The 71,416-nt window shown below is 47.0% G+C and overlaps 2 protein-coding genes across 2 annotated transcripts in view; one reads left to right on the top strand and one right to left on the bottom strand.

Annotated features, from left to right (window-relative positions):
* Positions 1–11,621: 11,621 nt before the first annotated feature.
* Positions 11,622–49,224, bottom strand: CDS1 (CDP-diacylglycerol synthase 1). The gene is made up of 13 exons (XM_074154748.1): positions 49,123–49,224; positions 39,982–40,109; positions 36,142–36,238; positions 31,610–31,707; positions 28,884–29,023; positions 27,274–27,332; positions 25,051–25,133; positions 23,472–23,559; positions 22,330–22,398; positions 21,399–21,551; positions 16,311–16,430; positions 12,925–13,028; positions 11,622–11,733 (listed from the first exon to the last, which is right to left on the bottom strand). Exons 1-13 carry the CDS (start codon positions 49,222–49,224, stop codon positions 11,622–11,624), a joined length of 1,353 nt encoding a protein of 450 aa, XP_074010849.1.
* A 20,908-nt stretch (positions 49,225–70,132) lies between these two features.
* Positions 70,133–71,416, top strand: part of NKX6-1 (NK6 homeobox 1) — a 2,881-nt gene continuing 1,597 nt past the window's right edge. The window contains exon 1 of the mRNA XM_074154932.1: positions 70,133–70,742. Within this exon, the coding sequence (XP_074011033.1) occupies positions 70,133–70,742 (610 nt within the window). The remainder of the gene's footprint in view (positions 70,743–71,416) is intronic.

Genomic DNA, 71,416 nt, shown 5'->3' with positions numbered 1-71,416 from the left:
AATCGCAAGTTGCTCGGGGCAAGCTTTGCAGTGGGCAGCCCCGAGCATCAGCCGAAGTACTTGTTCCCGTGCTCTGCAATTCAGCTGCACGGTCAGCTAGCTGCCCACGTGGTCCTTGCTCCTCTCGGTATTAATAGGAGACCGGCTGGGATGACAGATGCCACAACTCCCCAGACTGTTACGGCTTCTCTATTTTTAAGCCGGTTATATGAGGGTTTTGGGTTTTTTTCTATCATAATCTAAGATTGCCTCAGCTAAAGGGCTGTAGCTCTCTTCAGCGTCGAGCAGCAGGAGGCTGCAGCATCTCTCTTGAGGCCACCCTTGGTCATGCAGTCCCAGCTCTCAGTGTTTCCACCTCCCCTGGCAGGGGAGGGCCCTGTGTCCGCCTGGAAGCTGCGGTGCTCGGCGTAGCTGGCTCACACCCGGCGTATTTTCCCTGCTGTTCCCTGACGTTCACCAGCTGCTTGCTTCTTGGCTACGAAAACCTCAGGAGGCTTCAGTGCAATAAATCGTCTTTTCTGTGACCACTTCATGTACCAGAAATGTGAATTTTGACATACCCTGATGAGGATGCTGCTAGCCTTGCTGGGAGGTGCCCTCTGCAATGGGTCAGTGCTCTGCAGCAGGTCTCTCTGCAAAGCTGGTCCTTCCAGGTGTGTCCATTTGCAAGGAGGCTGGAGGTGGAGGCTGAAGGGAGGGCATGGAGGAGGAGGAGGAAGAAAAGAAATGAGCAGTTGGAAGCATGGCAGGGCATAGTATTGCTTTTGTCAGTCATTGCAGAAGCTACCTGCAGGGGTGTTAGTTTGTGCCTTGTAAGATCGTGGGGGATATTAGAAGGGCTTTGGTTCCTGACATTTACATTAGCATTTGGGATTGCAGACTTCATGAACATCCCTTTGTGTGAACACGAGCAGTCGTTTGAGAAGCTGACCCCTGAAGACCTGGTGCATCAAAAGGCTTTGGTTTTACTGTACTTGGCAGGGCTCCCCTGCACAGAATCACTTAGGTTGGAAAAGACCTTTAAGATCATGGAGTCCAACCATTAACCCAACACTGCCAAGTCCAACACTAAACCATGTCTCCAAGTGCCACATCTTCGTCTTTTAAATATCTCCATGGATGGTGACTCAACTACTTCCCTGGGCAGCCTGTTCCAATGTTTGTGGAAGAGAAGTTCAACATGAGCCGGCAGTGCATGCTGGCAGCCCAGAAAGCCAACCACATCCTGGGCTGCATCAAGAGAAGTGTGGCCAGCAGGTCGAGGGAGGTGATTCTGCCCCTCTACTCCGCTCTGGTGAGACCCCACCTGGAGTACTGTATCCAGCTCTGGAGTCCTCAGCCCAAGAAGGACATGGACCTGTTGGAATGGGTCCAGCAGAGGGCCACGAAGATGATCAGAGGGATGGAGCACCTATGCTATGAGGACAGGCTGAGAGAGCTGGAGCTGTTCAGCCTGGAGAAGAGAAGGCTCCAGGGAGACCTTATAGTGGCCTTCCAGTACCTGAAGGGGGCTACAGGAGAGATGGGGAGGGACTCTTTACCAGGGAGTGGAGCGATAGAATGGTTTTAAACTGAAAGAGGGGAGATTTAGATTAGATCTTAGGAAGAAATCCTTTCATGTGAGGGTGGTGAGACACTGGAACAGGTTGCCCAGGGAAGTTGTGGATGCCCCATCCCTGGAGGTGTTCAAGGCCAGGCTGGATGGGTCTTTGAGCAACCTGGTCTGGTGGAGGTGTCCCTGCCCAGGGCAGGGGGTTGGGACTCAATGGTCTTTAAGGTCCCTTTAGTGTGGACTGGCCTCTCCAAATGAGCCGAGTAAAGCCGAAGGGTTTATTTTGTGCATCCTGCACGTTCTTTCCTGCACTCAGAAGCCAGGCAGCCTGCTCCAGCTGCTGCAGCGGGAACCGAAACAAAACAAAAAGTGAAAACCAGTGCCATGATGTGGCCTACTGACAGCGAGCTTGTGATCCCTCTAGCCCTTGGAAAAAGGGCAGGAGAAGCCCGACACTGTGCTTCAGTGTGGCAGACAGCACAGGACCTCTGGTGGCATGCTTGGTCCTGCTGGCAGGAGCACGCCGAGGCCAGGCATGACTTTAGGTCCTCCTGCTCTGCACAGACACAAGGTGAAACGCTTGTGGAAAAAGTGAAGTCTCTTTCTTTGAACTACGCAGTCTGCTTTGTTTCAGAGAGGGAAAAAACAAGTCCAGTGGGAGGGATGTCCACGTATTGCAGAAGGAACACCGGCTGCAAACCTGTGCAGTTGGGTCCACAAAGCAAGGCTGTTCGCAGGTGACACACGTTTGTTATCGTAGCCTGACCCTATTAGGGGTGTTTGAGTTTTACAAACTGAGCTTAAAAAGGGAGAGCAGCCGTTGGACAGGAAAAGGAAGGTCAACAATAAAAAGGGCTGTACTTGGTCCAACCGGAGGTTCACCTGACTGTCCTGTGTCCAACGCTGACCATAAGCAGATGGCAACAAAAGCGTAAAGGCTCTGGCCAGGTATTTAGGATACTCCAAATACAAAAGTATAAGGCTCTGGCAAGTGTTTAGGATACTCCAAACACTCTTCTGGCCTCCCGTGATTTTCAGCTCATCCTAGGCCACATACTGGTTTTATCTACTTAACAAACATCAGTGTTGTCCAGACTTGCCTCAAACCCATGTAAATGTTACGCATCTGAAAGATCCTTTGGCAAGAAGTCTGGAGGTTTGCCGTCTGTTGGGAGAAGCCATCTCCTTGAGAGCCATTTCCTCTCTGCCTTGAGAGACTTGCTGCCTGGCCTTGCAGCACGGACACCCTGGTTCACCTCTGCTCAGCCCAAGCCATCCCTTCTCACGTGTCCTCTATGCCACCCAGGAGCCTCCCTATGTGCCAGGGCTCAGCCTCTCCTCCCCACCACAGCGCATGGCCCTGTACAGAGGGGCAGAAGGCACAAGGGGACGGGGTCTGCCCGCTGGTTACCTTGTGTTGCCACCCATGCACTGAATGAACTTGGTGTTCAGGGTTTCACCCCAATCCTGGCAAGTTCTTGTTCTGGAACGGCAGCTCCCCGCCTCCATCTTCTGCTTATGTATCTCTTAGACTGGGTCTCTCTGCTATGTTCAAGATCGATAAACACGTTTTTCTCCTCCAGTATGTGAAAACCACGTTAATTTGCCTGGTTTATGCTATGAGCACCCTGGGTGCAACAGTTCTAGAAAAAAAACTAAAAAGTTGTTTATGTTTCTTGACTAGAAGGCTGAGGTCCAGCCAGGTTTAGAGCCCGGTCACTTACCCAGGTGGGAGCTTAGGATGACACATACTGACGGAAAGCCCTGACTTCTCCAGTCAGGGCAGCTCCACAGGTGGGTAGCTCATGACCAGACCCACGCTGACACAAGGCTTCTGCAAGACAAGGTGGAGAGAGGGATCAGGTCTCCCCCGCCAGGGCTTAAATGTTCTGGGAGAGGTGTCTGAGAAAACCAGGCAGCAGGTAGGATGCTGTCTGCTCTAGGATCCACCTGCTCTGGGTGGACCTGCTTTGGCAGGAGGTTGGACTAGATGATCTCCAGAGGTCCCTTCCAACCCTGTATCATTCTGTGATTCTGCTGGGCTCAGGCATCATTCAGGTGGATTGTAACGTGGTAGACGAGACACCTCAAAGCATTGCGAGTGTCAGCTGTGCAGGGGCTGAAAGTTAGCCTGAAGGATGCTGTACGAAGAAAAGGTTGTGCCCCATTAGGCACAATTAGATTAAATGCGGACACGTTGGTTTTCACATTGATTTTTTTCCTCAAAACAAATATGAGTCAACTGCCCAGAGGCTTGCTGGCATCTTGCCTTCTATGACAAAGTGACCTGCTTGGTGGATGAGGGAAAGGCTGTGGATGTTGTTTACCTGGACTTTAGTAAAGCCTTTGATACAGTCTCCCACAGTATCCTCCTGGAGAAACTGGCTGCCCATGGCTTGGATGGGAGGACTCTCCGCTGGGTTAAAAACTGGCTGGAGGCCGGGCCCAGAGAATGCTGGGGAATGGAGTTAAATCCAGTTGGCGGCCGGTCACGAGTGGTGTCCCCCAGGGCTCGGTACTAGGACCCGTTCTCTTGAACATCTTTATCAATGATCTGGACGAGGGGATCGAGTGCACCCTTAGTGAGTTTGCAGATGACACCAAGTTGGGTGGGAGTATCGACCTGCTGGAGGGTAGAAAGGCTTTGCAGAGGGATCTGGACAGGCTGGATGGATGGGCTGAGACCAATGGGATGAGGTTCAACAAGGCCAAGTGCCGGGTCCTGCCCTTGGGTCACACCAACCCCCTGCAGCGCTACAGGCCTGGGGCAGAGTGGCTGGAGCTGCCTGGCAGAAAAGGACCTGGGGGTGTTGGTCAACTGTGGGCTGAACATGAGCCAGCAGTGTGCCCAGGTGGCCAAGGAGGCCAACAGCATCCTGGCCTGTATCAGGAACAGCGTGGTGAGTAGGACTCGGGAGGTGATCGTCCCCCTGTCCTGGGTACTGGTAAGGCCCCACCTCAAGTGCTGTGTCCAGTTTTGGGCCCCCTACCACAAAAAATACATTGAGGTGCTGGAGCGGGTCCAGAGAAGGTCAACGGAGCTGGTGAGGGGTCTGGAGAACAAGTCTTATGAGGAGAGGCTGAGGGAGCTGGGGTTATTCAGCCTGGAGAAAAGGAAGCTGAGGGGAGACCTTCTCGCTCTACAACTCCCTGAAAGGAGGGTGTAAAGAGGCGGGGGTCGGTCTCTTCTCCCAAGTCACGGGCGACAGGACTAGAGGAAATGGCCTCAAGTTGTGCCAGGGGAGGTTTAGGCTGGATATTAGGAAAATTTTTTTCCCTGAAAGGGTTATCAGACATTGGAATGGGCTGCCCAGGGAGGTGGTTGAGGCACCATCCCTGGAAGTGTTCAAAAGACAGGTTGACGTGGCGCTGGGAGACATGGTTTAGTGATGGTGTTGCATTTTGTTGTTTTGTGGGTGTTTATTTTTGTCAGTTAGGTTGATGGTTGGACAAGATGATCTTGAAGGTCCCTTCCAACCTAGAAGATTCTGTGATCTTAGTTGCCGCAAGAAGAAAGGACCTGGCCTGTAGTTTTACAGAGCTTCCATCTGAATGTGAAGTCAGGAAGTTGTTTTGGAGCAGGTGGGCACAGAGTCTGGCAGAGCTTGCATCTCACTGCCTTGGGACAGCCTACGTTTGGTGGGTATGACAGTCTGTCACAGCAGAAACAAGGTCAAAGTCCTCAGAGCTACACACGCCCTTCAAGTACACACAAACCCCAATGATCAGCCCCGGTTAGGTATTAGGTAGTTAATATAAGCCACTATTGGGCAATTAGCGCTCTCGTTATGTTTTCTTTAGAGGTGGGGACGATTCCTGCCAGATAGGACAAGTATTTCGCTTCGTGTGATCAAAGAGCAGGGTCCCAACAGCCAAAGTGGAAAGCTCTTGCTCTGAAAGCTTTGTGTGGGATTAAGCTCAAAACTCGAGTCCCTGCCGAGCCTGGGCGCTTTGCACGGGAGCAGGAGGACACAAGCTCCTGCTATCGCACCTCGATTTCGGCCAGCGCAAGTGAACTGGTGGCAATTAAACAGGGGTGAAGCTTTATATACCTTGATTTCACTGTAAAAGTACGTTGCTTTTTTCGTACTTAATTGCAAAGGGTACGTCTGTGCTAACGAAATCCTGGTAATAGCAGTTGTTCTCACCTGTTCCTTTAGCCATCAAAACGCGTCCCTGTAATTCGCAGAAGCAGTATCAATATTGGGAAGTCAGGATGCAGTAGGTGTGCAACCAACAAATCACAGTGTACTACTCAGTGGCACATTAATGGTTAGGTTAATGGTTGAATTGGTGATCTCAAGGGTCTTTTCCAACCTAAATGTTCTATGATTCTGTGTTCACGGGTGACACGTTACCGCCTGTTTCTGGAATTCTGTCAGACACGGGACTTGCCTCTAAGTTTATGCAATATGAAATTGCTAAAGCACGGCATTCAATATCCATGTTGTAATTGAGAAACTATTTGCAGGAGAAAGAGCAATTGTACCTTAGCTATGTGCAGGTTCTAGTGCAAGGCGGACAAAGGGACTCTGCGCAGCGTGGCTTAAATGTTACGTAGGACAACTGAAATCAATGATTAAAAAAAAAACCCAAAAAAACACCAAGTCCCTAATTCCCTCTGCTGCAACTGCACAAACAAGGATGACATCGGCTGTCAGGCCGGTCCACTGGTACGCTAGCATCCCCGAAACCAGCTCCTTCCAACTGCGCCAGCAAGCATGCCTTCATGGAATCATGGAATCAGAGAACTGTGAGGGTTGGAAGGGACCTCTAGAGATCATCTAGCCCAACTCCCCTGCTAAAGCAGGGCTGCCCAGAGCACATCACTCGGGACTGCATCCAGGCGGGGCTTGAAGATCTCCAAAGAAGGGGACTCCACACCCTCCCTGGGCAGCCTGTTCCAGGGCTCTGGCACCCTCACCCTAAAGAAGTTTCTCCTCATATTTGAATGGAACTTCCCATGTTCCAGTTTGTGCCAGTTGCCCCTCATCCTGTCACTGGGAACCACTGAAAAGGGTCCGGCTCCATCCTCCTTCAACCCACCCTTTAGGTACTTGTAAACATAGATAAGGTCTCCCCTCAGCCTTCTCTTCTCCAGGCTGAAGAGCCCCAGCTCTTTGAGCCTTTCCTCATCAGGGAGATGCTCCAATCCCTTAATCATCTTAGTTGCCCTACGCTGGACTCTCTCCAGTAGTTCCCTGTCTCCCTTGAACTGGGGAGCCCTGAACTGGACGCAGTATTCCAGTTGTGGCCTCAGCAGTGCAGAGGGGGAGAATGACCTCCCTCCACCTAAGAGTTTTGTCTATTGAAGGTAAAAGTTTTCTGTTTCCGTGTGTATAACAGTCTGTCCAAAGCATGATCTGTCTAACAGGACAAAACTCAGCACTAACTTTTTCCCCTTCCTTTCCTCAGCAGAGCATCAGGAAGTAGATGCAGGCCACGGGAAGGGTCCCGCTGTGCTTCTCCAATAGTTTTCTGAAGTTCGAGGAGGTGCACAGCGCAGGCGTGATTTGCTGATGGTGTTTAACAGATCACAGAATCACAGAATCTTCATGGTTGGAAGGGACCTTTGAGATCATCGAGTCCAACCACAAAAAAAAAAACCACCACAAAAAAAAAACCCACCACAAAAAAACCAAACCAAAACCAACAAAAAATACCCCACCCACAAACAGACACAACCCAACAATCTCGGGCACTAGAGCATGCCCTGAAGTGCCACGTCTACACGCTTCTTAAACACCTCCAGGGATGGTGACTCCACCACCTCCCTGGGCAGGCTGTTCCAGGGCCTGACCACCCTCTCAGGAAAGTCATTCTTCCTAATATCTAATCTAAACCTCCCCTGCCCCAACTTCAGACCATTTCCTCTGCTCCTGCCATTATTCCCTTGGGAGAAGAGGCCAACACCCACCTCTCTACACCCTCCTTTCAGGGAGTTGTAGAGGGCAAGGAGGTCTCCCCTCAGCCTCCTCCAAACTAAACATGCCCAGTTCCCTCAGCCTCTCCTCGTATGACTTGTTCTCCAGACCCCTCACCAGCTTGGTGGCTCTCCTCTGGACACGCTCCAGCACCTCAATGTCCTTCCTGTGGTGAGGGGCCCAGAACTGAACACAGCACTCGAGGTGAGGCCCCACCAGTGCCCAGTACAGAGGCACCATCACTGCCCTGCTCCTGCTGGCCACGCTGTTCCTGAGACAGGCCAGGATGCCCTTGGGCTTCTTGGCCACCTGGGCACACTGCTGGCTCATGTTCAGCCGGCTGTCCACCAACACCCCCAGGTCCTTTTCTGCTGGGCAGCTTTCCAGCCACTCAGCCTGTAGCGCTGCCTGGGGTTGTTACAGCCATCTTTACCATTTAGAAACAAGGCGCATTTGTTACCCAGCCTGTTTGAGGCTGCAGGAGGTGAAGGGCCTTGGGTCCAAGGCTTTACAGGGAAGGAGCAGGGAAGAAGGGCAGAGGCAGCTGCCACCCCATCACCCCTGCACAGGGTGAATGCTGACAGGCCCCTGCCAGCAGCGCCAGGAGCAACCAAGGGGAAGTCAGGTTCCAAAACAAGAAAATTTCACAACCCCCGATACCAAGGAGACGGAAAGATTGCCGGTGTTTCCAGAGGCAGAATCCAGCAGGGCGGGAAAAGGAGTCACCGAGTCCTCCCCGAGCAGGAGCTTTAGTCTTGGCATCGCTGCACCCTCCCCTCTCTGCCATCTCTTGGCCGGCGGTGGCAGTGCCAGTGCCATCCTTGTGACACAGCGGGGGCCCAGACACCCAAGTCCCCCCTGGCCGTCCCAGGAAGCGCCCTTACAAATGGATCTCCCACCGCACCGCAGCACTTCTGGCTGCTCGGTCTAGCCCAAGCCAGCAACCTCTCTTACTGGTTGTGAAGCAGGGGGAAAGCCAGGAGAGCCAGGATCAGGGCTTTGATGCCTCCTGATCATCAGGAGGATGCCGGTGGCAGCCTCCTCCGGCCTCACGGGTGTGCTGTAGGGGCAGCAGCGTTTCCTACGTGGAGGGAAGTCATTACGGAGGGCAATGAAAGCCTCACTTCTCTGTTCTGTCAGCTCCGGGTCACTGCAGGAGCCACGCCGCATCGCGCACCGTGCACCATCCACCCGGGGAGCACGCGATGTTGAAGCGAGCACCTTTCGGGAAGGATGACGAATTCGCATGTCTGGAGACGAGGCACATAAGTTGCTTGCAGCAAGTCGAGGATGGCCTGAAGTCTTGAGAGGCAAAAGGTAGGCAATTAATAGCAGGGCTTTGCTATTAAGAACACAACTTTAAGGAATAATATAAAATATTTCTTGTTAAGAAATCTCCACCCACTCTGCATGCTATAAGAATTAAAAGACAGGAGGATTTCTGTCCCAGTTTTATTTATTTATTTATTTTCCCCCACAATATCTGCTTCAATGAAAGATTGAAACAGTCAAACTAAAACAGGCCAGGACATTATATGCTCATACCATTTACAATATTTACATAATGTACATATTTTATTTTTTTTTGCTCAAGGGGTAATTATAGCAACTTGGAACAAAAGTGCAAGTGAAAAGAATCACTGGTGTAAAAAGTTAAACTTTCCTGTTGATCACGTCGCAATGCCTGAACTAAGAGAAGTAACAAAGGGAGTAAATGCACTTCATAGAAAGCAAGCGTAGTCGTCACTTGACAGTGACAGGTCCCGCTGAGCTTTGTTTACACCAAGCCTAAGCTATTACTTTATCCAGAAAATTAATGAGTGAGTTCACAAGTGATCCTTTCTTCATTTTAACGTTGAACAGCAGAATCTCACTGTTGAACTTTCCATTGTGCAAATAGACAGCAATTAATTTCAAATGCTCTGTTGTATTAAATGCTAAAATATATTTTAACTTCCTTATTATACATGCTATAAAATTACACTAAAAAGTTCAAGTTTCTGAAGTAACAATTACCTTTCTATATATATTCAATATATATAACTTTTAAATTTTTAATTTTTTTTTATTTTAAATACCCAGGATAAAGTTATACCGGCTCCAGTACGGCTGGTTGTTGTTTTTTTTTTCATAAGCATCTACCGAAGTCCCATATATAACCAAAGCCTCATCTAAAGTTAGCTTTCCAGCTATGCTACTTTGGTCGCCCTCTCGTTTTCCCTTCCCTTCTTTTTAGAATGCTTTTCCACGTGTCCCACTCCTTGGGCTGTGCTACCTTTTGACCTCAGGCTATGCTGCTCTTCCAGTGAAAGGGCTGAAATTCAGCCCCCTTCAATTAATAAGCCAAGTTGCACGGCCGCTGACGGACCACGCAGCTGGCAACTTTTTTTTTTTTTTTTTTTTAACCTCCTGGAGTGTTCCTTCAATACAGTACTGCGATTTCCAGGCCAGACGTAATTTAACTCTGTCAAATACCTGACATCAGCAGGAATTGCTTTGGACCTGAATTTTGTTTTATAGCCACCTACAGGGGTGTTTTTTCATACACGCACTACCATGGCCCAAGCACAAAACAGAGTACGTGGTGCTCTCAGCTGGACGGTGGTCAACAAAAAGCAGCCTGAATTTTACAGATACAGCTTATCACCCACCCTAGTGATTTGCTCCATGGTTTTATCCTCAAGTAGCACCAACCATTTAAAATTTTCACCTTTTATATACATACACCTTTTAATATTTTCTATCTCTATATACACATACATATATGTGGCTTCGGTTATGTTCACCACAGAAGAAACTTATTTACAATTAGTTGGAAAAATTAAATTGTATCAAGGTACAGTATACCAAAACAAAACTGGCATTTGTGCTTTCTGTTTGTACAGGAGCCATTTTTGTAATTTCAAAAAAAAGCTTATATTTTTATTTGCATCAAGACATGTCACATGATGAAAAATGTTAGAAAACAGCTAGGATTGAGAATTACAGAGCATCAGCTTTCCTCCTATGCCCCACTAAGTCTACAGAATAGCTGCTTTCTATAAAAATTCTCCATTCAAACACCTGTGTGGATACCCAAGCTTGCTTGAGGACCTTCTCAATAAATAACAACACACAGCAGAAGAACCGTGCATCCTGTCTTGCACTGTGCGCATTCATGAGACAAAAGTTCTTGCCTTCACTGAGTAACATGTTAATAGAATAGCACTTAAACTTTACTTTTCACTCAGGACCTCAAAGTGCTTTTAAAAAGAAGGAAATACCCCCATTCTACACGGTAGTTCTGAGGCACAAGGAATAAGGCTTGAATTACTGTCTTCAGACACTGACCAGGCCATGGAAACCAGGGTCTTGAACTCCAGATTCTCCCCAATCTGTTTACTGGGTTGGAGAATCCCATTTTCTCAGATAATCTCTATTCTTGGATGTAGATGCTTGTTTATAATCCATAACATTAACCAAAAAAACAGCAGCTCCACAACCCAAACAGCCCAGCTATACCGCAGTAAAAGGTACTTTTCTCTCAAAAGCATGAAATAGTTTCATAAGAAAACCGTTTAGTTAAAAACAGAGCTCAGTTTAACCTTCATAGCGATTTAGTAAATGCAGGTGGTCTGATACAGCAGGCTCTAAGCACCTCTTTGACCAGGCTAACAAGTATTTTCTGGCCAATTGTCATTTCAGCACTGGGCTACGTAAAAGTGACCGCCTGCCTCATCTGTTTACACTTCAGTAACCACTGGAGACCAAAAATATATTGCTAAATTAAACAATATTAAATAACTCATTTAAAACTAACAGTGAATTTCTTTTTTTTTTTTTTTTTTTTAATTAAATGCAAAGCCTGTCAGGCTGGGTGCTGAAGGAAGACTGCTGCCATCCGCTTCAGGAACTAAAATATACAGCATTTGTACTGTTCCTTTGCAAGCATTTTAATTATTTTAGGAGTAAGAGATTTTCTGTGTCCAAATAGGAAGTCATAGAATTCACATTCATTTAAGGAAACATTCACCTCTTCCGGACCACAAACTACTCTTCCTCTAGCTATTATCTATGTGCATATCTGCAATGCTTTTCCGCAGGCTTCTTCTAAGTGGAGGTTTCTTCTAGTGCTCCATTTTGACAAACTATCCTCTCAGAGATGGCTACAGGATCCCTTTTTCAACGAGGTAAGATTTCAGGGTTTTATACACGCTTAGTTGTTGCTCAGGCTGAAGGATCAACAGCTGTTTCAGTAGTTTGCTGGGATTTGGACCCCTGTCAATGAAAAAAAAAGTTTTTTGTTGTGGGCAGCAGCTCTAAAGAAACTTTTTGACAGCTTTCCATTTTCATCTTGCTGCACAAACAAGCTTTTTTGGGGACACCAAGTTATGGATTTCTCCCAGTCTAACTCCTCAGGATGTGTGGGCAAGCGTTAGTGGCAATGCATTCTCCTTTGCTCACTCTGAACAGAGACTAAAAAGTACTTCTTGTATTTGCTGTCAAATGGGAATATCAAGAAGGCTTATGACAAATAACATTCACTGATTCATCCTTAATCACTGTAATCAACATTTTTCATCAACAGATCTTCTTTAGTTTAGTATCTGTTGCCAGATAAGGTGTGTACTATTGAACTAAATGGAAATCTGGCCAGGTAGGTCAAGAAAACCACAAGTTAACCCAAGGTTTTCTAAATAACAGCCTCATTTTTAGCTAGTCACTTATTTACAATCTACTTCTAAGATGGACTGAATACAAGGCAAATAATCTGTTGCTGATTAGGTATCTAATAATTATTTAGCCATATGCATTTACAAAACTAAGGGCGTGTATCAGTTTGGACACTTACAGCCCCTTGATTCCCCCCTGCCACAGGAACTAACGTGACTGACTGCAAGAGAATTGTCATTCCTATGATTTCTTCTTCAAAGCCAGGGTGGTTCAGGGAAGATGAACAGCATTTTTAAGAAGTTGTCTCTTCTCTTTAACCATAGTGTTTTCATCTTAAACAGAAAATCCCAAGTCAAGTGACTGAGAAATACTGAAGCTCGCAGGAAGAACTGCCGGCTTGCAGCCTTCAGAAACCACTCATGGAAAGCAGATGCTGCAGCAACCCTCCTGCTCAAACCCCCATCCTCATACCTCTCTGTAATCAGTAAATTGTAGTAAAACTTTTCTAAGAGGCTGCTACACAGAACTTTCTGGTACTTAGGGTACACAGGTTCCCTTTAACAGCAGTGACAGAAACATTAAGGCATAGCTTGAATCTGTCACAAATCCTAGGCAGTGACATCAGTTTTCTTAATAGTCCTCTACTTGAAATCATTGCATAAATCAGATTTAGAGACATGATGCTATGGAGCCATAGCTCCACTGTGCTAACAGTGCAGAACATAACTCAGATGAAGTAGCTATGGTACAACTCCTATGCAAGCTTAAGTAGTTAATATTGTAAGAATCCCATACCTTATGAAACTGGTGATATAGACATGAACAAAAGTGGCCATCAAGTACTGGCAATCAAAGCGATCCATTATCCCACCGTGCCCAGGGATTGTGTCTGCAAAATCCTTTTGGGTGCGAAGGACGGGGCAGGGAGGGGGGATAAAAAAAAAAAAAAAGATCAGGGTCAGTGATTCCTAAGAAACACACTCCCAATGTACCACTTCACTTGGCAGCAACACATTAAGGCTGCAATTAAGCTACAGTTTCACTGCACTGAGCCAAAAGTTAGCAAGAGCCTCCTTGGCTAAAGGAGTTTTTAACTGCAAAGGTGAGTCAAGGGGTGAGAAGAAAAAGAAGAGATGAAGCAACTTGTCCACAGTATCACACAAGAGGACAGCAGTAGGTGAGGTGCAGGTTTGCCAGGGCTGAGCACACTTGTGAGGGGTCTAGAGAACAAGTCATACGAGGAGAGGCTGAGGGAACTGGGCATGTTTAGTTTGGAGAAGAGGAGGCTGAGGGGAGACCTCATTGCCCTCTACAACTCCCTGAAAGGAGGGTGTAGAGAGGTGGGTGTTGGCCTCTTCTCCCAAGGGAATAATGACAGGAGCAGAGGAAATGGTCTGAAGTTGGGGCAGGGGAGGTTTAGATTAGATATTAGGAAGAATGACTTTCCTGAGAGGGTGGTCAGGCAGGTGGAACAGCCTGCCCAGGGAGGTGGTGGAGTCACCATCGCTCATGCTCTAGTGCCCGAGATTGTTGGTTTGTGTCTGTCTGTGGGTGGGTGTGGTGTAGGGTTGTGGGTGTTTGTTTTGGTTTGGTTTTGGTGTTCTGGGATATTTTGGGTGTGGTTTCTTTCTGGGTTTTTTGGGTGGTTTTTTGTTTGTTTGTTTGTTGTTTTTTTTGTTTGTTGGTTGGACTCGATGATCTCAAAGGTCCCATCCAACCAAAAATATTCTGTGATTCTGTGTGCCTATACATACTTCATTTCGTAGCAGGCCTCTTCAGCTAATGGCTGTGTTTCTTGCCTCTGTAGAATCTAATTCTCCTCTTTAATACTTTTATTGCTTTATCCTCTGCTGGTAGCTGCTGCTGAAGCACTTGTTACCAGGGGATATATTTTTGCTACATGAGAAGCAGTGACCTGAGGACTCCTTCCACTGTCTAACACTGGTTTTGCAAGTCACACTGCCCATTCGTCTGTCATGTTTTTCACTGCGTTCTTGGTAACTATAGTGAAAAACCATAACGTGTGCATACAACATAAACATATTTAATATAATCAAAAAACCCTGAAGTGAAAAAATTATCACTACTTAAGAAAAATATATTTCTGATGCAAATGACTTTTGATACGCTACCTTTGCGCTATCCCATCTTGTCTGTAGAGCAGCTTTAGAAGTCAAACTATCCTCATATATATCTTTTTTGTCATCCACACTCATTTGTGTACTCTCTGAGTGAAAACCCTGACCTCAGTCACGTGGGGCGACTGCCAGCAAGTTAAACCAGTCCTGTGCCAGTGCCGCACTATCCTTCCAGTGCTGGGCCGGCATGGAGTGACCAACGTAACCTACAAGCTGCATTCAGTAACAATTCCACAATACCATAGAATGGTTTGGGTTGGAAAGGATCTGAAAGATCAGAGAGTCTCAACCCCCTGCCATGGGCAGGGACACCTCCCACCAGACCAGGTTGCTCAAAGCCCCATCCAGCCTGGCCTTGAGCACCTCCAGGGATGGGGCATCCACAGCTTCTCTGGGCAACCTGTTCCAGTGTCTCACCACCCTCACAGCAAAGAATTTTGTTCCTAAGATCTAATCTAAACCTCCCCTCTTCCAGTTTGAAGCCATTACCCCTCATCTTATCACTACATGCCCTTGTAAAAAGTCCCTCTCTGTCTTTCTTGTAGGCTCCCTTCAGGTACTGGAAAGCTGCTATAAGGTCTCCCTGGAGCCTTCTCTTCTCCAGGCTGAACAACCCCGACTCTCTCAACCTGTCTTCATTGGAGAGGTTCTCCAGCCCTCTCATCTTCGTGGCCCTCCTTTGGACTCCCTCCAACAGGTCCATGTCCTTCCTGTGTTGAGGACTCCAGAGCTGGACACAGTACTCCAGGTGGGGTCTCACCAGAGCACAGTAGAGGGGCAGAATCCCCTCCCTTGACCTGCTGGCCACACTTCTCTTGATGCAGCCTAGAATGCAGTTGGCTTTCTGGGCTGTGAGAGCACATTGCCGGCTCACGTTGAGCTTCTCATCCACCAACACCCCCAAGTCCTTCTCTTTAGGGCTGCCCTCCAGCCATTCTCTGAGCCTGTATTTGTGCTCAGGATTGCCATGGGATGTCCCTGTCTTCCTGACAGCACCGCCTTGGGTCCCAGAAGTATTAAAAAAACCAAAACCAATCTACTTTTTAATATTTTACTTTAAGAATAAGTGCTGCTTTTCAGAAGCATTTTTTCCTCCAAAAGCCCTTCTTCACACAGTCTTTTGCTACCTGGATAGACAGGTACAACAGCACACAAGGCTGTAGCTAGCAAAGTGCTGGGCAAGCTGCTTGGACTGGCATAAGAAAGAGGCATAAATACAAGCACATGTATGGGAATTCAGCACAAACAGAGAGGTTTATATACTTCTGTGCAAAGCACATGCCAAAACTGGTGGAGATAGGGAACAATAACAAGAACAACAACAAGCAACAAGATAAGAATTACAGCAGTCCTACCAAGACATAAAGAAGGTCGGGAGAAAATTTGGGGCTGCCCTCTTCCCACACTCCTGCTGCCACTTAATACCAGCCAGGGACAACACTGCCACAAGCGACAGCGCACACCTTGCAATAAACAGAGGTTAGCACGTCACATCATTTGCCAATCCACACTCTTGTTGCAAGGCGGCACTGCGTTGGCAAAGGCAGCCAAACATCTCTCATGCTTTGGTGAACCTGACACGTCAGCATCTGCGTATGACACAAATACTGTTGGTAAAACACAGCCAGCCACAATCCGAAGGGTTAAACCACTGTCGGTGCTTCTTAGGCATCTACAGACTGCCTTTTGTGTCAAGTAAAATCTCTCACACCTTGCTTGTCTACACCACGTCGGCAGCATGACTTGGAAGAATAATTATCAACCAAAATAAGAAACTAAATTACTCCTAGATTTCCAACACTAAAGTCACGTATTGATTACGCAAAGTTTTAAGAATAACACATACGTATATCTGATAAAACTACGTACTGCTGCTGATGCTAAAAAACAGCTCAAACATCACTGCACCTTAGTAGAAATTCTAGGTACTACAATGAACAATTAAAAAACCCAACAAACCAAGCAAAACAAACCCAGTCCACCAATTTATCTAATTCAAAGAAAAAACTAAAATGAACCCAGCTTACAGGAGTCATTACTCACCTTGATTTTGAAAGCTCTTTTAAATCCACTGGCGAAAAATCCTCCAAATGGCCCAATTAATGAGGCAAATGTTGACAGTGCAATGCTGTGCATCTGAAATGGGTACATATTCACCATTTCCTGCAAGAAAAATAATTAGCACTGTATTTCAATGTGTTTGGTTGTGGGCATTTTAAGCTTAAATATTTTTAAATGGGGCTGTTACAGCTCATATTTCCACAAAGCTCCAGCTTTCCTGACACAAAGTAATACTTCAAAGAAAGAAAAAGTAGACATACTGTAGAAAGCTGCTGAAAGGTCTGGTCATGTGAACAGGATGAAGTATTTGGGGTTGCTAGAGCAGTTAACTCTAACTAATTATGTGGTTTTTCAGCCAGTCCCTGAGTTGAACAAATATAACAACTAATTAAGTCACTTTCATCGGGCGCCCAGCTGAAGTGCCTCTATGCAAATGCACATAGCATGGGAAACAAGCAAGAGGAGTTACAGATGTACGCGTGCCTCCAGGGCTATGATCTTATTGGCATCACAGAGACGTCGTGGGATGACTCCTATGACTGGAGTGTTGGAATGAAAGGATACAGACTCTTCAGGAAGGACAGACAGGAGAGACAAGGAGGGAGTGCCACCCTACGTGCCAATGACCAGCTGGAGTGCATGTAGTTCCGCTTGCGGATGGATGAAGAGCCTATGGGTCAAAAATTAAAGGGAATGCAGGGGCAGGTGACGTTACAGTGGGGGTCTGCTACAGGCCACCTGACCACGACAACAGAGTGGATGAGGCCCTCTATAGACAGATAGGAGCAGCATCACATTCACAGACCCTGGTCCACATGGGGGACTTCAACCACCTGGATACCTGTTGGAAAGACAACACAATGGGGGGAACAAGAAATCCAGGAAATTCTTGGAATGTGTCAATGACAGCTTTCTTCTTCAAATGGTAGAGGAGACAACGAGGAGAGAAGCCATGCTGGACCTTGTCTGTACCGACAAGGAGGGGCTGGTGGGGAATGTCAAGCTCAAGGGTAGCCTTGTCTGCAGTGATCATGAAATGGTAGAATTCAAGATCCTTAGGGCAGCAAGGAGGGTGCGCGGCAAGCTCCATACCCTTCAGGAGAGCAGACTTCAGCCTTTCGGGGGACCTGCTTGGCAGGGTAACATGGGAAAAAGCACTGGAGAGGAGAGGGGCCCAAGGAAGCTGGTTAGTATTCAAGGCTCACCTCCTCCAAGCTCAGGAGCAGTGTATCCCGAGAAACAAGTAGTCAGGCGAAGAAGCCAGGAGGCCTGCATGCATGAACAAGGAGCTCCTGGACAAACTCAAAAAGCAAAAAGGAGGCCTACAGAGAGTGGAAGAAAGGCCAGGTAGACTGGGAGGAATACAGAGAAACTGCCCGAGTGGCCAGGAACCAGATTAGGCAAGCTAAAACCCAGAGAGAATTAAACCTGGCCAGGGACATCAATGACAACAAGAAAAACTTCTGTAAGTATGTCAGAGATAAAGGCAAGACTAGGGAAGATGTGGGCCCTCTCTGGAAGGAAACAGGAGACCTGGTCACCCAGGATATGGAAAAGGCCGAGGTACTGAATGACTTTTTTGCCTTGGTCTTCACGGGCAAGGGCTCTAACCACACCGCCCAAATTGCAGAAGGCAAAAACAAGGGCCATGAGAATGAAGAACCATCCACTATTAGAAGAAGATCAGGTTTGAGACCATCGAAGGAACCTGAAGGTACACAAGTCCATGGGATCTGATGAATCCATCCACGGGTCCTGAGGGAGCTGGCAGATGAAGTTGCTAAACCGCTTTCCATTATATTTGAAAAGTCGTGGCAGTCTGGTGAAGTTCCCACTGACTGGAAAAGGGAAAATATAAGCCCCATTTTCAAAAAGGGAAAAAAGGAAGACCTAGGGAACTACAGGCTGGTCAGTCTCACCTCTGTGCCCAGCAAAATCATGGAGCAGATCCTCTTGGAAACTCCACTAAGGCACACGGAAAATAAGGAGGTGATTGGTGACAGCCAACATGGCTTTGCCAAGGGCAAGTCATGCCTCACAAATTTGGTGGCCTTCTGTGATGGTGCTACAGCATTGGTAGATAAGGGAAGAGCAACAGACGTCATCTACCTGGACTAATGCAAAGTGTTTGATGCTGTCCCACATGACATCCTGGTCTCTAAATTGGAAAGACATGGATTTGATGGATGGACCACCCGGTAGATAAGGAACTGGCTGGATGGCTGCACTCAAAGGTCAACGGCTCAATGTCCAAGTGGAAGCCAGTGAGGAGTGGCGTTCCTCAAGGGTCAATGCTGTTTAACATCTTTGCCAGAGACATGGACAGTGGGATGGAGTGCAGCCTCAGCAAGTTTGCTGATGACACCAAGCTGTGTGGTGCGGTCGACACACTGGAGGGAAGGGACGCCATCCAGAGGGAACTGGACAGGCTTCAGAGGTGGACCCGTGTGAACCTCATAAAGCTGAACAAGACCAAGGGCAAGGTCCTGCCCTGGGTCACAGCAATCCCAGGCACAAATACAGGTTGGGTGGAGAACATTATTAATAGCAGCCCTGAGGAGAAGGTCTTGGGGGTTTTGGTGGATGAGAAGCTCAACATGAGCCAGAAATGTGCGCTTGCAGCCAAGAAAGCCAACAGCACACTGGGCTGATTCAAAAGAAGTGTGGCCAGCAGGTCGAGGCAGGTGATTCTGCCACTCAACTCCACTCTGGTGGATCCCACCTGGAGTACTGTATCCAGTTGTGGAGGTCCAACATAAAAAGGACATGGACCTGTTGGAGGGAGTCCAGAGGAGAGCTACTAAGAAGATCAGAGGGCTGGAGCACCTCTCCTATGACGACAGGCTAAGAGAGCTGGGGTTGTTCAGCCTGGAGAAGAGAAGGCTCCGGGGAGACCTTAAAGTAGCCTTCCAGTACCTGAAGGGGGCTACAGGAGAGATGGAGAGGGACTCTTTACCAGGGAGTGGAGCAATGGGACGAGGGGTAATGGTTTTAAACTGAAAGGGGAGATTTAGATTAGATCTTAGGAACAAAATTGTTTACTGTGAGGGCGGTGAGACACTGGAACAGGCTGCCCATGGAGGCTGCAGATGCCTCATCCCTGGAAGCGTTCAAGGTGAGGCTGGATGGGGCTTTGAGCAACCTGCTCTAGTGGGAGGGGTTGGAGCTCAATGATCTTTAAGGTCCCCTCCAACACAAACCATTCTACGATTCTACAACATACGATGGGACTCTCTAGTCTTTCCTGGCTGTGCTTTTCCAGCTCCGTTTCCTATAAACAAAGGAGCTTTCCACAAATTCCTAATATTGCTGAAGTAAGTGGTCTAATGCTCTCCGCAAATTTGTCACCTTCACGCAATTCACTGTCACTTCTTTCAAGTGCACTCACAAGATAGATATGAATTTTGCACTAGTCTGCCACGCCATCACCTTTGTGTACATACAGCAATAATTAATACTTTTTGGGTTACATTTACAAAGGTATTGTTCTTCTCAGCCTTTTCAAAGCCTTAAAATTTGTTTTGATCTGTTCAAGTTCTTACAAGAGAGACTTCATTGGCAGCAAGTACCTGTTTTCCTTCCTGACACAGATTAGAAAAATGGGGGGGTTTGGGTGGTTGTGGTTTTGTGGGTTTTTTTGGTTTTAGGTTTTTTGGTGTCTTCCAAACATAACATCTTGTCATATTTCTGAGACAGAACATCAGGAATGGAGTAACAGAGGGAAAACCAAAACCAGGCTGCTGCCCTAACGAGAAGATTCAATTTGACGTTCTATAGAGTGCTAAAACTAATTCTCTCCTCAAAAGCCCTTATTAGAGCCTGGTAAAAATACTCCAGAAGGGCACGTGGAACTACCATCTCTTTTTAGGGTTAACTGATAGCTCTCTATTGGACTGGTACTGAACTGGGCATTCCCATCTCCTTGCCCATTACCAAAATACATAATGTAGCTGGACACAGTAAGATTTCTCTCTGCTCAATCCACATTATGTTTTTGTGCAGAAAATCCTTATTAAATTTACAATCAACTCCACAGTCCCAGAAGCAACAGTATGTTCTTTTGGAATGAAAATATCGGAGCTCCCTCTAGATATACTACGGCTTTTCTAAGTACCGAGTGTAGACATAACTTACTTTTAGCCTTAGGTTTAGTTGCTAGTTTCCAGTTTGTGCTTTCTTCTTGTAAACACATCAAACTTTTCTCCTTCAGCCTTATACCCATGTAATCACAGGCAAAGCCCACTGCCTTCCCTAGCGCTGTGCACCCACTCTCTGTGCTGAGACACTGCACAGGCGAGGGGAGCGCTGCAGAAACCTCTTGTTCTGCCTTTATCCCAGTCACCTCCTCTTTGCCCTAAAGGAGAAATAACGACAGGCTGCTTTGTTTCTATTAATCATTCTCTTCCTGTTGGATCACCTCTGAAGCCTGTGACTTCAGAAGCGCTGCTTTGTATAGGTAGGATAATTGATCACCTATTTCCTGACAGGTAAAGATACAACAGTTCACTTAAAAGAATTTCCAGGCTGGGTGTGAGGAAAAGGGTCAGTGACTACATCTCATGGAACTACTACTGGTACTCCTGTTTTCACTCAGAAGCAATGGCACTAATGCACAAGTTGCTATGTGGTGAAGAAAGTACAAGCCCAATCCTACAAGCAGTTATTCACTAGCTAAAAATGGAATGAAGTTCTACAAGATTACTTAAGCTTGCTACTAATTAGGGCCATAACAAGGCTTCGTCCACTTTCCATAAAAACTGAAAGGTTGCTCTTCAAAAAAGGTTTTTCTACAAAATGCTTAAGCGACATCCATTTCCAGCGCAGAGGATACAGGCCACAAGAACACAGGCAGGTTTTCCTGAGTGAGGTAATTTCCTCCAACAATGCATTTCAATGCTGCTTGGGTGACCACCTCCCCGGCCTGAGCAACAGAGCGCCTCATGGAATTGATTCAGTTCTTACCCTTCAAGCCTTACCAGCGTTCATATCCCTTTCTAAAAAGGTTTAGAAAACCATTCAACCTGGGGAGTACAATTTCAATTTTAACCAAAGCCTTGGTTTTTTCCTTACCCATCCCAACACAGCCTGAAGCAACGGCGGCACAGAGTACTTCTTCATCTGAAAGAGCTCTGAAGGTTCACACTCCGTCACAAATCTGTTGGTTTCACTGTTATATTCCACAGGGCAGACAAAGTACTGATATTGAGCCAAAACATAGGAAAACTGAAAAGGAAAACAAAGACTCCTGAAATAGGCATTTGTTGTTACACTCAAAAATCATACTGTAATGGATGGCTTTGTCATCGCAAGCTGAGGATAATGAAAATCTTTTTAATAACAGAGACCTAGAATGGAGTAAAATCAGCCTGTTGAAGTTGGAGAATGCCTCAACAAGACAGAGAAATGTTTGATGTGCTTAGTGATCATTTCCCAGCTCTTTTTCATATATCTCAGATTCGTATCTACTGGACATTTCTGCATTATAAAATCCCCAAAATTTAGCCATTCATCATTTTTTGCAGTTTGTTTCTCCATTAAAACTTGAACTATTATTTCAACCAAGTTTGGCAGTTATGAGTTCTGTTGACCTTCATGATAAATTACTTATCAGAACAGTTACTGTACACTGTTGTTATCTTCTATGCATACCATCAGTGTAAACTACTTCTCAGGAAGAATGTCATTATAAAGTATGTAATACAAAAATACTACTTTACAAAGCATAAATAATGTGATCAATAAACTTCAATTTCAAAATAGGTATGCAACTAATATATAAAACAATTCCAGATATAGTAACAGTAATGGCAAAAATGGTCAATACAACCTATTCAGCCTTTCCAGCTAGTCACGAATTGGCAAAATTCTCTAGCCAAAAAGAGCCCCTAACTCTCAGGCTTTCAGCAGTTTGAGATTACCAAATTTGTCAGTAATTTTACTTCAGGTAAAACCAGAAAGTTGAAGACCGCACCTATACAAGGGAAGTCATCTGGTTACTTACAATAAATCCAAATACAACTGTGGAAAAGAAGCCTCCAATGAACCCTTCCCAGGTCTTCTTGGGAGACAGCTAGGCACAAAAGAGATAGTGTTAGCCTCAGCAGTTGCACCACCGAACCCTTTCTTACTCTACTTCTGGACCTTGTTTGTGAAAATTAAGCTCCTACTTGGAGCTTAAAGGTTTTTCAAAGGTATGTGTGAAATATTGAATGTCAGCAGCTGCAGGAACGGAACACGATAAGTAGAGGAGTATGGCTAGGACCTGTCCCAGGTAAGGAGGTGAAGTGCCACAGTTGGGCTGGTACCACCAGGCAGCTCGAGGGAACAGAGAGCTCTTTTCCCATCTGCTGCCGCCGTCTGGAGGCTGCTGTCTGTCTCAGGCCACAGCTGACCCTGATTAAGCAGCTGAGCTTCTTCAAGCAGAAGACCTGGAAACCTGCACAAGTGCTCTCTTGGAGACCCTCTGCTAGTAAGTACACATTTAGATAGTGACAGAAGAACGGGTGTTAGACAGCTGCTGCTGGGAATGCTCCTCAAGAGACACTAGCTTCCTACATACAGACTGGCAAACTAACGCAGCAAGTAACTGCAGGTCCAGAGAGATCAACGCAGCAAGCTATTTTCTTCATCAAATTCTCTCACATTTTCAATTTAGGAGCAGTTTAACATCAGAACCAACTAAATACCCAAAAGTTAACATGGCAACATCACGAAAATCATAATTCATGGCTTTCTGTGGCGTCTTGCGTGTCCTACCAGAATAGGAAGATTACTACTTGAGGCCTTCTCAGTACTACATCAACTAGACCAGACAAGGAATAGGTATATATACTTATTTCAAATTACAGTTTCTGACAGTAAGGATGCAGTTAAACTAGCATATGAAGTTCAAAAAGGAAGCGATCTTAAATGTTGATGCAATAGGCTTGAACTGTATTATACTGTAATGTCAATATTACATTCACATTAATCCCAGTTTCCACTTACAAATCTTCAGAAACAGGATCATCAATTTGTTTTCTTAGCAAGGATGCGTATCATGCAGTACACTGGAAAGTATTTTTTCCATGAACTTTTTGAACAAGTATCAAAAATGCTATAAATTGTAAAAGCTTGTTAGCGAGGAGGTGCCTAAGTACATACCTTAATTAATGGCGTTCTACCAAAGAAGAATCCAAAAATGTAAGCGGTAATATCATTGCAGATAACACTTGAAATTGGAACCAGAAACCTACAGAAAGACATAAAACGTTTCATGGAGAAAAAGAAAAGCTGCCCAAACCTAAGCACAGGACAGAAAATGAAATAGCAGTATTTCTTTCTGGGAAATGTTTCTGTAGTATTTTGAAGGAATTACGTTTCATAACACGTTCACCTAGTTCCCCCATGAGCAGCATATTTAGCTATACTGGTTTTAGTCTTCAGCCAATCAAGACCATTACAGATCCACGTTACTTCAAATTAAAATATGATCTCAGTGCATGAGCTTAAAAAGTGAACAGGCTGTCTTTGTCCTATCAGACTTGAAGACTGGTACCACAGTTAAGAAGAAATCAACAGATACAAACATGTTAATGTTACTGATAACACCAAAGCAAGCAAATTCCTTGCAAAGTTTAATGATACCTAAATTAAAAATAAATAAATAAATAAAAGTTTTCCTTTTCTCCCTCCTGTCAGTTTGGAGCAGCCTGTGTCAGCTTTCCAAGTGTTCTTTTCATGTAGACAGCATCTGAATTTGTTACTCAAGCCTGGTAACCCCTTCTTTTTCCCTTTTAAAAGCTGGGGTATATTAATAAGCTAAAAGTCAGATTTGGTGGCCATCTGCCAAATTGCCTAGCACCAGTGGAAATAAGAAAGAGTAGGCTAGCAAGGTAACTAGGTTCAGTTTTTGGCACATGAACACGATCACTATGAAAAGAATTTGTTTATACAAACTTTGTCAAAGGCTTTGGGTTTTCTTTCTAACCATAAGCATGTATTTTCTGCAATAATCTCTCCAGTTGTACATGTATCAGGAAAAGAAAAAGGAGAACATGCAATATTATGTCCTTGGAAGAACACAAATCGTCTTTTATGTGCTGCTTCTTCTTTCTTTCTCAACTTGTAATTTACCCTGTCCCTAAAGAAGTGAGGGGTGGGAAAACACACCCACTCTTTGAGGAGCAGTTTTAAGAAATCAAGTTTAACTGCATCATCAGAATTTAATATATTGCTGGAAATGGGACATTAAGATGACCCAGCAATACCCAAGATTTAAACTCTTAAAATATTTTAAGTAATCTGAATTCATCTGAACAGGGAAGGTGGCCAGATTGGGGATTTCAAATTAAATGGTCTAACATAAATAGCTCTGAGCAACCTGAAGCTCCCAAGTAATTGAAAAAAGAATTGCTAGATATTCATCCATTCAGCAAAATGCTATGGAAACTATTTCACCAAGCATGCAAGCAATCCTATTCTTTGCAAGTAAATGGAGCAGTTGCTCAAAACTACCATACTTGTAGCTGCCAATCCAGTTAAAGAGGTTTCTGCTTCCTTTCCTGTATCCTTTACCTCATCGCTCCCGATTCCTCTGACTCCCCTTTCCAGCTAGACATTAATGCTCCTCAATTTGTGCTGCTTTAAATGTTCCCACAATTATTCCCTAAGCAGATCTATGTAAAAGAACCAACCTCTCAATGCAATAGAGTTACAAATCGATTTATGGCTGTCCCCTTACCAGATCATGCCTTCAAAGAGATTTTGGATGACAAGATGGGATTGAGTTACAGTGATCAGCAAAGTGACATGAGTCCATGCGAACTGTTAACAATGCAACAACACAACAGTTAGTGAAAACACCGATCTGTACACCTTGATAAATACTGGCGTGTCAGCTAAAGGAACTACTTAGGAGCTCACAGGAAAGACCACTCCTAGTGACAATGCAAGAGATGTGTGCATACAGTATATCACAAGTTAGCTAGCTTTCTGGAGCAAGTACTGAAGCTTTAACAGGTTTCCCCATCACTTACCTCCGCCCAGAATTTTTTAACATGCAGTTTAACATCTGATTTTATAAGACGTACACCTTGAGCACGAAAGCAGCAGAGAAATGTAAGCAATGTGATATTCTGTATATACATATAACAGACATGTTAGAACTGCAACGATAAAATGGTAATGAACTACTCGTGAAAGAGTCGTGTTACACAGATGTGGATATCTCTCGTAACAGAATACCAGTCCTCTTATGAAACACGAAAATTCTCAAGATTAGCAAAAGCAACGTGTTAATTTTTATGCACAAGGTCATTTAAACAGTCGTTTTCCTCCGTGTTACTGTACGTACTTGGGTGTTTATTCTGCAGTGCCAGTGTAGAAAACAAATGTTTCCAAACAGTTTACCAGTAAAGATTCTACACTAGATTTTATTTTCCAAAAAATTTTAAATCAATAAGTGGTAGTTTTTCCAAGAAACACCAAATTTAAGCACTCTAAATGTCTGGGTGATTTAACATTCGGAATGCCCTACTGTTTTAATTCTCTTCTCACACGTGTTTTCCTATGGCAGCCAGTTAAGACAGCTCAAGAAGGCTGAAAACTGACTAAAAGTTTCTGAAAATATTACCTGCTGGTTAATTGAAGCGTTTCTGCAGCAAAATTTTTAGTATTTGTACAGTGATCATGGAACAGCACCTAAAACCAAATGGCTAGTCTCCTGGTCTGTTCACTGTGTTGCCACACAGTGGATACTTGACTTCCCTCTGTTTTACTGCAATTCTTAGGTGCTCACACCTTAATGTTTTCTGGGCAGGTACCAAGTCATATGACTGACACTACATTTTTTTTCTGCCTTCTTTCCAGAAGGGGGAAAAAAAAAAAAAAATCATGGAAAATTAATATATTTACCTTGTGCCAATCCGAAGATGAGGACTTTTTTTTTGCAGATTAGAAGATACAGACCACCTCTCCTAGAAAAGCTGCATCTCCCCGTCAGGTAAGTTCTCCCACTAACAGCATAAACTTTTTTGAGTAAGACATTTTTTTTTTTTTACATGGTCATAACAGGTCCTGGTCTAGAATTAGGGATCCTCAATGGTAAAGTGCTACCTAAAGCACTGTGGAAATGGCGGGGTCAACTACATCCCCAAAGAGAGCTATAGGAAATCTTTAAGGTTGTGCAATGCCCTGACTGCTCAAGTTCTTTAAAGACAGAAGCCAGGCTGCATTACTGTTTTACTGTTCCTTCTAGTCATTCCTATATAGAAGTGGGGGGTTTCAGTGGGGTTTTTCGAGTTTGTTTTGGTTTGGATAGGGGTTTTTTTGTGGTGTGGTTTGTTTTTTTTTTTTGACATGTGATGGAACAAAATTAGAAAAAAGTTCATGCTCTTGATTAGTTATTATGCTGTTTGTTAAGTGGACAAATACAAGAGATGAGAGCGCTGTTTTCTTTTAATAGATCTATTGAGCACAGCAGAGCTGAAAACCAGAGCTGCTGTTAAATGTCAGAGAATAAACCTTCCACGTGGGGGTTAAAACCAAGTTCCCTTCATAGTACTTCAGTGGGGCCTCTGCAAAGTAACACTTGAGTCACAAGAACCACTTCCCACCCTACCCTAAACTATTTGGCTTTGGACCTGGGAGGGAGAAGCGCACCCCTTTCTCCAGGAATCTCTTCAGTATCAGCCTATTACTAAGGGAAACACATCACACTGTACATGCACAAAGCCTCACCAATGACAGTTTGTATCGACTAAAAGGCCACATGCCATGATATAATAATAATAAGCCGCAAGGTGAACGGATACCAAGCAGCCCAACGCCACTTGATTTCATGCCACTGTGGGTTTAAGCACATTTTCCACGCCCCTCTTCCAAGCTATTTCATGAACATAGGGACATGACTGTTTCTAGTGACATTCATAATGTGAGTGACCACAGCAAAGCGGATAATACACACCATGTAAAACTGCAGACGATAATGTTTCTTCACTAAACTCAAAACAAATATGCAGAAGCCTGTAAAACAAAGCAAGTGCAGTTTGTACCATCTTATATTTAATTATACTGAACTGAGATATACCAGCAATTCTCTTCTTTTGAAGCAGCTTTTAATCCCTCTGCTGCAAGGAACGTTTGCTTGCATTCAGTAAAGTGTACATTAGAATTATTCTCATTAGACCTTTAGTTAACAACAGTAAAGAGCATCCATTTCACTACTTACAAGGTCCCATCATAGGCATCAATTTTTTCAGGGAGGAGACCATCACCTTTAAAAACCACTCAAAAAACAGGCTGACAAGCTGGTTTTGAATAGTTAATGAAAATAATTGAAAGGAAAAGACCCTTTCCTCCAGGCAGGCATACGGCTGCATACAATGCAAGCAGGAAGTGCAGGCACTGGAGAATTCAATTGACTGAAAGAAACATTCTGGGGGACTAACAGAGCATCTCTTCTCCCTTAGGGCAACCTCCCACGCCAGGAGGGTCAGAAGCCCTCAAAAGGCCCTTAACCCTGGGGACAGCCCCCAGTGACCCCCCCCGGGTCCCAATGGAACAGCCACCAAGGGGCTCTGCTATGCTCTGCCTCCTGCTTTTGCTCACGACTGGCTTGTCTCACCTCTCCCCTCACCGCCCTTCAGCGGTCACCATGCATTAGTTACGTTAGTTTCCTCAAGCCAAAGACAGCTGAAAAGGTCAAGTCTTACAAAGCTGGTTTCAAGTTTGTGATCTAAGAACCAATTAGAATTCTTATTTGGCTTTAAAAAAAAAAAAAAAAAAATTAACAGTAGGCAGACTGACAGTTCATCACTAAAATCAGGGTTTTTAATGTATTTTACAGGTATTTGTGCCATAACAGTCTCCTGTTCCTTAGGCCAATCTGCGTCTTCTATTGATTTAATTTTAGGCTCAAGTAATATTAACTGCATTGCTGAAAACACCGTAGACTGTGTTTACATGTTCACAAAGCAATACCCCACAAGACTGCCAGCTTATGTCTCTTCTTCCTAGACAAGAGATTTTTAAAAAGTCTTTCATTGGGTAGGGAGGAAAATCTATGCATGAGGCAAGCACCCGAACATCTTGCAGACAAAATAAAGCCTCAGGCACTTTGAATAATCAGTTTAAAAATATATTGGTAAATCTTAACTGCTGTAGACCTAGCAGAACACTTGCACAATAAAGCATCAACCCAGCACAGCAATTACACATACAAGTTATCTCCACAGACTGCCAAAACAGCATTCCTGTATTCAGGTACTGAGCCTCAGTCCTTCAGTGATCAAAATTAATTCATGCCAACTTCTCTTGAGCACTATTAGCTCAACTTTCTCAAGATCATCTACTTATTTAGGCTGCTTCTTTCTTCTCAGTGAATACAAAATTTACATTCATCTATTCCCAGGCAAAACGGAACAGCGAGCAACAAAATTCCTCCAACATCAAGAGGAAAAAGAAACTGAAAGTGCATAAAGCTGGGAAGCAATTAATTTATATATTTTTAAAGAAATAAGCACAGAAACAAATGTAGCACAAATTTCTTTCATTTTTGCAATTTCCTATGCTTACCTGTTAAATAGAGTGCAAAAGATATAAACCTGTGGTAACGAATTAGGAATTGAAGCTGTTCTCTCCTCTGAACAAAGGTAGCGAAGTAATCAGCTACAGTCTCTCCATAAAAGAAGTAGTTCACACAAAGTAAAAAGTACCTACAACATACAACAGCTAGCAGTTATTTTAACAAGATAATAGATATCCAAGTGTCATTCTTAAAAACAAAACAAAACAAAAAACACCACACAAGGAAAACCAGAAGGGTAGAAAAGACATGCGAGAAAAATAAAATTCAAGTATAAATCCAGTCTTATACTTCTGGGTCGGTGTCTCCTCTGACAAGCCAATTTTTGTAATTTACTTATTCTAAAGCAACCGCACTAGAAAAACAAATACATTTTGCAGGATACAGTTGGAAAATTTATTTCATCCTTAACTACACTATTGAATACTCCAAACCTATGTAAGTCATTTCCAGATATTCTAAAAGTACAGATGAAGTATCTGCTATCATCGATACCAACACAAGCCATTCTGCATATTCTTTTCCTGTATCCTAATAAGGGTAGTTTGCAATTTCTGCCTTACAAACAGGAAAAAAGGGTACTTGCATAATGAATCCTCTGGGATTATAGGACAGTGAATCCGACACGGGCCTTGAGGATCTGAACGTAACTACCCTTTTGCCATCTGGCCTAACGATTCTTACCTGAAAGGGTTACTGTTGCATCTCCTGCTCCACTCCACCACACACTCTGCCTTTTAGCTTTCTTGACAGCAATAATCTTACAGGGTTAAATCCATCAACTAACTAGAAAATGCAGCTATTACTACAACTATTTCAAAATAATTTTGTGGGAGTATGTCCACACCCAACATTCGACTGAGTTACAATGTCACCTTCAGCCACCTCTTTTTGAAGGATCTTCAAAGAAATTCCTTTCAGTCAAAACAGTCAGTACACAAGTATTCTGTCACAGGTTTTCATACGCACAGAATCACAGAATCGTCATGGTTGGAAAGGACCTCTGAGATCACCGAATCCAACCACACACACACACACACAAAAGACCCCCACAATCTCGGGCACTAGAGCATGCCCTGAAGTGCCACGTCTACACGCTTCTTAAACACCTCCAGGGATGGCGACTCCATCACCTCCCTGGGCAGGCTGTTCCACCTGCCTGACCACCCTCTCAGGAAAGTAATTCTTCCCAATATCTAATCTAAACCTCCCCTGCCCCAACTTCAGACCATTTCCTCTGGTCCCGTCATTATTCCCTTGGGAGAAGAGGCCAACACCCACCTCTCTACACCCTCCTTTCAGGGAGTTGTAGAGGGCAATGAGGTCTCCCCTCGGCCTTCTCTTCTCCAGACTAAAAAGACCCAAGTCCCTCAGCCTCTCCTCCTAAAAGAGATGCTCCAGGCCCCTCATCATCTATTGTCTGCTTTAGTCTGTCGCTTCTGGCTCTACAGCTAGAGCAGACTCACACATGAATTATTCTGTGGTCTTGCCAAAATTTTTAGAGGAGATGTGCGCTCCTGGTCTCTTTTCAGTGGTGCCCAGGGACAGGACAAGAGGAAATGGGCACAAACTTGAATGCAAGAAATTCCATCTAACCATGAGGAGGAACTTCTTTCCTTTGAGGGTGGCAGAGCCCTGGAAGAGGCTGCCCAGAGGGGTGGTGGAGTCTCCTTCTCTGGAGACATTCAAACCCACCTGGACACGTTCCTGTGGGACCTGCTCTGGGTGGACCTGCTTTGGCAGGGGGGTTGGCAACCCCATGTGATTCTGTGATCAGTCCCTTGGATAATCCAGGAGTGACCAGAGAGGAACTGATTAGCATTTACAGAAGAGCCAACAGCAAGAATCCACCACATTACACAGTAAAGTTGCTTCTAGAAGTGAAGATGCAATGTGGTAAGAGACAGGGAATAACCCGGGTATATCAATTCCTTTAAAAACCAAACCCAACACAAAACCAAAACAACACAATATAGGTCACGTCTGAAGAATTATGTCCTTAAGCACCTTAGAGGCTACATGTGCCCAACACCTTCCCATAACGCTGACTCTAACCAGAAGTTCTTCCCAGAACTCAGTAGAAGAGTTGATTTCCTCACTTCTATCCAGCCCTAAATAAGCTGGACATTGTCACAAGTATCCAGGATTTGCCAGAAAAAATAATCTCATCTTTCAGAAGATCCCCCAACACTATATTTATACAGTCCTGTAATTAGGTGCACAATTGGAAAGGTTTTAAAACTTGTATGTTATTATTTTTATTCTCTATGTGTGTGAAGAGGAGCCTTTAAGGTACCTGTCCTATTTATTTCTTGTGCAAGGTTAAAAGCCTAAAAAAAAAAAATAAAAATAATAAAAAAAAATAAATTAATTCAAAGCAGTTCAGGTAATACATATCAGGTGATTATTTGGCTATGCACATTTTTAGATAGCTTACACAGGCTCAATTCTGACTTGAAGCACATATGCATGCATACATATACATGTACGTATATACATATTTATAACAAGGGAAAAATCAAGGTAGTAAAAGGTCAACTGACTTGTCCAAGTTCACATGTGGAAGACAACTACAGAATCCTGTACTAGAGGCAGATACCAAGTTTTATGTCCGCACGTGACCTACAAAGTTGTCGTTCTACCATGACAGGATATGAAGAACATGAAGATTTAAGTTTCACATCCGTACTTATTGATGTTTTTGCTTACTACTCACCAGCTGAGGGATCTAAACCATGGTAAATCATATGAGTGGTAGACTCTGTAACCTATAGTAATGATTTCATGGTAACACTTCACTTGGATGCTTAAGACCTAAAATAAGAGAAATAAAAAACTATGTAAATATGCTGCAGTTGTTTCTTAAAGGCAGAAAGTAGTACTACAATCTGCATTAAGGGGAGAAATTATTCTGAATTCAAATTCCACACAGAAAACTTCAAAGCAAGTCCAAGGAAAACTAAAGCTCCATTTAAAGCTCTCCACAAACCACTAGGCATGCTGAGAAGGGCTAGCTGGAAGAATGTGTTTGTGAAACAAGGAAAAGCTCCAGACTTTTTTTCATTAAAACAGTTTGGCAGCAGCAGGTCAGAAGGACTTCCCACAAAGAAGGCTATTCTATTTTCTTTGGCTGTTTTATCTTTAAATTTAGTTTAAGAAATATATTCTAGGCTCGATGGAAAAAACTGGCTGTGCAACACAACTTGGACACCCAGGTCTTCCACTTGCAAGCATCTCATTAAGGGCAATTAGCATTGATGATTAGAAGCAAAGCTTGTCTGACCCAGGTCTGAATGTCACACCCTCCACTGCCTTCATTTTACTTTGCTGATCTCACTATTTCAGCGCTTGCCCGTGCAAGTCTGGTAGTACGTCCTGGCGGGGTCTCCTTTGGAGCCCAAAGACTGACTGCTTTGTCTAATCCACAGTCACCAAGCAGATTGCCCTGCCCAGATATCAAGTATTGCCAAACACAGGTCACCAGTAATCCCATGCAGAGGCAGGAGTAAGAACCTACCCACACCGATTGCGCATGTCGGCACGTCGGCTTTGCAGTATTCTCTTACCACCTGCATTCATGAATAAATTTCACCTTGCTCAATGCGTGAACACAGTTTAAAACTGTCATGCACCACCTAAGTGAGTTACTTTTGAAGTTCTCCTACCTCACGCTCTTTCTTTTGGTTGGCCTACATTATAAAACTTAAATGCCGTACGCAAGAGCAACATTAAAGGACTGCACTGTACAGTGGGAAAGGACACTGGGGTCCAAAGTCATGGAAGCTTGTGCCTGTTACCTTAGTAGCAGGCAAACATAAAACATGCCTCTCAACTTTTTAGAGCAGTCTCAGGGCTTGTCCTCCAAACTTCACGAGATTACCCTTCCTACAAGTCGCTGGGCATCTTCAGTTTCAGTATTAAGGTTTGGTTTTAGCACAACAACTCTTGTATACATGTAAGCTATTTGATTCTAGCGAAATGAAATAACTAATGAAGACAACTGTTTTTTCCCCTCCATTCTTCTTTTCACATAGTCTCAACTTTATCAACAGTTTATTATATTAGAAGACAGACTTTTTGCTGTATGGTACAACAGAGAAAGAACTCTATTGCAATTCTATACTAACTTTAATTACTTTTTGGTTCATCTCTTGATAGCTTTGCTCATGATTGCAATCTCAGAGTATACCATAAATATACCGAATCACGCTGCAAATTGATTTGTTCCTTTTTGTTCGTTATCATCATTCTCAAGTGTAACAGACTAATAAAGGAACGATTGGAAAAAAATCTCTCTCTACAGTGACCAAAAATTTAAAGGGGCTTTTTTTGTTGTTTCTCCACATACGAAAAAGAAAATCCTCCACCAATGAAACAATGAATTACTAGTTCGTTACGTCATTCATCTGAAAACAGGAAATATAAACCAGACTAATTCAGACGTAGAGACTATAATGCAGACCGCAACGTTGATGAAACAGTATTCCAGTCTTTCAAGACAAAACAGGGGAAAAAAAGGGAATTTATGACCTTTGGAAGAAGGAGCAGGCAACTCAGGAGGACTACAAGATGTTGCGACGTTATGCTTGGAGAAAATTAGAAGGGCCAAAGGCCAAATAGAAATTCATCTGGCTTCTGCCGTCAAAGACAACAAAAATATTTCTATAAATAAATTAGTAACGAGGGCTAAGGAGAAGCTCCATCTTTTATTGGATGCAGCGGGAAAGATAGTGACAAAGCACGAGGAAAAGACTGAGGTACCTAATACCTTCTTTGCCTCAGTCTTTAATAGTAAGACCAATTGTTCTTAGGCTACCCAGCCCCCTGCTCTGGAAGACAGAGCAGAATGAAGCCCCGATAATCCAAGGGTAAACAGTTAGCAACCTGCTAACCGACACCACTTAGACACACATGGGATTCAGCTGAGGGAGCTGGTGGAAGTGCTCACCAATCCACTTTCCATCAATCATGAGCAGTCCTAGCTAACCAGGGAGGTCCCAGATGACTGGAGCTTAGCAAATCTGACACTTATCTACAAGAAGGGCCAGAAAGGGGATCCAGGGAACTACAGGCCTGCCAGTCTGACCTCAGTGCCAGGGAAGGTTATGGAGCAGATCATCTCAAGTGCCATCACACAGCACATACAGGACAACCAGGTGATGAAGCCTAGTAAGCACAGGTTCATGAAAGGCAGGACCTGCTTGACTAACCTGATCTCCTTCTATGACAACATGATCCGTTTAGTGGATGAGGGAAAGGCTGTAAATGTTGTTTACCTGGACTTTAGTAAAGCCTTTGACACCATTTCCCACAGCATTCTCCTGGAGAAACTGGCTGTTCATGGCCTGGGTGGCTGTGTAAAAACCTGGCTGGGTGGCCAGCCCCAAAGAGTTGTGGTGAATGGAGTGAAATCCAGTTGGTGGCCTGTCACAAGTGGTGTTCCCCAGGGCTCGGTATTGGGGCCAGGTCTGTTTTTTTTCAATGATCTGAACAAGGGGATGAAGAGCACCCTCAGTGGGTTTGCAGATGACACCAAGCTGGGCAGGAGTGCTGATTTGCTTGAGGGTAGGAAGGCCCTGCAGAGGGACCTGGACAGGCTGGATCAATGGGCTGAGGCCAAAGGTATGAGATTCAACAAGGCCAAGTGCTGGGTCCTGCACTTGGGTCACAACAATCCCATGCAGAGCACTGTTTTGGAGAAGAGTGGCTGGAGCTGCCCAGTGGAAAGGGACCTCAGGGTGTTGTTAGACAATCGGCTGAATATGAGCCAGCAGTGTGCCCAGGTGGCCAAGAAGACAAACAGCATCCTGGTCTGTATCAGGAACAGTGTGGGCAGCAGGAGTAGGGAAGTGATCGTCTCCCTGTCCTGGGCGCTGGTGAGGGCCCACCTCGAGTGCTGTGTCCAGTTTTGGGCCCCTTTCTACGAGAAAGACATTGAGGTGCTGGAGCGGGTCCAGTGAAGGGCAACGGAGCTGGTGGGGGGTCTGGAGCACAAGTCTTATGAGGAGCGGCTGAGGGAGCTGGGGTTGCTTAGTCTGGAGAAAAGGAGGCTGAGGGGAGACCTAATAGCTCTCTACAACTACCTGAAAGGAGGGTGTAGCAAGATGGGTGTTGGTCTCTTTTCCAAAGTAAGAAGCAATGGGATAAGAGGAAATGGCTTCAAGTTGCACCAGGGGACATTTGGATTGGATATTAGAAAAAATTTCGTCACTGAAAGGGTTGTCAAGTGTTGGAACAGGCTGCCCAGGGAAGTGGTTGAGTCACCATCCCTAGAGATATTTAAAAGATGTGTAGATGTGGCACTTGGGGACACGGTTTAGTGTTGGACTTGGCAGGGTTAGGTTAACAGCTGGACTTGATATTAGAGGTCCTTTCCAACCTAAATGACTCTATGAACAGCTAAAGGTGTTTCACAGGAGGCCATGAAAAAAGTAAAAGCACATTTTGACAGTTAAACTTAGAGTGAAAAATCAAAGCAGTTACCCAGAAATACCAATTTCAGTGTTTTAGAAGCCACATCCTGCCTGTTACTTGCTGTGACTGGGAAAAATAGTTAAACCGTTGTTCAATAAAAATACCAGCAATAAAAATGAGGGAAAGAAGCAGTAAAGGCTGACCAGGTACACAGGGTGTATGATTTTTTTTATATTTTTTTTTTCTTTACTTCATGACCTAAGTCATGGCACTTTATCTCTGTACCTAGGAAAGGGATCTAGCTCCCTTCTACAGATAAACCCAAGGCCACAAGGCAGAAGTAGGGTATTTATGGAATATGCCTGAGGAAAGCCGTTCAGTGCCAGTCACAGACAGCAGACCAGAGCTGCCTGCTTTCCTTAGCCTCAAAAATGAAACTTTTGTGTCTTAATTTTTTGGGGGATTTTTGTTGGTGGTTTGGGTTGGGGTTTTTTGGGTTTGTTTTTTTGTTTGTTTTTGTTTGTTTGTTTTTAAACCTCAAAGAATGTTACAGTAGGTGATGGGAACTGGACAAGGAAACATTCATTCAACTTCTTAGAGTTACTTTAATTCCTACTTTAAAAAAAAAAAGTTAATTACAGTATATGAGAAGTCCCTAATCCACAAGGCCCAGATGTGAATCTGTCCAGTGCTTTTCAAAAGTATTTACATTTACACAAATAAGAGACAAACTGCTCTGAATTGTCTGTGCCGTTTGCTTCCAGCTGCCTTAGGCACAATGAACAAAGAGATCAAGTAACTCTTGCATGGCAGAAGGAATTTAAACAAACTTACCAGAAGCATCAGCATAAATGATCCCAGGTATATGATAAAAAAAAACCCAGAAATCATAGCTAGAGTGAGAATTCCACGAATCCACCAATTTTTCCATCTATTTTTAAAAAAAAAAGAGAGAATAAAAAGCAAGCAGTTACAAATGAAAATAAATACCACTTCCTTTACTAACTAGAGATTAAAGTGGATTAGAAACAGTGGGAGTTCCAGAAAATTTCGTGCTTAGTAAAACACATACCAAGAAACACAAAATCAACCAATTATCCGACTAAACAGGATACACAGTAAAAAAAATTAGTTAGCCACCTTTCATCTTCCCCAGTGCTCCCCTCCCAAACATCATTTGCAATTAAATGGATCAACCCCCTATTGAACCTGCTGCGAAAATACATCAGGACCCTCAAAAAGCATCATATAATCAGTAAGATTGATGGGGGCCCAGCCATGTCAAGCCCTACATACAAAAGAAAGGCTACCAGGTACAAAGCATATGATTCTTTGAGAAGTAACAGAGAAAAAAAAAGAAGAAAAAAAAAAAAAGAGGGTGACCACCAACTTTCTGTAGCGGCAAAGTAGCTATTTTGCCAGGTAGAGGGTTATCTATTGAAAGCAGTCCTGTGCTTCTGTGAGCACTGGAACCAGGACAAGAAAGCATGTGACAATGAGAGGTGATGGGTCAAACCAGCTGTACTCTTTTGCCGTCTTTTGCAGCTGCTTGAGGCTACCTAAGGAAAAGTGGAATGGAAATTCCTGTTACCATAGAATCATTTAGGTTGGAAAAGACCTTTAAGAGCATCAAGTCCAACCATAAGCCTAACACTGCCAAGTGCAACACTAAACTATGTCTCTAAGTGCCACATCTACACGTCTTCAAGATACATCCAGAAACAGCAACTCAACTGCTTCCTTGGGCAGCCTGTTCCAATACTTGACAACCCTTTCAGTCAAGAAATTTTTTCTAATATTCAATCTAAACCTCCGCAGCAACTTCAGGCCATTTCCTTTTATTCTATCACTCTTTACTTGGGAAAAGAGACAAACACCCACCTTGCTACACCCTCCTTTCAGGTAGTTGTAGAGCGAGAAGGTCTCCCCTCAGCCTCCTTTTCTCCAGACTAAGCAACCCCAGCTCCCTTAGCCGCTCCTCATAAGACATGTTCTCCAGACCCCCCACCAGCTTCATTGCCCTTCACGGGACACGCTCCAACACCTCAATGTCTTCCTTGTAGTGGGGGGCCCAAAACCGAACACAGTGTTCGAGGTGCAGAATACCTTCTTTGAAAAAAATTAATTCTTTTTCAAAAAACCCAAACAACTGGGAAGTCTTTGCCAAGTTGTTTCTTTTTTTTGCAATTTCTAGAGTAATCAAAATGTTATTTTCCACACCCTCAACCCCTGCCCTCAAATGCCAGTATCAGGAAAAATCCAGAGCCCAGATAATTTTAAAAAATTAATTTAAAAAAGCTCATCACATGCTTCAATTCTACCATGAAAATGTTTCTAGTTATCAACAACCTGCATTTTATTGTTCCTATTACTTTCAAGTTTTTCTCCTCTTTTGTCTCTGTTTTTCCCTTCAAGAATTTTTCCTCTGAAAGTACACGGAACAAACTAATCACAAGTTACTGCTAAACACATACAGCTTAAAGACATTCCTGCTAACGTTTGGCTTTGTATCAGTCTTGTGCTTTGTTGCTGCATCAGGAGATACATCTGATTCAGGGGTTACTGTTAGTTTTGCATCACACTCCAGCTTTAATGTGAACTTCAACTTTATTAATTTGATTTTCAAGGATGTTATTCATTGGCAGGTTAATGGCAGCTAAAGCCATTAATTGGATTTGCCTTAAGTATCAGAACGAAGGCACAACAGGCTTTATAGCAATAGAGGCTTTATGTTCCTGTATGAGGTGGGCTACAGAGCAGCAGCTTGCTCCTAGTGGCATATCTGTAGCGAGCAATACTCCTTTAGAAGAATTAAACTTCCCTTAAGAGTAAAGTTAAACCACCACATAGTATCTTGAGGGTGTTAACAAGCGCAGCACTGGAAAGACAGCTGCAGTAAGAAAGACAACAAGCTCCAGAACTTAGGAAGCCACCTGACAAGTTTATTGTATCTCCACTCAAAAGTTACTGATACTATTTCCTCTAAAGGCCAGATACAAAGAGTTCAGATACAAATATTTCTGAGAGTTACAGTCCAAGTCACTCCTGTGCATTATGACAACAGCTCTGGTGGGACTGCCAGTTAACTAAACAAACGGGTAACTTCGAATCTAGCATTCATAAAGCACCAAGAATTTAATTGTGCACTCAAAGCACCTTTGTGCAAACACTCCAATGAAGAATTTCAAGCACATGAAACAGGAAAGGTTTTGCCTGCACCTCTTAGATGCAGGCTTTAAGGTAACCCTTTGGAACAAGTCTGATTTGGAGACCTAAGACTTCCACAACGTTTAATATGGTAAGAGAACTCTGAAAACGATAGGAACTAGATACTCCTTGCAGTGTGATGGCAGTAGAGAACACCACATTCTGCTCGCAGATGGTGCAGTTGCCCAGGGAAATGGTTGAGCCACCATCCCTGGAGATATTTAAAAGATGGGTTGACATAGTACTTAGTGACATGGTTTAATGATGGTTTTTTATCAGTTAGGTTGATGGTTGGACTTTATGATCTTAAAGGTTCCCTCCAACCTAGACAATTCTATGATCCTATGCATGTTTATAGCTCCCAAACATCACAACAGAATCAGACAACAGATTAGAAAAGGAGCAAGTCAAGAAAATTGTAGTTTCACACTGCTATTGGAGATACCTATCGGACATCAGTTTTCTTACAAGGACTCGGAAGTTTTTAATTGTTGTCTGGATTGGAGGTCCTTCTTCTGACTCTTGCAAGACCTAAGTTGCATCTAAAATATACATTGCGTATTGCTTGTTTTTTTTAAATTGAGCATAAGGTATACATGATACCAAAAAAACTACCTAGTAAAATGAATATGCATATGTGATATAGCACATACCTAAATGCCCTTTCATTGCGTTAGTGAAAAAAAAACGTAATGTGAATTGCCACCTCCATAGGTCTTGACTGATCAAGTGTTGTAAAGGGATCGTATAAAAAATTATACTAGCAACTTTATTCATTAGCCTCCATGAATATGCAAGTCCCCACAATTATCTGTCTATCTGTACACATACACACACACCCCCCACATTTGCTAGTCCTTAAGCTCCTGTGAAGAGGGGTTGGAGGCAGAAATCCAGGTTTGAAAAGACATGGCAAGGAAAAATTAAACATTGCTTTGAAAGGTAAGAAAATAAAACCTATGTTGTATTTAACTGTTAAGAAATATTATTTAGAAGTGGAAATGCTGTCACAAGAAGCTCACCCAGAGAATTTACACCTCTTTCTTTTTCGTTTATACACAAATACTGCCCTCCTTTAACCTTGGATGTAGGAAATCAGTTTATTATAACCCCCAGAAATAGTTATTCTGGACATCAAAACCAATTACTATTCTTTAGCCCATTTTATTGCAATGCTTAGACTGAGCAATAGCAAATGTTTACATAAACTGTAGCTAAACACTGCAGCCATTAACTTAGAAATGCATGCAATGGGAAATCTTCAGGTATATGCAAAAAGTATTACACGGAAGTGACTATAAAAAGCATAAATCAATGACATCCAGTTAAAATTTATCCACGAATTTTCATTTGTATCATATGAAATTTAAAACTGCAGTACAATCTGTAAGAATTAAAACTGCAACGTAATCCATAACAATTTTAGCCAGCAGCTATTAAATTTGAGAACTGTTTGGTTTACTATACCTGGCAGACAAGCCTGACAAAGCCCTTTTGAGGATTTCTGGAGTGCTGTCTGTTGGTGGAGGAACATCAGGAATATCTGAATCATTTCTAAGATCCAACTCGCCAAGTCTTTCATCCAAATCCACTTCCTATGACCAAAAAGAAAATCAAAAACCACAACACAACACACAAGATTATTAGTCATTATGTCAGAAAACAGTATTCAGATCATAAACATTACTTCAGGAACTGATAATATCTACATTACCTTCTAAAAACACAATAATGGCATACTAGTGAAACTGTAGATGTTGCAGGAGACAAATGCATCCCAATAAATGTTTGTAAGAAGGCCAGTACTCCGATGTTGTGACATTACCTGCTGTGCTCAAGAAAATTCAGATTCCAGACATTTTCAACCTTCATACATAAGCATGAGGATATATGTTTCCAGAAATACTACAGCCGACACAGAACACACAAGTTTAACAGAAATACCCAACCCTCTGACATATTCCTTCACCTACATCTCAAACTAACCTTTTATGGGATAAGGAGAAGGGTCTTCTGATGGTTTAAGTCACGTTTAGAAAATAAAAACTAAGGAAATGGAATGCATGAAAAAACAGTCCCTTCGTACTACAAAACGAGGTTGCTGGCACAGTCTCATACTACATATGCTAGGGCTTGAATCTTCCAGCTTGAAAAGAACGATCCAAAAACAAACTGTGAAGTGACCAACTGTCCTATGGACACAGTATTATTCAGGATAGTTTCTTCTATGACTCCAACACTGCAATTGTTTCTGCAGTATTCACTAATGACCACTCAGGAAGACATCACCTAGACAGACTGTGTGTTTAATCCAAATGCAAAACAGGCAGTACATAAATTTGGTGACAACGTACAAATTGTCACCAACAGTAAGAGTAGACTGCCAAGATTATTTTTCCCTCAGTTAAAAGCCAACACTAAGGGTGCTGATGATTTACTGCACTCATTCTAATGATACAAACACCACAACTCTGGGGAGTCAGAAGGCTGCACTCAGCCTTGGCACAGCAGTAAGGCAGAGAGCTGTCTTTAGCTCAGTGGCTGGCTCTCTTGAGACCTGAACTTCCTCCTGACCTCCCTGACTTGCCTCACCTCCTTACAATCCCAAACAGCTTCCGGCCTGCCCTACCGCCTCAGGTTCATCAGTTCTTAACAGCTCTGGGGACTGTGAAGTAACTGTACTTGAAAACTTTTTTTTCACCACTGATGTACTGTTATTTCTCAGTCCCCCCTCTCTTTCCAGCTTCCTCACCGCAGATCTCAGTTCTTTCTCCCTAATGAAAATGATTGCTTTTCTATCCTACTTTTCTTTAATAATATTATTTTCCTCCCTTGTTCCAAGTATTTTTGGCACTGTGGAAGACAACAGAGGTATATCCTCCCTCTTGTCCCCTCCATAAGGCACCACAGAATTAAGGCTACCTATAATCATGGTTACTCTGTTTGTAGGCCTTTTCCTCTCAATCCACAGAATCACGGAATTGTCAGAGTTGGAAGGGACCTCTAGAGATCATCTAGTCCAACTCCGCTGCTAAAGCAGGGTTGCCTAGAGCCCATTACTTAGGACTGCATCCAGGCGGGGCTTGAAGATCTCCAGAGAAGGAGACTCCACACCCTCCCTGGGCAGCCTGTTCCAGGGCTCTGGCACCCTCAAAGGGAAGAAGTTTTTCCTCAGATTTGAGTGGAACTTCTCATGTTCCAGTTTGTGCCAGTTGCCCCTCGTCCTGTCACTGGGAACCACTGAAAAGAGTCTGGCTCCATCCTCCTTCAACCCACCCTTTAGGTACTTGTAAATATAGATAAGGTCTCCCCTCAGCCTTCTCTTCTCCAGGCTGAAGAGCCCCAGCTCTTTGAGCCTTTCCTCATCAGGGAGATGCTCCAATCCGTTGGCCTTTTCCAGGAAGTTACACTTCAGTGTAACCATTGCCTCAGTGACTGACCTCTGTAAACAACACAGGTGGAAGAGATGAAGGCTTTTCAAGCCTCGCCGTCCGGAGCCAAGGACGAAGACTCCAGGTGGACCGGGGAGGGCCAGGGGTCTGGCCCCGCGCCCCGGGAGCTGGCCAGGGTGCTGCAGGCTGGCTCTCCCCGCAGCCTCGGGCGGCCGGGGCTCTCACCTCGCACTCTCCCCCAGGCTCAGTCACCGCCCACGGTGCTCTCTCCAGGGACACTAACTCCCAGGGAAAACACCATCCTTTTCATTTTTTTAAATTGTTTTTATCTTTTTAGAACCTGAGACCGTGAGCTGGCACTATAGACATGCAAAAGGGAAACGGGAAAAACAGGAAGCGTAATTCTCTTTTTTAACATTAGGCCTGGTTTTTTTTCATTCACTTTAGTGTACCACACACACACCCAGGATGAAATTCTTGAATGGATTTTACATAATTTACTTATTTGAAAAATATGATTAATGCTTTCCTATTCCTTGAAACCCCACAGTTGAATAATTATTAGACAGACACTGTCTATAATTAATACAAGTAACAAGAGAAAACACTCTGTGGTCCAGACTTCACAAAGGCTGTAGAACACCTGAAAAAGCACATAAATACATTTAAAAAAAAAATTACTGTCCTTGCAACCTTGTTATTCAGAGATGTTTCTCAGAGTGTCGTACGATAGCTTAGGAAATCAACTACAGATGCAATTAGGGGTGGAGGTGGCAGACTCGCAAAGGTCTCTCCCAAAGCCGTTTTCCAACTAGTGTGACCCGCACCGGAGTGCAGCAAGCTCCCGGTACAGTTTCAGAAGACACTACTCACTGTGCAGATGATGGGCAGTAATCCTGGCACTAAGACTGCGACTTAGCATCTTTAATATTAATCCCTGCTTGCATACGGCAGAGATGTCCTCTTTTTTAAGCACACAAAACTAAGAACAACCCCAAACTTTTTTGTTCCATTTTTGGGATTTTGGTATTGTAGAAAATGTTTCCATAATCAACTGGTGTTTAAACATTTTTTTTTTAAAAAATAAATTAAAAATTCATACTTAGTTTTATCTCTCTGATATTTAACACACAACTGTCACTTATGCACCTCATTAGAGGCAACATTTTAGATTAGCTATTTCCAACATCTGATTCATTCCAACATTCATCTGATTCATCCAACATTCCAACATATGATGCACATCATTCCAACATGTGCATTTCCATGCACAGGTGCATGGCATTTTTCAGAGTATCTGAACACCTTGAAGGAGGAGTCTGTGTTTATCCAATGGTTTTCAGGAGCTTGTGCTTCATATTGACACTACTGGGAGCTTGGCTGGTGTAACCTGCAAATTGCACAAAACTTGGCGCATTTGGTCATTTTTTTAGCTTTACATTGCTACAATAACCAGAAGGAAGACAAGCCCCCAGCTATCTTCAATCTCCCTTTGTAACATACCTCAAAAATGACCTTGAATACTTTATTTTCCAGTTAATTGGTATAATGGCCACAACCATTTCCTGAATAAGGCATTTAATTTGCAAAGTCAGAAGCCAAAAAGGAAGTTATTTGCTAAAAGCTAGTTAATTGTCTTCTGCATCATGAAGTGCTTAGAGAACCTCATCACTGGGGGACAAGTCTTTCTTGCTAATTGTTTTCTTAATTATTTTACATGATTGATTATAAACATTCCAGTTTATAGCCACAAATAACAACAATCATTATAGAAGGAAGCACTAAGTTAATCACTCAAAGCTCTCAAAAAAAAAAAAAAAGAAATAAAATCAAGTCTTGCACTTCAGCTTGACCTTGTAGAAGCGGTTTTGGCGTTCAGTATAAAACCAAGCAGCCCCTCCTTCTCCTGCTCTTCAGGTCCGGGATTTGGCCAAGCTGAACACACAGTAACAACAAGGACCTGCAAGAGGTATTACTTGAAATGCCGTGGGTTTCATACCATAGGCAGGTATTTACAAGGTTTTCGAAGGTTAATTGAAAACAGCAGAAGTTGTACTGTCCTAAGTGACTAAGACACCTTTCAACCCCAGATCCAAATTAGATGTTTTATCTGAGGTGTCTTCGTTTTTTTCTGGAGTTCTCAAACCGCAGGTAACAGAGCCTTTTACACGCAGAACGTGTGCCGCTCCCGTCCCCTTGATGCAGTGTCTGCAACGGACAGACGTTGCAATGAGGTTGCTGCTTGCTTCTCTTCATTTGAAGGCACTTCAAGAGAACATATCTGATCAGCTCATAGGCTACAAGTCCAACAAGGCTGAGATGATACAGACCTAACAACTACAGGGAAGAACGCAAACATGACAGTTACTCACGCTCCACAAAGAGCTCAGCGCATAATAAACATGCCTATCTGACACACTACGGCACTCACCGGTTTTCATCATTTCCAAAGTATCCCGAGACAATGGTTTATTTAGTTGTAGGGTTTTGTTTTAGTTTTGGTGTTCTTAGTGACAAAACTTTCATCCTTAAACTAAATCTTCTATACAAGGCCACAAATGCTTGGCCATACAGAGGAGAAACTCAAACAGTCCTCAAACAGCCTCCTACAGAGGCCTGAGCCTCCCTAGCGGGAAGTCGAAACGTGCGACATCTTGCCACAAATTAAGCTTCCATGTGGATTTCTGCTTGTTGGCTACTTTGCAACAGCTACCAAAATACAGCCGTGTGTCACGCAGAAAAAAATAGACATGTCAACCTTTCATCATCTAGAAGGACATACACATCTGAATTGCTGCTTTGTACCACATGCCATCCACTACAATTAACACGTGTCAAGTGAACTACGCACAAGAATTATTCTGGTTACAAAGGCACTTGCAATGTTTTGGGAGTACTGCATTTTTTTCCAGGACACAATAAGGAACTCCCAAGTAGACAGCAATTATGTTTTTCTTGGAGAATGCAGCATCTACATGAAAAGCAAATGAGAAAACAAAGACATTTTCCAACAGATTGTATGAAAAAAAGCCAGCAAGCAAAATAATTTAATTATTGTCGTTTTACCTGTATAAGTGTTACTTAAGTTTTCTCCTCTGGCTTTGACCTTTCTGCAGTCTCTCTCACAAGTTTAACAATGAAGTCAATAGTTCAGTTAGACCACATTGTAGCATATTTAATTAGATGTACCTTGATACCTTCCTCTGAAGCCAAGATATCAATGTATCGGAAGATCCTGAATAATGAAACCTTTTTTTTTTTTTCCCGAACTGTTAAAGTCTGACCTATGCAGAAACACAAGCAAGAGACCTGCACATACTGAATCAAAGACCGAAACCTACAGATCCCTTAGTACCCACATTAGTACTATTTCACCACCACTTCCAAGAAAACAGAGGTCTGGAAATAGTCAGCTCTTATTATTATTACCACACTTGTAGCAGGCAGCACAGAGGTCAGACTTCTCTGTGAAAATTAAACAGATCCACTTCCTGGATATTCCAAAAAGAAATAAGACAAATGAAGTAACTAAGTGATCCAGGATAGAGTCTATTGTTCCATCATAACCCATGCTGCCATCAGGAATTTCATTTCTCTCCAAGCAGGTTCGGGAAGTTTTGGGTATGAAATACCCAAGTCCCAAACCCAGCTTCACAGGTCTGAGAAACTCATCTAGCAACTGATTCCCTGGAAGGGCTGTCTCACAGAACAGAAACACCGTTTTCAATACTGTAGGAGAAACAGTGGTCAGTGATTCCAGGCTTGTTTTAGTTACAAATAATTAACAAGGACCTCAGGCAAACAGGCACTTATTCCCACAGCCAGCAATGCAACACGATGCCGGTACCCCCTCTCCATCCTACCCCGACAACTCTGCACAGTACAAAAAGGAGTAACTGTGATTGCTTCCAGGATACACTGATTTTTTTGAAACTTTTGAAAGCAGTGTCGCTTGCTTATTAGTAAAGAATTAAATTCCAGCAAACAACTGGAATTTTAAAAGTAGCATGAACACAGGCACATCAACCTGTAAAACTTTAACTGACTTACACGTATTAAGTATTTGAATGCCAAATCCTTCCTCTTGCTCCCAAGGGCTGCAGGTTATTTATGAAGGCACTTTGACAAGACATCCTTAGGAAAGGAGCGTCCAGGGCAAGCAGCAGCAAATAAGAAAGGGCTAAGCGAAAAATCACTCCTGCATGCCACAGGACAATGTAAAGAAACAACAAACTCGTGAAATTGCAAAGCCCTACAGGGCAAAGGCACGTTCATGGGAATTTTGCAAAAAGTCATCAGCTCAACAAGCTAGTGAGTAACTGAAGACACCGAGACTTGCAGAGCTTGGGAACTTCAGGAAGGAGCTTCACAAAGGGCACACCATATTCCTTCACACAAAGCCAAGGAAGTTAACTTTTATTTGTAATTATACAGATGTAGAAATGGCTACCAGTTGTTTCCAGTTAGTGGTAAAAAAAACCCCACGCAAATGAGAAAAAAAACAGCTTCACTGAAATTCAGAAAGAAAATAGCATCTACAATCATAGTAAGCGTGACATGAAAAGTATCAGATTATATACTGAAAACAGGACTGAAAGTACAATGGGTAAAACCTTTCAGACATACTTAGTGTCGCGGAGCTCTTCAGCAAACACAGAGCACTTCTCTGCTTTGGCAAACAAGGTGCTTTAAAGTATGTCACCTTTACTATCTGGAGGTCCGAATTAATTGGGTCAACGAGAGCAGAAGCAGCACAAAGCAGTTACCATATGAAAGGAGACAACCAAGATTTCTCCTTCATTACAAACAAGGAAGAGGGTGATGCTTCTGAGTTGCATAGTAGGAAGCAGTGGAAACCCACTGCATCATGGCCATCCTGAACAGTTCTGAACAAAAGAACAAGGTTTGGGTCCAAATATGCAATTACCGTGCCAACTAGGCCATCTCAAAGTAGCCAAAGGACAATAAGCTCCACACTTGTTGTAAAGGTCAGGGGAGAGGTAGAGCAGAAAGATAATGATCTAAGAAGGTGTATAATGTGGCACCTGTGAATGCAGATGACCAGATGCTGCCCATCAAATCACCTCCAGCAGACATTACCTTGTACTCACATTCAGAACAAGAGGGAATGGCTTCAAGCTCCAGCAGGGTAGGTTTAGACTGAACGTTAGGAAAGAATTTTTCACAGAAAGAGTGGTCAGACACTGGAACAGGCTGCCCAGGGAGGGGGTTGAGTCACCATCCCTGGATGTGTTTAAGAGTCGTTTAGATGTGGTGTTGGGGGATATGATATAGGGAAGAACTTTGTAGTGTAGGGTAGATGGTTGGACTTGATGATCCCAAGGGTCTCTTCCAACCTGGACGATTCTATGATTCAGAACACTGACCCACTGATAGAAAACTCAGTACAAAATACTGGTTGAGCTTTGCAGTTACCAATGGCACTAAAGACAGCTTAATATGTAAAATCAATCCTTAATGTCGCTTGTGAGCCATGACAAAGGTCACCGGTGGTGTGCACATCGCAGATAGGCTGCACAACTCTAACAGGGACAAGGAGTGCCCCCCAAATAATGCATCAAAAAGCCTTCTGTGCGGTGGAAAAGGGTTTCCGTATCTAACGGTTCAAGCCACAATCACAAACGTACGCATATTGAAATTCACCTCCTGTAACCAATGTCCTGGCTGCGTACACAGCAGCCAGTCCTTTCCGTTCAACTTCATCTGAGGCTGGATGAAACACTTGACTGCTGAGCAGCTGAAGCAAAAGCGCGGTAGGGCCTATAGGCAAGAACATCGTTTCCTCTCCGGAAATCACGTAGGTAAACCAATAATAGTACTAGCAAGTTTTAGGTGCGCCCTTTTGAGGTCCGGAGAGTAGAGTCTTTGAACAGGAAGAATTCTTTGAAGGCAGCTCACTGCGCACCTCAGAAATGAGCTTAGCCTACAAAATAAAGCAAACCTAAACAACTCTACAGAAAAACAGCTTTTTGAGCACGCTGCTACAAGACATCATGTTTAAAAGTTAATTCTCATCTACAAAGAAACACTCTCTACTCGGCTACAGTCTAAACGTTGTCTTATTTCCTCAATGCAGCACAGCGCTGCAAATTTTCAAGTTCGTTGGCCTTGAGTTCATGCAACCAAAGCGCAGAATAAAAACTGACTATTGAATTTGCCTTCCCAATTCCTCGCCACAACGCCCGAGGCGGACTGCACACTCTGCAGCTTTGACATCCGCGCAGGTTTAAGCGCTCACCGATCCAGGAGCCCCTCCATCATGCATCGCAAACTCCATTTAGCAACCAGAAAGCTTAATTGCAGTTAACCGAGATGAGAACAGCCTCTTTCATGTTATTCAGACAAACTAGCAACTGTGATGCGCTTAGCTTTTGTAGGGATAAGCCCTAACTCCGCGGCAAACAAAAGAACAGCACTGTGGCCGTTTTGCCACTATAATGAACCTGATGCGTCGGCTCAGCGTTCCGAAAACCTCTTGCCTTAGCAGAAATGCCGTACTGTAAGTCCTTCCCGGGCCAGAGGTGAATGCCTATCGCTTGAAAGGCCATAAAGGAGAAGCAGTTTGCCGGGGAAGTGCTGACACAGCCTTTACCCAGAGCCGATCACCACCACCCCCCCCCCCACCGTTTGTCTCCCAGCTCACACTGGCCCAGCCACCCCGCCAGCCTGCCCTTTGCCTGCCTCAGCTCCTTGGGCGGGGGGGGGGGGGGAAGGAGAAGGGGGGGGGGGAAGAACGGGGGGGAGAAAGGGGGGGGGGAAGAACGGGGGGGAGAAAGGGGGGGGGGAAGAGGGGGGGGGGGGGGAAAGAAGGGGGGGGGGGGGGAAAGAAGGGGGGGGGGGGAAGAACCACCACAGCGAGGTCAACGCCGCGGAGCTTCTCCTGCGGGCCCGGAGGGAAACCCGCCGCCCCCATTTCAGTCCCGCCGCGGGGGATGGGGGTAAGGGGGGGATGGCTACGCCTTGGGTCACCAAGGCGCCGAGGTCCCCTTCCCAGGTCGCCTTCCCCCTGCTCCCGCCGGGCGGAGCGAGCAGCGGTGTCAGGGCACGGGGAGGGCTCCTTCCGAGGCCGGGGCCCCGGCGTGGCCACCCCACGGGGCGGGGGGAGGCCATCCCTACGTGAGGGAGGCAGCGCCGCTCCCCGGCCCGCATACCTGCCCCAACGGCCGCCAACGGCCCCCCGCCCGCGCACCCTCACCTTGTCGCTACCCACCGCCTCCGCCGCTGCCTCCTCCTCCTCCTCCTCTTCTTCCTCCTCCTCCTCCTCAGCGGCCACCCGCCGCCGCTGCCGCACCGACATCGCGCCGCGGGAGCTCAACGCCCGGCCGGCGGGGCCAGGAGGGGCCGGGCCGCTCGGGACGGGGGGGGGGGGGGGGGGGGCGCGGAGGCCGCACGGCGCAGCCCGGCCTCCTCCGTCGCCTCCCGTGAGGAGCCTGGCGCTATACACACCCACCCCCCCACACGGGGAGCGGGGCGCTCGGGCTGAGGAAGAGGAGGGGGGCGCGGCCGGACCTCACCGCCCCGGGAAGGGAGAAGCGCCCGCGTCCCGGCGGCTGAGGCGGAGAGGGAGGGGCGGGGTCGCCCAGGTGCGCCCGGCGCTCCGCCCCGCCCACCCCCCCCGCGCTGGTTACGCCCCCCTCCCCCTCCCCGCCGGCGCAGGGGGCGGGGCGGGGCGGGGCGGGGCGGGGCGGGGCGGGGCGGGGCGGGGCGGGGCGGGACCGCCCCCCCGACGGCCGGGAGCGACGGGCCCGGCCTGGCCCAGGGCGGCGTTCTGCCGGGCCACCGTTCCTGTAGCGCAGCTGGCCAAGAGTCCACAGTCAATAAAAATGCTCTGCAAGGGCAGTAACGCATCGAGTCGCAGAACGGCTTGGGTTGGAAGGGACCTTAAAGATCATCGAGTTCCAACCCCCCTGCCGTGGGCAGGGACACCTCCCACCAGACCTGGTTGCTCAAAGCCCCATCCAGCCTGGCCTTGAACCCCTCCAGGGATGGGGCATCCACAGCTTCTCTGGGCAACCTGTTCCAGTGCCTCACCACCCTCACAGGAAAGAATTTCTTCCTGAGATCTCATCTCAATCTCCCCTCTTCCAGTGTCAAACCGTTACCCCTCGCCCTGTCACTACACTCCTTGATAAAAAGTCCCTCCCCATCTCTCCTGTAGGCTCCCTTCAGGTACTGGAAGGCCGCTATGAGGTCTCCCTGGAGCCTTCTCTTCTCCAGGCTGGACAACCCCAGCTCTCTCAGCCTGTCTTCATAGGAGAGGTGCTCCAACCCTCTGATCATCTTCATGGCCCTCCACTGGACCCATTCCAACAGGTCCATGTCCTTCCTATGTTGAGGACTCCAGAGCTGGACACAGTACTCCAGGTGGGGTCTCATGAGAGCAGAGTAGAGGGGCAGAATCATGCCACTTGACCTGCTGGCCACACTTCTCTTGATGCAGCCCAGGATGTGGCTGGCTTTCTGGGCTGCCAGTGCACATAGCCAACTCATGTTGAGCTTCTCATCCACCAACACCCCCAAGTCCTTCTCCTCAGGGGTGCCCTCCAGCCATTCTCCGCCCAACCTGTATTTATGCTCTGTAACAGATCTTAACACTGTCCCGTCTATCTTCCTCTCAAAATACCCACTGTTTACCAGCCAGGAGCTGTGCAGAGGATGGGTGTGAAAGACACACAATGCACAGGCCCTCTTCACTGAAGCTGTACCTGTGCAGGAGACACTGGGGGCAGGCCTGGGTGCACAGCAAAGTGGGACATGGGGACAAGCAGACGGTGCTGAACACCGAGACCTGACAAGCTGTCACCCCTCTCTGTTGAGACTTGCTAGGATCTGGTGTCACCCCAGCCCTCTGGTCCGGCTCCACCATGTTTGTCTGGCTACCGACAACCTGGCCGTGGCAACAGCTGGCTGGCCCAGAACGTTCCTGTAAAGCCACTCAGTCTAGATGTCACCTCGGTGCCCGCATGCCGGCTTACTGTGCCCGCAAACACGGGGCCAGCACCTCTTGTGAGGCAGTGCCTAGCAGCGGATGCTGTCATTTACGTTATCCCTACCGCGGCTGGTTTCACCGAGCTTGAGAGTGGTTTTATTTCAGGATTTAGTTGCATTATGTAAACCGCGCCACTATTGCGTCGCTCCGAAGGTATGCTTGGCATGTTGTTAATGGCAACGCCATGGTTCAGGAAGTTAGAGCGAGCTGCTGTGAGTGGACATGGATTACGGCATTGATAAACTGGCTCTCGCCTCGCAACGGCGACCCTGCAGTATTTGGGAAGAAGAGCTGTTTCTGTGAAGTCTTTTACCCGTGCACCGCTGACAGCGTCAGGTGGTCACATGCCCGCAGCGTCCCCAAGCATGTGCAAAAACCTGGTGTGCTAAGAGGAGGGCTGCTCCAGCAGAAGACAAGCCTGAGACCCAGTGCCAGACCAAACAGGCCACAGAGGCACAGTTTCTGCCATCAGGTCCTTTACAGACAAAGGTGACAGCAACAGCCCACCGCAGACCAGCAATATGGCCCCATGGCTTGGGTCCTCCGACGCTTCGCTCTTACCAAGTATAATTTTAAATGTATTTTTCCGTAAGTGAAATATTATGGGGGGAAGTGGAGTCAAAACTCAGCTCTCCTTCCTCAGAACGTGCAAGGGTGGGAAACAGCTCCCCAGTAGGGAAGAAACTCAAGCCATACAGGGTTAGCTGGGTGCAGAGCGGACCCCAGTGGGTCACGAGGCGTCCTTTCCACTCTTTCCTCCCGCAGTGTGTTTCTACTATTGAGTTTTTCCTTGCGAGCGTTTCTCCAGCCAAGCTTTTAGAAGAAACCACGGTTTCCCTTACTTCAGGCACAAGATGTGAGGGCCCTGCAATGAGTAGCTGTCTAGAGGAAAGCATAAAAATTTATTTTTTCCTGTGCAGAGAAAACAAGTGGTTAGTCTGGTCTCTGCAGCTTTGGTGGCTGCAGCACCTGGAGAAGACATCCAGCTTGTTTCCCCTGGCGCACAGCGGATCAGTAGCCCAGGGTGAGGGGGACACCGACTGCCCTACAGCCACCATGGAGCAGCTGGATCTAGTTGAAGAAGTATGTGTCTGCTGGTAAACCTGGCCTAACAGATACAGGGCTGAGAATGACGAGATGCTACGCTTTTGCCACAAAAAAGGCCCTCCTGTGGTTGACGAGACAGAGACAATGCTTCAGTACCTGCATAAAGATAATTAAGCACATCTTTATGTCCCATCCAGGAGAGAAGTAAGCGCCTCCATTTGTCCTACATCTTTGCTCCATCCTTAACCTAAACAGTGAAGGGAAAAAGAATTTACCGAGAAAAGCTCAGAGGAAAAATTATTTGTTTAGCAAATGGTGATGGAAAAAAGTAACAATAATGGCAAAGGAGGAAAAGGTGAAGTACTCGAAACATATTATTACTGAGCAGAGGCAAGATGAGTGCAAGAAGATGAGTCATTGCCTTTTGGGAATAAGGGAGAGACCAAGCAACTGGTGACAGTGGGGTGAGGGAATGAGCAATCTTCTGGGCAGGGCCACCAGGAGAGAGAGAGAGAGAATTAAAAACAAGGACCAAAGTCTGGCAGGATCAGGCAGGAACCCAGCCTCAGCTTCACTCCTCCTTTCTCCCAGCTGGGTGCTCCTGCTGCTGCTGCTGCCACACACCTTTTCCCCCGTGGAGTGCTCAGAAATGTGAGGAGGGCCAGCAAAACAGCTGGTATTGCACCAAAGCTTTTCAAGCCTCTCCAGCCTGGAGGAAAAATGCAAGGGGCTCCCAGAAGAGGTGTGGGGCAGGGGGCTCAGAGAGCAAGCGGAGCATGGGAACGTGGTTGTCCCACTTCGCGCTGCTCGGTTGCAACCTGTTGCAGTCATGGGAGTCCAGCGTGTCTCTTGAGTCGCAGCTGGTTAGACTGGTCGGATGGGAATTTTCCAAGTCGACACCCTGTTACTCAGGTTCCTTTGGGGCAAGTAACTACACCGGCTGGAATGTAACATCCCTTCTCCAAATGTTGTGACCCTACGTTGTGTCACAACGTGTGGTAGAAACCTCCGTGTTCTCTGCGCACAAAGGTATTAGCATGTCAGCTGCTGACTTTTCTGATATGCAAATATTATCACCTCTCTTGTACGGAAGTTCAGTATCTTGATGTGTCAGGCCCCAGAGGTTTTTATTGCTCTGTCCTGCCTTTGCCTTCTCCCTGTATTCCCACATGAATTTAATGGCTCGAAGCTGCCAGCAAACAACCCAAACCTCAGTGACCCAGCCCAACCCCATTTTCTGCAGCACGGGAAAGCCCCTAACAAGTGCACCCCTGCACTTCCCACGGTGCCCAAAGTTAGGAGGTGTCACCTGCCACGGCCACAGTCCCCCCTGCCCTGCACTTCGGTTATCCACAGCAGGCAGATCCGACTTGTGTTCTTAGCCGGGAGCTGCCTCTCTGCTGTGTGCCTCGACCTACCTACAGAAGGGGGACTTCTCCCCGGGCAGACGCCAAACGAAAGCCCTGACATTAAAACAGTTATATAAGCCCTGCATTAAAGCACTTACATAAGCCGCATACAGCCTCCCAACAGAAAGGCAGCTGGCTAGGGGCTGCTGTCTCGTCTCTGCTGAGCACCAGAAAGCCCCTCGTGCCGCAGAGAAGCAGAGCAGGGCTGCTTCGGTGTCGCTGCAACAGAAGTAAATGGAAGGAACCGGTCACCTGTCTGCTCAGAGGCTGAAGAACAGAAAGTACCCGGCTCAAAACGTGTGCTGGAAAGAAGGGCGCATCTGCAGGTGTAACAGTGAGGAGCCCTATTGCTGGCAGTCTCAGAAACAGAAGCTGTTTGCAGCTTTGGGTTTTTTTAAATGAATTCCTACTAATGCACTGAACAAGTGAGGCAAGTGGAAAATGCCCATACCTACTGGTCAGCATAGTCAGCAATGTCAAACGATGTCAACAACGGCTCGGTATCCCCTCGGATAATATTAATTATGAATGATATTGCAATGTGCTGGATTTAATCAATTTATAACCTTTTCGCATCCCTAGATCATTATAGAGAGGATAACCCCAAGTCAGAAAGAAGCAGAGAGATACAACAGCCTCAGATCACGCTCGAGTGTTTGTTCTCCAAAGCACAAGGCAAATTATTAATACCCTGTGCTCCCCTGACAAAACCAAGAGCTGCGAAACGCTGCCTGGTGCTGCCTTGAGACAGCGCGTGGGAGCAGGGCGCTGGAGCCCAGGCGCTCGGGAAACGCTCAAAGCTGAAATTCCAGGTCAGAATCTGGTTATTATGCAACCTGTGCACTCTGAGATGAATCCTCGTGCAGCTCTAAGCGCTAGACTCAAATGTTGAAAAAAAAAAAAAAAAAGGAAAGCCATGCTGGAATATAGGAGTGTATGAGTCAATCAAGAGGCTGCTTCTCCCCCTCTAAATTAACACAGCATGAGCTCTAATACAGTCTTGCTGGTTATAACATGGGTCGAAAGCCAATGATGCTTTTCCAAGGCATCCTGAATAAAGCATACGTATCTATATTTGAGTAATTTGAATCCACTGACAGCACTGAATTGTTCTTTTCTGTTTAGTTAACATGTCATGTAATCTGTTTACATTTGCTAGTCTGGCATAAAAACATCATAGTCCGTGGTACTTGTGGTTGAGAATTATTTGCTTATTACTTGCACATTTGAACTTTATAAAGTAGGCCACTGGTATGCCAGAAAAAAACAAAACAACAAAACAAACTGACCTCATTATTTCCAAATTAAGCACCAAAGTCTGGGGAACATAATCTAGTGACCACTGTGAAAGGTCTGGCTGCAGAAACCTTTGCCCCAGGCAGCTGTCACCTTTTGTTTGGTCCAAGTGGCTGAGGATTGCACAGCTACCGAGTTATTCTTGATCCTTCCTTCCTACCATAATCCCTGGGATGCTCTTGCTTTTTCTCAAAGAAACGGTTCATATGTGGTGGGTGTTTGGCAAGCTGCTGCTGTTTACATATAAGATGTAAAATTAATTCTTGAATTTACTCGTTGCGGCTGTCTGAACACGCCGTGAATCTGCAACACGCCCTTCCTGTGCCATTTCACATGCACCGTATGCGATATTATCCAGGCAGATCCTTTCTTTTGATACAAACCTCTGTTTGGAATACCAGGATTTATTGGCCCGCAACTCTTCACTGCTGGCAGGGGTACCTTTTGCAAGGAGCGTGTGGGCACGGAGAAGGTGGGGGACATGTCTGATGGGAAAAAGACTGGTTGATGCCTGGGGTAGAGACTATACCTTTGCAACTCCAGCTGGGTAAGGCTGAAGGGGTAATCACTGGATCATTTAAAGGGAGTGATGGCACCGCTCTGTCAAAATGCAAGTGACTGCCAGAGAGAGAAGAGGAGCCAGCTCCGTTCTAGACAAGTCCTACAAAACATAGCACCGACAGAAATCAGCTGTTCCCCACCGAATTTAGGCTAAAGTCTCTCGATAAGTTACTTTAGTCTCTGGGCATTTGGGGCAGAACTGAAGAGCAAACCACTCTCTGTAAAGTTTTATAAGATGCTTTTAGAAAGGCCTCACTAGGTACACAATAGTTCCTTTGGGTGACCCCACAGCTGGGGCTGCTGCACGACAGCTCACCAGTACTTTCAGAGTGGTACCAGCCTGGTGGAGACTCAGGGGGTGCTGGCACACCTGGTCAAGGTCAAGGTCAAGGACAAGGTCAAGGTCCTTGTCCTGGACACAGGACAAAGTCGGGAACTGTAACCCACAGCCTGCAGCAGGCAGGGCAGGAGGGAGGAAGAGGAGAGCTATTGCCTCCTACACAGGCCCCACCACTCTGGCAAAGCCTCCTTGACAGGAAACTTGGCCAAGCAAGTTTCATTGTGCCCAGTGCACTTCCCACTGGTTTCGCTGGAGGTGGAGACCATTTACGTTAACACATATATGGCTGGCACCAGCCTTAACACCGCAAGTGCCTGCGACTAACAGCCAGCTGTCTTCATCTGCAAGAGAGTAATCCCTTCTGCGTGATCTCAGGGGGACCGTGCTCGTGCCCAAACTTTGTTTTCCCTCTTCGGTCTCAGGTCATTCTTGTTCTTTCTATGTAGCTGAGCAGACCGCAAAGCTCTCTGACAGCTGGGCTCTCGGGGAAGGGGCTTTCTTACTGCACTATTCATAGATTCATAGATTCATAGATTGGTCCAGGCCGGAAGGGACCTCCAAAGGTCATCTAGTCCGACCTCCCCGCAGTCAGCAGGGACACCCCCAACTAGACCAGGTTGCCCAGGGCCTCGTCAAGCTTCACCTTGAATATCTCAAGGGAAGGGGCCTCAACCACCTCCCTGGGCAACCTGTTCCAGTGTTCCACCACCCTCATGGTAAAGAACTTTTTCCTAATATCCAATCTAAATCTCCCCTTCTCCAACTTAAAACCATTGCCCCTCGTCCTGTCACTGCAGGCCTTTGTAAACAGACCCTCCCCAGCCTTCCTGTAGGCCCCCCTCAGGTACTGGAAGGCCGCTATGACGTCTCCCCGGAGCCTCCTTTTCTCCAGGCTGAACAACCCCAGCTCCCTCAGCCTGTCCTCATAGGAGAGGTGCTCCAGCCCCCTGATCATTTTGGTGGCCCTCCTCTGGACCCGCTCCATCAGGTCCATGTCCTTTCTCTATTGAGGGCTCCAGACCTGCACACAGTACTCCAGGGGAGGTCTCACCAGAGCAGAGCAAAGTGGCAGAATCCCCTCTCTGGATCTGCTGGCAACACTTCTTTTGATGCAGCCCAGGATGTGATTGGCCTTCTGGGCTGCGAGAGCACATTGCCTGCTCATGTCCAGCTTCTCGTCCATCAGCACCCCCAAGTCCCTTTCCTCAGGGCTGCTTTCTAACACCTCATCCCCCAGTCTGTATTTATACTGAGGATTGTTTCTTCCCAGGTGCAGAATCCTGCACTTGCTTTTGTTGAACCTCATGAGGTTCATCTGGGCCCACCTCTCCAGCCTGTCCAGGTCCCTCTGAATGACATCCCATCCCTCTGGTGTATCGACAACACCACACAGCTTGGTGTCATCTGCAAACTTGCTGATGGTGCTCTCAATCCCCCTGTCTATGTCTTTGATAAAAATGTTAAACAGTACTGGTCCCAGCACGGACCCTTGAGGGACACCACTAGTCACTGCTCTCCATCTGGAATATGAGCAACCCCCATTTCGCCCTGTTGCAACAGACACATGCTCCCCTACATGCCAGATACAAGGCTGAGCCCCAGTCCCAACGGTGGGTATTCTGCCACCTTCTTACACCGAGGCAAAAGCTGTTCTGCAGTTTCAGCAACGTCTTCTCCCATTCTCAGGTCCGAGTAACACTTCCATGCGAAGTATTTGCTGTGCGGGTAAACTGTCCCACAAAGCAGGTGTAGAGGAGCACCAGAGAAAAGCTGAGCTGCTGCAAATCCCCCCAGGTGTGTGTCCCTGCCCCTGCCATGCCAGCTCACAGAGGGCCGAATTCAGCTTCAAACACGCAGCCAGTGCCTCCTACCCTCAATCCAACCGGGATTTCTGTGAAGTTGGTGATTGGTTTGCGCAAGGATAGAGCTGGAGTTGGGTGGTGTAAATTCTTAGCTGCTGTCACTAATACTGTGGTTGCATTGCTGAGAAACAAAGGAGAAAATGTGCCTTTGGAGCCGTGTTTCTTCCCTTGCTCCTCTTTCTCTCCATCCCTGCTGGGGTTTCACTCTTTCCTCCGAGTCTTTTCCCTGCAGCTCCTTGCCTTACCGACAGATGGCCCTTCCCCCCCTTCTTCCCCCCCAAAAAAGAGGAGAGAGGAGGAGAAAGAGATAAGGAGATTCAGAAGTTTAGAGTGAAGTAAACTACTTTAATGAAGAATTAATATTAAAATAAAAATAAAGAAGAAAATAATGAAATAGATACAATATACACAAAACCCTATCAAGCTCCCAGGATGACAGTCATGTCACCGGCAGGCACTGGGGAAGTCCCAGACTGGACTCAGTGACGGATGGGAACTGGGTTCCAGCTCTGGAGTCAGGAACACATGGATCGGGATCAAAGGCAGATGAACAGACAGAGTCCTCTCTGGACGTCGGCCATCACAGGAAAGAACCCTTGACCCTTCGATCCCTCAGCTTTTATACTGAGCATGGGGCAGATGGGATGGAATACCCCAGTTGGTCAGGTTTGGGTCACCTCTCCTGTCCCCTCCCCCCCACCGATGTGACCCCTCTACGTTTTTTCCATTTATGACCCTCTAAGGGGGCAAATAACGAAATTGGCTGCCCTTGGTTGTTACAGCAATAAGGATAAGCAAGGGCCTCCCTGCACACCATCCCTTGGCATGGAGCACAAACATTGGGCTTACCATTCTGAGAATGAGCAGTTTTCTCCACAATATGCCGTTAATTTCAGAGAGTTAGAGGAGGCCTGGGTAGGGTGTAAAGTTACAGAACAGAAAATTGGTTCGGTTTTACTTCAAACCGGGACAACGCAGCACAGCTTACACTTGTCGCTCCTTTCTGGCACTGGATTTGCTCCCCTCCATCTTACACCGCTTTCAAGAAGTTTTATGTCATTTCATTTCATCGAAACTAGTATTACCCACCCTATTACTTTCCAGTTCATAAGAAAAGTTCATCTAAGGTATAAGCAGGCGTATCACCATTGATTTTTAGCAGTTTATGAAATATCACTCTGTTTTGCCAGCAATACCATCTTACTATCTTATCTCAAGGGACAGGCAGAGCATTATGGCACACTCGGACTGTATTTTATAAGTGGCGAGCAGTTGGCAGGATGCAATTAAGCCAAGTATTACAGTCACGAGCTGGAAAGGTTGCCCTGTACAGTCCTGGTTTGGTGCCATTTTGTTGCGATGGTCTTCAGACTGAAGTACATCTTGTGCTTCACAAAGGTGCTCCTATATATTCACTTGGGTGAATTCTCTGAGAGTTATCATCTTCCAGTGGTACAGTCATAAAAATACATTAGAAATCACTAACTGGTTATATCTTGGGCATCTTTGCCATCTTTCTCCAAACCCTGTGGACCGGGACTGTGTTACACAAGACCCTGAGCTCTTTACTAGGGGCGTACGTGTTGAGAGAAGTGTCTTCTCCTCGGCTAAAAAGAGCCAAGAAAAACGCGAGCTACAAAAGACAGAAATTCAAGGCCTCTACTCTTTTTTAAGTTTTCAGGATTGTGGTTGAAAACCCCTCAATAAATCTTGACCAGTGACTTCTGGATGTATGCCACAGGACTCCTGTTCCTGATCTCACTTCTCGCCTCCCTAGGTCACCAGCACACATCGGGGCAGCTGTCAGCAAGTTCTTCTTATGCCTCTTTTTCTTACCTGGAGGTGCTAGATTTACTGGAAAAGCACTTGGTCCCGAACAAACAGCTGCTTCCAGAGACACGGGCTGTGTGCTAAATGGGCCTGTCCCCAAAACGCCTCAGCTGGCTGCCTGCCTCGTGCTGAGATCATAGTGAAGGAGTGACCTGCAACACAAGAAGGATGGGGTACTGGCTGCCCAAAAGAGACACAGGTTCTGCTTCTTAGCAGTTTTAGCTCCCTCTGGGGCTCTGACCAAACTGGCTGGTCCTCACTCAGGTACTGCCAGAAGAGCAAGAGCCGAAATTGGAATGGAGAGCAACCACAGCAAGTGGCTTCCTACTGCTTCTACTGTTGTGGCAGATGGCTGCCTGCTTACTTGAAGTCTGCAGTGCAAAGCCAAGATAAAGAAGTCAAGAACCATATCTTCAGGGTCTCTCACTCTTTGATCCAGTTTTGTTTATTTTTCATGCAATTGCAGACTAAAGAAATTCCCTGTTTGCCAATACAAGATGACACACTTCCAGCCAGCTGCTCTACCAACAGGCTCAGAAGAGGCTTTCTGAACAGCATCCTTCATGCCACCCTGACAGCTAACCAGAGCTAAGTAATGGAAATTTAATATAATTTCAAAATAGCAAACCATCAAGAACACGCCTGGGGGTAGAAGAGGCAAACCCCCTGTGTATCTTATTGCAGCCAAGCATTCCCTGCTGCCTTGTACCACTAGAAGTTCATGCAAGCTGCAGAACATGACTCCTGTGGACACCACTGGCTATGACAGATAAGAAGTTATGACAGATACATGTAACTAGGAGCGGGAGCCAGTAGAGATGACTGAGAAACCTGTAAAAAAACGCGAGTTTCCTTTGTGGGGCAAGAAATGGCAGCGTGCTTTATCCCAGGAGTCCTTGGCAATGCTATTGCAAACTGAGGTGGGAAGTTGGATTCAAACTCTCACAGTAGGAAAATGTCCCTTTTGGCTGCAGGCTTTTTAGAGGTCTACATCTCCTGTCCTTCCCTAAAGAGAGGCAAGTACAAGGAAAAAACAAAAGCCTGAGCAACCCTCCTCTCCTAAGTATTTGGCTTATTACAGAAAAATCTGACTATCGGTCTTCCTGCTTCCCTCAGCAGCTCCCAGGCTCCGCAGCATCTTCCTTGCTTTCCCCATCACACCTCCGGAGAGCGGTTCCAGTCATCCTGCCCTTCCCTTTGGCCGCGGGGACAGGTTGGCAGCCCCGAGCGGCTGCGGGCCTGCCGCCTCTGTTGGCACGAGGTGCTTTGTCCTCTCCTCTGGAGGACGGGGTTGAGCCTGGCAGAAGCCACCACATCCCCATAGGCCTCTGAATGTGCTGCTCAGCTCTCAATGGCATAGCGCTCGCAGCCCCCATAACAAAACCCCACGCTGTTGTTGGGGCCGCTAAGGTGACCTGGATTTTGCAGGGCTGGATGGTGCAGCACGCCAACGGGATGGAGGGAAGTAACTCCTTCCTGCTGCTCAACGTGCTGCCAGGCTGCTCTGCTCCAGCAAATCCCAAAGAAAGCAATGGTGCACACCCGCAGCAATAGTGCAGCCCACAGCCCCAGCCCCATCCAGGAGGAGATAGATGCACTTGCCCCTTCCGTTATGGCACAGTGGCCTCTGCTGGCACGGGGCAGGCAGAAGCATCATGTCCTTCGTGATTATACAAATAGGTTTGTATCTTCCCTTACTATGTTCTAATGAAGTTACAAAGCAAGCAGCTGGCCCCTGCGTAGGACATGACACGGTAAGGTTTTATGGAATCATAGAATCGTAGAATCGTCTGGGTTGGAAGGGACCTTTAAGATCATCTAGTCCAACCATCAACCTAACTCTGAGAAAAGGGAAGGGAAGGGAAGGGAAGGGAAGGGAAGGGAAGGGAAGGGAAGGGAAGGGAAGGGAAGGGAAGGGAAGGGAAGGGAAGGGAAGGGAAGGGAAGGGAAGGGAAGGGAAGGGAAGGGAAGGGAAGGGAAGGGAAGGGAAGGGAAGGGAAGGAAGGGAAGGGAAGGGAAGGGAAGGGAAGGGAAGGGAAGGGAAGGGAAGGGAAGGGAAGGGAAGGGAAGGGAAGGGAAGGGAAGGGAAGGGAAGGGAAGGGAAGGGAAGGGAAGGGAAGGGAAGGGAAGGGAAGGGAAGGGAAGGGAAGGAAAGGAAAGGAAAGGAAAGGAAAGGAAAGGAAAGGAAAGGAAAGGAAAGGAAAGGAAAGGAAAGGAAAGGAAAGGAAAGGAAAGGAAAGGAAAGGAAAGGAAAGGAAAGGAAAGGAAAGGAAAGGAAAGGAAAGGAAAGGAAAGGAAAGGAAAGGAAAGGAAAGGAAAGGAAAGGAGGAAAAAGAAAAGAACCAAAACCACAACAACCCATCACTAAACCATGTTACTGAGCACTATGTCAACCCGTCTTTTAAATACCTCCAGGGATGGTGCCTCAACCCCTTCCCTGGGCAGCCCATTCCAAGGCTTAATAACCCTTTCCGTGTAAAAATTTTTCCTGATGTCCAATCTGAACCTCCCCTGGTGCAACTTGAGGCCGTTTCCTCGTGTCCCATCGCCTGGGACTTGGGAGAAGAGATTGACCCCCGCCTCTCTAGAGTACAGGGTCTGCTCTGCTGCTCTGTTGGGGCAGGGGGACTGGCCCAGGCAGTGCGTAGTGACTCCCCCTGGTATTTGCCTGGACACTGAGACTAACCAGCTGCTTGTCCCCTTGTCACTGGTTTATACCAGGCCAGGACCAGCATGGCCAAGACATCAGAGCCTTGCTGAGCCCACCTGGGTTCAAGAAGCAGTGAGGCTTGGAGCAAGGGAAGCTCAGTGTGACCTGAGTGTGTTACAGCGATTCACGAGCAAAGACCTCAGGGGTGGCAGTTCAGATGAAAGTTCATTATTGAGATAAAACCCCTGTAAGCCAGTTGAGGTGCTTTTCTCAGCAGGCTGTAAGAGATAGGCTGAAAGCATCACACTTCCACCTCGTTCCTCGTGCTCTTCTCTAAGAAGCCTTCTCTAAGAAGCCTTCCCTTTCAGCCCTTGCTCCTCAGGCAGGCTCAGCCAGGAGAGTCAGGTTCTTGAGATGATCCTTGCCGCTGTGGGGCTGGAGGAGAGCTTGCCTCCGCCTGACCCCTGGACTGGGTTGGTGGCACCAGGACTGGGGAGGATGGGGAGGACCTGCTTTGCCCTGCGGACACAGAGCTGTGCTTTCCAGCCCCGGAGAGGCAGGGAAGAGCCAGAAGGGCCGGCCGGGGAGAGGGCTCCTCGCTAGGTGGAGCTGCCGGAGCGAGCACCGGGCTGGCCACCGGCTGTAGCGCCGGGAACCGGGGCTTCCCGAGGACGCGCCACGTCCCAGCCCTGCTCCCGGAGCGCCGGCACAGCGCTGGTGCACGGCGAGGCGGTGTTACACCGAGACTGGAACGAAGAAAGCAAGGTCTTTTCTTTGTTAAACAGAGTCGTGGTACGAAGGATACCGCCCTCGGTAATTTTCTGTATCGTTTCGTCTGAATCTGCAAATCAATGCAGCCCTGTGAGCTTTTGATGTGATGGAAAATGCTGAAATATGATTTTCTAAAAGTCATAAAAATATGCACATAATGATAGCTACTGCCGCCGCTTTCTCCCTCCCATACCCATTTAGATCATCAATTTAACGATTTTCAGTTCCCTGACTCTGGACCACGCTGTGCCAACAATTTCTAAGCAAAGCTCTCTCTACTGATTTCCATGGGGGGGGGGGGGGTGTCGCTGCTTAAAGATCGATAGCCAGCGATGGCTTACTGTACATATATTTGTCTCACAGAGTGAAAGAAACTATATAAAAAGCTCCACCTATGCCAGTTAAATTTCCATAAATTTTTGCTGCTAATGTGAAAGCAAAGAAAAGCCAGACGTTAGTTTTTTAGCCTTACAGCAAACTGGTTATCCACATCAAGAAAGCGCTCGCACGAATGCCAGGTTGGTGCCTGGACCCACACCCAGCAACTGCAGCCGTGGGGATGCTCAACGCCCTGCACGTGCTCGGGTGGCTCAACCGGCTGACCAGGGGTGGAGGACGATGGGTGAACCTTTGTTGGGTCCAAATGGTTATCTTCATCCACATCTTGTGTGTGTGTACACGGCACAGCGGGAAAATCCTGTGCAGCGGGGCAAAATGGAAAGAAGAAGGAAGGTGACTTTGGAAGGGTGGCACCTTCACAGCCCTTAGGCAAAGATCAACGAGGGAGATGGAGCACCAGTGCTCCTTGTCCCTGCTGTTACACATCTGGCCTACGCCATGCACATTCCAGCGTGACTGCTAATAGCAGGATTCTGAAATAGTTCCCTTGCCCGTGTCTGATCAGCCACACACGTCCAGTCCTCACGAGGGTTCTCCAAGCTCACCTGGAAATGGAACAGGCCACTCAAAGGCAATTACACTGCAGGCTGAGGTGGGCAGAGGCGGCAGCAGTCCCCCAGTGCTGCTGCTCCCATTTCCAGTGGACAAAAGGGCCATCCCTACTGGAAGGACAGCAGTCCTTCGCAAGCACACAGCTAAAGGGAAATACCTTGTCTGACCTCTATGTCACCGCATGAGCACATCCGTGCCGGCTACAGCTCCCTGTAGCCCCACACAGGAACAGACAAAACATAGCAACGTTGAGAAATCTGTGGTGTACTCGTTAGGATAAATGAAGACCCGGTAATAAGTAACGCCACACAGCTATTTCTAGCAGAGCTTCAGAGCCAGGCTGCCAGGGGAGCGCTGGGTGCACCTGCAGCAGGCCCCTGCAGCCACATTAAAGAGATAGATGTCGCTTCCACACCACGGAGTTAACGACGGAGGTGGTGGGGAGTCCTCGGTGATGTAAAGCTGGACAAACTTCAGGTCAGGCTCGTACTGTGGGGAAGGGAGTGTGCGGTGAGGGCAGAGACTGAGCAGGGCAGGGGCCTGGGGGTGGGAGAGGGGTTCAGAGCAGGACTACACCAGGAATGGTCTCTGGTGAACCTGTGGATCCCGGAGAGGCGGACGTGCTGCACTCGTAATCCTCTCCTCCTGGTTTTCCCCCAGCAGGGGTCAGGCTGGACCGACGATCACAAATCAAAACTAAAAACGTAAAAGGAACTACTCTGCTCCGGCATCAAGTATTTGCAATGCTCCAGAAAGGAGAGAAAAATATTTTGCCATACTGAGGATGCGGAAAATAATTGATGATCTCATTTAAGAAAAGCAAAAGAAATATTGAAATGGCAACAGAGGTGACTGTAAGCAGCAGCCTGCGACACCATCCTTTGTCCTTGCAGCTGCTTTAAAAAGGCAACGACAAGGTCCTGTTTCCACTTTCATTACAGTCTCAGCTTCCGTTACCAGTTATTCTGGACACACTTCAGTGTAAATGGAAACAGAAATTCGGCCAGGATGTGAGGACCACAGCGTCGGAGCAGCAAAGTGACATAAGCGTGTCCTCAGAAACGACTGGAAGCCCCCGGGGAAGCCAGAGCTCACAGCATCCACCACCGGCTGGAAAGGGGAGGCTGTTACCCACAGAAACCGATCCTGCCTGGTCAGACCAAATAAGTAACGAAAAGCGGTATCAGTCCTTGTTTGACATCTCCAGTACATCCTCCAGCTGGAGCTGGCAGTGTTTCATGGTCCTTGGCACTCTAAAAAGCTAATATCCTAGGGGGTCCGCAGTGGGGTTGCCCGCAAAATGATGCCTCCGCCTGTGGTTGTCACCGGAGGTCTGCAGGCAGACGCTCTGGGACAAGAATGCTAAAAAGCAGGTGGGATGTATCCAAAGGCCTGGCTCCTGAAAAATTTTCTGGCCGGCTTTGCCTCAGTTTATTGCCTAGCAAGAGAGGACACAGAGGATGGCATCTCATGCATGGAATTTTAATGATAACTTTATTATATTTTAGTGTATTATTGGCTTGCGATTTTGTAGTCTTACAAGAAATTTCCGTTTCCACATCTCCATTAAATGTCTGATTCATTTTCTTGGCTCGTGGTAATGCCTCAAAGCTACATCACTAAAGAATCAGCGCTCTGCATTAGATAAATATAAGACGGAGTCTGATTAACCTATTAACTATTTTTAATTAGCTTTTACTGTTCTTCAGATATTCAGTGTTTTTGAGGAAGCAGAAAGGGAAGGAGAGCACACTGGTACTATAGAGTTGTATGGAGCTAGCATATGGACCGAGATTATTCATCACCATTGGCAGGAGCTCTGCTGTAGGAATCTTGCAACAACATCACAATTTTCCTGCTAGAGTGAATGCCATAATGGACACATTTGCGGCGTGAATTATGGGCAAGATAGAAAAATTTTAAATCTTTATAGCATTTTTATGCTCTGTCTTCCTTTTTGGTAATCAGATCTTGATTAAGAGTTGGAATTAACACCCAGAAGAACATTAGGCTTTTCCTGGCTCAGTTCCGGTCCACCACGTAGGGGAAAGGCAACAAATGATTCAGTGGCTTTACAGTGCTGCTACAACAAAAAGGTGCCTAAATCCCTATCCATCACTTTAAGAAAGTAACTGACTGCTTGCTGGCAACGAAGAACGTACGGTAACGGCGAAGCATTTTATTTCCTAAATAAAGCAATTACTTGATGTAGTTCAGACAGACCCCTCTCCCGGTCACGATGACTTCCCGGGGTTAAAGCTGGGCAAGATGGAGTCCCTGGCATCTGTCGCCGCTGCTGGAGGGCTGGCGGGGCTCTGGGAAGGGCAAAGCCACCCCCCCTTTGGAGGCAGAGCGGGACACCGCAGGTGGCAAGGTGCTGCAAGCTGCCGTTCGGCTCCCCGTCTCATCAGCTTGAAGAATATCTGACCCTGCGGTACCAAAGCGCTTTGGACCTTTTAATTTTAGGTGTTCTCATGCGGTTTGGGGCGGTTTTTTTTTTTGCTCCTTCAGATATGCTGGGACCATTCCAGCCAACGTGAATTTCAAAGGCGCAGCTGCTCCAGCCCCCCCCCCCTCCCCCCCCCCTTCCTACGCCTCGAAGGAGCCAACAAGTGAACTACAGCTTTTTTTTTTCTGACGACGCTCTTTTCTGTACACCTCTTAATTCATACCTCTGTGGGACCGGAGTCTCCATCCCACCTTCAGCCCCTCTCTGCCGCCCCCCCCTCCAGCCCTCGCTCCCTCCGCACCCGCTGTCCCTGTCGCCCCCTCCTGCAGCGGACCCCCTTCGGTGCTTCAAGGGGTCGTTTGGCTGCGGCGTTTTCAGGCTGCAGCGTGTTCACCCCGTTAGTGAAGTTTGGTTTTGGGCTGGTTTGTGGGTTTTTTTTTTTTTCTCCCACCGCTGCTCAGCTGCTGGGGGGGGGGTGGGGGGGCACAGCACAGCCCCCGGCTGCCCTCTCTGAAACTTTGCCCGCCTACGGCCGCTCTTAAAACAACCGAAACCCAAAAACCGAGTAGGGAAAAGGAACTAGATACTAGTATTTTCCAATATTTCTGGGTGAGAGTTATTAAAGACACGGCAAGGAGGTAATGTCGGCGGCTGCTTTTGAATCCGAGCTGTTTCTCACCCACGGGGCAGCTCTTCGGGCGCCATCTCACCTGTGATGCTATTTTTAGGAAAGAAGTAGCCCGAGGCGGCCCCCAAAGAAATACTCTTTTTTTTCCAAGACGCCATCCGTTCCTTACAGAAGGAAGGGAGGGAGGGAAGGAGGGAGGGAGGGAGGAGAAGCGGTTTGTGCGGGAGGGACTGGTTTGGTTTTACTTTCCCTAGGAAACAAACCCCGAGGTGCCGAACGCTGAACTCCCGCTTGGGCCGGGAAGGAAGCGCGGAGTGGATGGTATGGCCGGTGCCACCGTGCCCACGGCAGCCCGGAGCGGTATCGCAGCCCGGGACCGCACTGCACAAGCGGGAGCAGGGCGGCCGGATCTGTCCTTGCGGGCTCAGGGTCCCCGTTCCCCCCCCCCCCCCCCGCGCCTGAAGCCGCCGCCGCCGGTGGCCGCTCCCGGCAAATGGCCCTCGGGGCGCCCCGAGGAGGGAGGCAGTGGGTCTGGGGTGGCCGGGGGACCCCCTGTCCTCCCCCGTCCGAGCCACACCGGTGCAAACCCCGGGCCCCCGCACCGTCTCCTCCGCAGGCGGGAGGAAAAGCAGCTCCCCTGGGTGCTGCCCGCACGCTCCCGCCTCTACGCTTCCAAACCTGGGTTAATTTTTCTTTCTCTCTTCCCCCCCCCCCTCCCCCCCATCCCAATTAAAATGCAAATCGGTCACTTTTCAGAGGCAGGCCTCCCCGCACCCGCTGCCCCCGCCGAGCACCGTCGCGGTGCGGGGGCTGCGGGACGGGCGGTGCGGGGGCTGCCGCGGCCGAGCGTTCGCTGGCTCCACACCGAACCAGCGGGAAAGGACTTTTTTGACTTTTTTTTTTGGCTTTACTTTTAGAATATTTGAGAAGAGACTCAAGGCCAATAAAATAAAATAAAATAAAATAAATACATAAAAGAAACCAAATGCGGAGACCTAAACGCAGGCTTCTCGGAGGCGCAGTTCGTGCGGCTGTGCAAAAAGTTACAGATGTGGTTTCTTTCTCCAAATGCGTTTTCTCGCGGCTTTGTGAATTGAACTAAAACAATTCCGAACAACAGGGGATATTTAAAAATAGGAGAAAACACCGCCGCAGGTCGAGGATCAACATGCTTTCGCTTTATCTAAGATCCGTGATTAGAAAAAAAAAAAAAAAATAGAAATCGAAATTCCACATTAGCCCGTTTTTTTCCACGCTCGAGGAAACGGGGTTCCCCACAGGCACACGGACTCGGGCCCAAGCAGCACAGGGTAAAAATTATTTAGGGTGATTTTGCACCGCTCGTCTCTCCGTGGGACGCTCTTTAGGGGCCACACGGGATTTTTTTCCCTTCCAGCCCCGGGCGACGGGCAGAGCCGTGAGCAGCCGGGGGCGCTGGGGACACGTGTGGAGGGGGGGCTCGTTACCGCGGGCCTCGGGTGTACAGCATCGGCCAGTGGCCGGGCAGGAGGGGCCGGGGGCCCGGCGGGACGAACACGCCGTTCCGACGTGCGGTGGGGTACACAGAGCACCCACGCGGGTCCAGAAGCCTGCGGGGAGGGTCGGCCGCACGACGGGGGGGGGGCGCCCGGGAAGGCCCAGCCGGGCGCCGAGCGGCTCCGCTCCCCGGAGTCGTTCCCGGGGCACAGAGATAAAGGGAGGGAGAGAGAGAAATGAAAAAGGGAGAAAAACAGAAAGAAAGACAGAAAAAGGAAAGAAAGACAGAGACAGAAAAAGGAAAGAAGGAAAGAAGGAAAGAAGGAAAGAAGGAAAGAAGGAAAGAAGGAAAGAAGGAAAGAGAAAAGAGAGGGAGCGGGGGATGTGAACAGATACAGGGAGAAAAAGAGAGCGATAAAGAGAGAAAAAAATTAAATTTCCCACAAGAAAAAGGGGAGAGAAAAGGAAAAAGGAAAAGGAAACGAGAGAAAAAAAAGAAAAAAGAAAAAAGAAAAAAGAAAAAGAAAAAGAAAAAGAAAAAGAAAAAGAAAAAGAAAAAGAAAAAGAAAAAGAAAAAGAAAAAGCGAAAGAAAAAGAAAAAGCGAAAGAAAAAGAAAAAGCGAAAGAAAAAGAAAAAGAAAAAGAAAAAAGAAAAAGCGAAAGAAGAAGAAAAAGAAAAAAGAAAAAGCGAAAGAAAAAGTGAAAGAAAAAGCGAAAGAAAAAGAAAAAGAAAAAGAAAAAGAAAAAGAAAAAGAAAAAGAAAAAGAAAAAGAAAAAGCGAAAGAAAAAGAAAAAGCGAAAGAAAAAGAAAAAGAAAAAGAAAAAGAAAAAGAAAAAGAAAAAGAAAAAGAAAAAGAAAAAGAAAAAGAAAAAGAAAAAGAAAAAGAAAAAGAAAAGGAAAAAGAAAAAGAAAAAGAAAAAGAAAAAGAAAAAGAAAAAGAAAAAGAAAAAGAAAAAGCCTGAAAGGAAAGGGGAAGGGAAAAAGGAGAGGAAAAAAGAAAAGGAAAAAAGAAAAGGAAAAAGCGAAAGGAAAAGGGAAAGGAAAAAGCGAATGGAAAAAGGGAAAGGAAAAAAAGAAAAGGAAAAAGCAAAAGGAAAAGGGAAAGGAAAAGGGAAAGGAAAAAACGAATGGAAAAAGGGAAAGGAAAAAGGAAAGGAGGGGAAAGAAAAGAAAATCGGAAAGGAAAAACGTAAGGGGGGGAAGAAAAGGGAGAGGGAAAAGAAGAGGGAAAAGGAGAGGATAAGAGAGAAGAGGGGAAACCACAAGAAAAGCACAGGAGCGGAGAGCGAGGCCAGCCCGAAGTTGGCGGTGCGGCGGGCGCGGTGCGGGTGGGCAGGGCCGGCCGCCGCCCCGCCCCCGCCCGCCGCCGCCGCCGCCGCCGCGCCCGCCGCCGGCCGTGCCCCCGCTAAAGGCGGCGGGGAGCGGGGCGGCGCGGCAGTGCGCCCCGAGCCGCGCCCGCGCCCGCAGCCCCGACAGCCGCCCCGAGAGCCAGCGGGACCAGCCGCCGGGAGGGATGCGGGGCGCCGGGGAGGAGGCGGCGGGGGCGGCGAGCGCGGCCCCCGCGCCGCTGTGAGCCCCCAGCTCCTGGCAGGCACGGGGAGAGGAGGTATATACGTGTATACGCACGGACCCTGCGCATATACGCGTATATATATATATATATATATACACACACCCGCCGACAGCAGCACCGCTTTTTTTTTGGTTTTTTTTTTTCCTTTTTCTCTCCGGCGGCGGCCGCCGAGGCTCAGCCCTGATGTCCGGCGGGGCGGCGGGGCCGCCGCTCGGGCGCCCAGCTCCCCGCTAGAGGCAGCGGCGGCGGCCCCCGCGGGCTGGATGCGCGGCGCCGGTGCGGGAGGCACCCCCGGGCCGGCCGCCGGGGCCCCGCGGCGCTAGGGGCCGGCCGGGCCCCCCGCCCCGGCCCGGCGGCGGCGGCGGCGCGGGGATGCTGGCGCTGGGGCAGATGGACGGCGCGCCCCGGCAGGGCGCCTTCCTGCTGGGCAGCCCGCCGCTGGCCGCCCTGCACAGCATGGCCGAGATGAAGGCACCGCTGTACCCCGCGTACCCCCTGCCCTCCGGGCCCGCCTCCTCCTCCTCCGCCTCCGCCTCGCCCGCCTCCGCCTCGCCCTCGCCGCCGCTCGGCTCCCCCGGCCTAAAGGCGCCCGCCGCCGCCTCCGCCGCCCCGGGCGGGCTCTCGGCTCTGGGCTCGGCTCCTCCGCAGCTCTCCGCAGCCACCCCGCACGGCATCAACGACATCCTCAGCCGGCCCTCTATGCCCCTGCCGGGCGCCGCTCTCGCCTCCGCCTCGCCCTCCGCCTCCTCGGCGGCGCCCGCTGGGCTACTGGCGGGGCTGCCCCGCTTCGGCAGCCTCAGCCCCCCACCGCCGCCGCCGCCCGCCCTCTACTTCAGCCCCGGTGCCGCCGCCGCCGCCGCCGCCGTGGCCGCCGGGCGCTACCCCAAGCCGCTGGCCGAGCTGCCGGGCCGGACGCCCATCTTCTGGCCGGGGGTGATGCAGAGCCCGCCCTGGAGGGACGCCCGCCTCGCCTGCGCCCCCCGTGAGTACCCAGCGGCGCGGGGCAGCGGGGGGAACGGGCCCAGGGAGCCCCGCGGGGTGTCCGCTCCCGGTGCCGGGGAGCCTCCGCGCCGCGGGCGTTGCGGCGAGACCCTCCCGGCCCTCCCCGTCCCCGGGCCCGGCCGTGAGCCGGGGGGGCTGGCTTTGCCTCGCTTTCTTTTTTCTTTCCCCTTTTTTTTTTTCCTTAAGTTTACTTTGCTTTTTCCCTCCCTCTCGGTCGGCGCGAAACCCTGTAAAAACGTCGGTTATCGCCGGCGAAAAGAGAAGCCCTCCCCGGGGGAAGGCGGCGGCGCTGCCCCCTGCTTTCACCCTCCCCGTTGGGGACCCTCGGGGCCGGGGCTGGTTTCAGGGGGCGCGCACAAACTTTCCCCGAGCGGGACTGTCCCTTTTACCGCCCGCTTCCGCCGGCTGCGGCTTTTTTTTAGAAAACAATATCGTTTGCCCGCTCAGATTTTCGATCCCTAAAGGAAAAAGAATCGCGGGGTGTGGGGGTGTGTGTGGGGGGGGAAGCCGGGAGGAGGCTGGCGGTGCCGCGCTGTCCCGGCGGCAGTTTTGTCACAGCCCCCCCCCCAACCCCCTCCACAGCCCCGCAGAGAATACCGTCCCACAGGGTCGCTTGAGAGCGAAACGCTTTCCCAAATCCGTAGATTAACATGT

The sequence above is a fragment of the Numenius arquata genome, chromosome 10, assembly GCF_964106895.1.
Source record: "Numenius arquata chromosome 10, bNumArq3.hap1.1, whole genome shotgun sequence".
Lineage (NCBI taxonomy): Eukaryota > Metazoa > Chordata > Aves > Charadriiformes > Scolopacidae > Numenius > Numenius arquata.
This window is presented reverse-complemented; position numbering and strand designations above follow the sequence as displayed.

Excerpts from the sequence above, each read along its gene's own strand:
- CDS1 (XM_074154748.1), bottom strand. The coding sequence starts at position 49,224 with ATGTCGGTGCGGCAGCGGCGGCGGGTGGCCGCTGAGGAGGAGGAGGAG. Across the intron at positions 31,708-36,141 it reads CATTTATGCTGATGCTTCTG|GTCTTAAGCATCCAAGTGAA; the intron begins GTAAGTTTGTTT and ends CTCTTATTTTAG. Across the intron at positions 22,399-23,471 it reads GTAGAACGCCATTAATTAAG|CTGTCTCCCAAGAAGACCTG; the intron begins GTATGTACTTAG and ends TTTTGTGCCTAG.